General features: G+C 42.8%; 2 protein-coding genes and 1 long non-coding RNA gene across 3 annotated transcripts in view; all 3 read right to left on the bottom strand.

Annotated features, from left to right (window-relative positions):
* Positions 1-12,938: 12,938 nt before the first annotated feature.
* Positions 12,939-45,871, bottom strand: LOC115589993 (uncharacterized). Its single transcript, XM_030431220.1, has 6 exons — positions 45,523-45,871; positions 45,283-45,384; positions 44,762-45,094; positions 24,283-24,615; positions 14,232-14,564; positions 12,939-13,516 (listed from the first exon to the last, which is right to left on the bottom strand). Exons 1-6 carry the CDS (start codon positions 45,674-45,676, stop codon positions 13,446-13,448), a joined length of 1,326 nt encoding a protein of 441 aa, XP_030287080.1. The 5' UTR covers positions 45,677-45,871; the 3' UTR covers positions 12,939-13,445.
* Positions 45,872-66,142: 20,271 nt separating this feature from the next.
* On the bottom strand, positions 66,143-66,903 carry LOC115590132 (uncharacterized). Its single transcript, XR_003985696.1, has 2 exons — positions 66,849-66,903; positions 66,143-66,398 (listed from the first exon to the last, which is right to left on the bottom strand). It is a non-coding gene; the product is annotated as an uncharacterized LOC115590132 (long non-coding RNA).
* A 4,156-nt stretch (positions 66,904-71,059) lies between these two features.
* The window catches only part of LOC115590046 (uncharacterized), a 5,978-nt gene continuing 4,948 nt past the window's right edge, over positions 71,060-72,089 (bottom strand). Inside the window, exons 3-4 of the mRNA XM_030431301.1 lie at positions 71,875-72,089; positions 71,060-71,245 (exon numbers count right to left, since the gene is read on the bottom strand). The exon at positions 71,875-72,089 is cut by the window's right edge and continues 130 nt beyond it. Of these exons, the coding sequence (XP_030287161.1) occupies positions 71,154-71,245; positions 71,875-72,089 (307 nt within the window). The 3' untranslated portion in view covers positions 71,060-71,153. The remainder of the gene's footprint in view (positions 71,246-71,874) is intronic.

Raw genomic sequence — 72,089 nt, forward strand, 5'->3', positions numbered from 1 at the left:
CCACTAACAGTAGTTGAAACGAACACCACCTGTCATTGAGAATGTGACCTGAGAAACATGAACTAATGAAGTTTTATAACTATGTTCAGGAACAAAGACCACGCCTCAAACTCATCTCATTTCTGCACGAAATATATTTAAGCACGGCTCATCCGTTCACTCCCTCTTTGACTGATTCTCTACATCGTCAGAACCGAAAAAAAAACACACGAAAGAAAGCAGTACCTTAAACCATGGAGAATGAACTCTCACTCGAACCCGCCAGACAGCGAATTGTTTGACGACATCCCAGAGTCCTCTCCATCACGAGCATCCCTCCTCATCAGCCAGCCCGGACCCGCTCAACCATACGACACTGAAGTTAGCCTCCGATTTGCCAGCTTCCGATTCGGCACTTAAGGGGAAAGTTATGGGGAAATTAACGCAAGGTGCAGTGCGACTGTTTGTACACTCATTTTCTGTTTTTTGTGACACTTCTTGATGTAAAAACATTTTAGACATTTTAGGTAAGACATTAACTTTGCCTGACACCCGCTATTGTATTTGTGAAACATTTATCTTATTTGTGAAAATGCTAAAGGGGAGATTTCACCGTTTTTGTTTGATACCTACAGACCTCATTAGACCAGGTCCAGATCAAAAAACACTGTATCCAGACTTCTCAAATGTGGCCTAGATTATCCTACAGACGCTAAACATTCATTATAACACAGTTTCTGATCTGTGAAACCTTTATACTATTTGTGAAAATGCAATAAAAGCAGATTTCACCGTTTTCTCATCATATAGACCACATTACACCTGGTCCAGGTCAAAAACCACTGTACCTAGACTTTTCAAATGTGGCCTAGGTTATCCTACAGACGCTAAACATTCATTATAACACAGTTTCTGATCTACTGATGAGTTCAAACTGTAGTTAAGCAGTTATGTGAGGTTTCAGATTCAGAGTGAATCAGAACTATCAGAGCTTGATACTGGATCAGAGTTGATTGAATTAATGGGGTCTGTTGGGTCTTGGCGGAGGTGTTCTGTCCAGGATGATATATAAATAATTGGATGCACCTTAACTCTGATATACAGCGCTGATCTTCCTTTCCCTGTGGATCTGATGGACCGCTGGATCTCCTCTGGTGTCAGTGTCTGGTGTCTGGTAGTTTCAGAGGCATCAGTTTCCTTGGAGTCGACAGTGAAGACGTCAAACCCTCCGGTCAGCTGAGGGAAGGTGGACCTCAGCAGGTCCAGGAAGTCAGACTCCTGCAGGCGCCGAGAACACGTCAGGTCCTTCACCAGACACATGAGCGCTAACACACAAACACAAGTTCATCACAAAGCTGAAGGGAACACACATTCTAACCTCACTTCCAAATGATAAGGACATTGTTTGGTCTTTTTATTCTCCAACACGGGTCGATGCCGTGAGACTTTCCTCCAGACATCCTGATGGGTCGGTCCAGGGTTCTGTTGGACTCTTACAGCTTCTTTTTTGCACATTGGAGTGGGAGTCCTTCAGGAGACCGACTCGGAGGTTTAGTGGATGTCTCCTATTGCACTTCATCTTCACAGACCGACCTCTGCAAGAAAGAAATCCAACGAAGGAGGACCATCAGAGTCGTTCTGTGTGACCCAAACCTCTCTGAGTGGTGACATCACATCGTATCTGAACCTTGCTTTTGGTGTCTGATGATCCCGGTTCTTCGGGTTCTGATGGAGACTGGTGCTCTGTGCTGCTTCATCTCCACCCTCCTCTTCCTCAGCATAGCCTGAGAACTCCTCCACATCTGAGCGAAACAGAAACAAAAAGATTACATCTTGACTTTGCAACGAGAAATACTTCACTGCAAAAATCACCATCATCGTCAGAAGTTCTTGTACTGGACATACGTGTTGGTTGCTCTTCATCATCGGGGAGTTCCTGTCCTACAGCCTCCTCTTCCTCACACACAGGTTCCTCTGGATCAGAGATAAAGGTGTGAATCGTTCACAGTCAGCATTTTTTGTGTAATCGTGTTGTTATTGGAAGATGTTTGATTACATTTTAAAAACGTTTAAAGCATCATGAAGCAGAAAATGTAGAAGTGGATTTAAAGATGTACTGGGCTCAGATTTGTGCTCCTCAGTTCCTCCTCCAGCTGTCGGCTCACAGACAGGAATCTCCTCATCTGGATCAGAACCAAGAAACAGAAACAACACAGGAAGTCCAATTAGAACTAGATAATCACACCAGAATTCTGGTTAACTCAGTCAAAACTTTGCTGAAGCTGAAGATGTATCATAAAACTGATTACATGAATATTAATAATTTTTATGTTGATTTAATTTGTCCTTTTGGTCTGAAGGTCCAAAGTTACTCGTCAACAAAGCAACGCAATAAAAAGTACCACAGAACTCAGCAAAGTGCAGCCAGCTGGGTTACATGTTCATGATATTAAATCAGCAGATTTATGAATGGAGTTTGGTGCACAGTGACAGTTTCCCAATGACTACCAAAAAAGTTATTGGTATCAAATGTAATCTGGAATAAATCAGTCGTCATGATTTACTTCTTCATTATATGTTGTATAACAAGAAGCAGAAAATGTATAAATGGATTTAAAGACGTACTGGTTTCAGATTTGTGCTCCTCAGTTCTTCTTCCAGCTGTTGACTCACAGACAGGAAACTCCTCATCTGGATCAGAACCAGAAACAACCCAGTGGGTTCAATTAAAACTAGATAATCACACCTGCATTCTGTTGAAATGACTATGACCTTATGTGTTGATGATATTTTGTTCTATTAACATGACTGTGCCAAACAACTCTAGATAGATAGATAGATAGATAGATAGATAGATAGATAGATAGATAGATAGATAGATAGATAGATAGAGAGAATTACTTTAATGATCCCAGACTGGGAAATTATTTTGTTACAGCAGTAGTGGGTCCGCAAATAAAACACTTCGTACATAACATAAATAGAATTCAATATATACATAGTGTATATATACAGTGCACAGTGTGCTATAAACAATAAACAATAATAATATATACAACAAAACAGTAGAGATACCAGAGTTCTCTGTCAGGCAGAGGTGAGAGAGTTGTTGTATAAAGTGATGGCTTGTGGCAGGAAATATTTCCTGTATCTATTGCTACGACAGCGAAGCTGAAGCAGTCTTCCGGAGAAGGTGCTCTGCTGTCTGACCAGTGTGAGTTGGAGAGGGTGGTGAGGATTCCCATGATGGATAACAGTTTTTTCAGTGTCCTCCTCTCCACCACAGCCTCCAGAGTGTCCTGTTTGCAGCCAATCACAGAGCCAGCCTTCCTGATCAGTTTGTTGAGTCTGTTGGTGTCGCTGGCTCCGATGCTGCTTCCCCAACAAACCACAGCAAAGAAAAGTACACTGGCCACCACAGACTGATAAAAGATCTCCAACATCTTGCTGCACACGTTGAAGGATCTCAGCTTCCTCAGGAAGTAAAGTCTGCTCATCCCCTTCTTGTAAACAGCTTCAGTGTTAGATCTCCAGTCCAGTCTGTGGTTGATGGTAACACCCAGGCACTTGTAATCCTCGACCACCTCCACATCCTTTCCCAGAATGCACAGAGGTTGGAAAGCCGTCTTCCTTTTCTTCCTGAAATCTATCACCATCTCTCTGGTCTTGCTGATGTTCAGCCGCAGGTAATTCTGTCCAGTCCACTCCACAAAGTTGTCTACCAGTGCCCTGTATTCCTCCTCCTGTCCCTCACTTATACACCCAACAACAGCCGAGTCGTCAGAAAACTTTTGCAGGTGACACGACCCGGTGTTGTACTGAAAGTCAGTGGTGTATAAGGTGAACAGGAAAGGAGACAGTACAGTCCCCTGTGGAGCTCCTGTATCACTAACCACCGCATCAGACAGAACACTGCCAATACGGACAAACTGTGGCCTGCCTGTCAGGTAGTCAGTAATCCAGGAGATCATTGTGTCGTCTACACCCGTCACCCGCAGCTTCTCCCTCAGTAGCAGTGGCTGAATGGCGTTAAAAGCACTAGAGAAATCAAAGAATGTGATTCTCACAGTGCCTCCTCCACCATCCAGGTGCGAATGGGCTCGTTGCAGCAGTGTCAGCGTCATCAACTCCCAAGTGGGGCTGGTAATCAAATTGCAGAGGGTCTAGCAGGGCTCTCACCTGCGGCCTCAGGTTGGCCAAAACCAGTCTCTCCAGCACCTTCATGACGTAAGATGTGAGGGCCACTGGTCGATAGTCATTGAGGTCTGATGGTGTCGACTTCTTTGGAACAGGAACCAGGCAGGACGTCTTCCAAAGCACCGGTATTCTCTCCTGACCCAGGCTCAGGTTGTAGAGGTGTTGTAGGACAGGAGACAGCTGGCTGGCACATGTCTTCAGGATCCTGGGGCTGATACCGTCAGGGCCTGCAGCCTTCTGCTGGTGGAGTCTCTCCAGCTGTCTCCTAACCTGGCCTGCAGTCACAGTCATGCGGGGGAGGCTGCTGGTGTCTTCAGTGGAGGACGAGGAGGTGGAGGAGGAGGTGAAGGTGGAGGAGGAGGAGGTGGAGGAGGAGGAGGAGGAGAGGTGCTGCACAGGAGAGCTCACAGCAGGGGAGTGAGGGGGGAGGGGAGGAAGCATTTGGGGCAGTGAGGGTGTGTGGGGGTCTGGAGGTGTCAGGGAGACGACAGAATGCTGTGAGCTGAACCTATTGAAGAACCTGTTCAGCTCGTTTCCCCTCTCCAGGCTGCCCGATGACTGTCTGCCGCTCACCTTACACCCAGTGATCTGCTTCATACCAGTCCACACATCCCTCACATTGTTCTGCTGGAGTTTGGCCTCCAGCTTCCTCCTGTAGGCGTCTTTACAGGCCCTCAGCATATCCCTGAGTTCATGCTGCACTCTCCTCAGTTCTTCCCTGTCTCCAGACCTGAACGCCCTATTCTTCTTGTTAAGAAGGACTTTCAGGTCATTGGTGATCCACGGCTCATTATTATTAGGGAAGCAGCGTACAGTCCGGATTGGCATGGTGGTGTGTTCACAGAACCTGATGTATTCTGTGATGCATTCAGTCATGCTGTCGAGATCCTCTCCATGTGGCTCAACAAGTCTGTCGACTCAAAGCAGTCCTGTAGTGCGTCAGCAGCCTCCTGAGTCCACCTCCTCACGCTCCTAGTGTGGACAGGCTGCCGCTGAACAAGAGGCATATACTTAGGGGTCAGCAGAACCAGGTTGTGGTCAGATCTTCCAAGACGGGGGAGGGCTGTGGGATTGTATGCATCCTTAGCATTTGCATACAACAGATCTAGTGTGTTACAGTCTTTGGTGGGGCAGTCAACATACTGTTGAAATGTTGGAAGGGTTTTGTCCAGTGATGACAATAAATGCATTAGGATGCTGCGTCTGTATCTGGGCAACAGCGGAGTGGATGACGTCACAGGCCAGCGCTGCATCAGCTGAAGGAGGAACGTACACACCGATAATGACGGCGGACGTGAATTCCCGGGGCAAATAATAAGGCCTTATCGCCACAGTCAACAGTTCAATGTCCGGGGTACAGAGACGTTTCTTCACGTGAACATGTCGGGAATTACACCTCCTCTCACTCACATACAGTGCAATCCCTCCTCCTTTCTTCTTTCCGCTGCTTGTCACGTCCCTGTCCGCCCGAACAGTGCTGAAGCCGGGAATTGCCACGCTGTGGTCCGGGATGTTTGAGTGAAGCCATGTCTCTGTGAAACACAACACACTGCACTCACGATATTCACTCTGAGCCTTTATCAGCGCGGCGAGCTCGTCCGTCTTGTTCCCCAGAGACCTCACATTTCACATGACGATCGCCGGTACAGCCGGTCTGTGTCTCCTCCTCTTCACCCTCCGTTTGACTCCAGCTCTGCAGCCACGGCGTCTCCTCCGCAGCTCCTTCAGGACCTCAGGCCTGGTTCCGGGCAGCAGTGCAGGTTCACACAGCGCAATCAGCTGGTCGCGTGTGTAAACAATGCGCTCAGTGATGCGCTCCTGACCCTCCGTTGCTAGGGCTAGCAAAACCATCACAAAAAGTGCTGTAAAAGTTTAAAAAAGAAAAAAAGAAAGGTGTTCGTCTTCTCTCAGTCTCAGGAGAAGAGTTGCCAAAAGTTCAGTGAAAATCAGTACAGAAATACAACAAAAACTACGAAAAAACTTAAAAACCCACGGGAGCTGCTGTTACAGGCTGCCACCTAGTACGGCGCCATAGCAACCGACAATAAAAGTAAATATATATAAAAAAAATATATAGTAAATATTGGATTTTGGAATTTTCAAATGCCTTTTGGTAGCTCTCCATGCTGTCTGATTTCCATCTGTATGAATGTGTGGTGTTATACAGTTCATTGGGTTTAGAGGCCTCATAGTTACTGTGTTCCCTCTTCAGATAGACCGTGATCTTGCTGTGGTCCGAGAGGGGTGTGAGTGGGTTGACTGTGAAAGCTCTGAGAGACATTGGGTCCAGATCTGTTATTGCATAGTCTACCGTACTACTGCCAAGAGCTGAACCTAATGTGTAACGGCCCAGAGAATCTCCTCTTAACCTGCCATTGACTATATACAGACCCAGCGTGCGGCAGAGCTGTAAAAGCTGTAATTTTATCAAAATTGTGTCTTGGGGAGAGTTCGGGAAGAGGAAAACAGGTTTCTCCAGGTAGGCCTCATATAGTGATAGATAGTGCCGATCTCCCTGGATGTTTATAGTGTCAGCTTTCGCTCCAGTTCTAGCATTCAGGTCCCCACAGACTAGCACATTTCCTAAAGTTTTGAATTGGTTTATTTCCCCCTCTCGAGTGGAAAAAATATCTTCGTTGTAGTATGGAGATTCTGAGGGGGGTATGTAAATAGCACATAGGTAGACATGTTGGTCTGCACATATTATTTCTTTGTTAATTTTCAGCCAAATATAGGATTCTACTTTTATGATAATTTCAATTGAATGGGTTAGTTCTGATCTATACCAAATAATCATGCCTTCTGAGTCCCTGCCCTGGGTTACTGTTTGGAGTTTAATTGATGGAATAATAATCTCAACCAATCCGTAAGGACAACCAGTGGAACTGTCTCCTCTTTACCATGTCTCTTGTAAGACGGTGACGTCTTTTACTTCTCTAAAAAAAATCTGGATTTTGGCTTTTTAAACCAAAAGCAGATGAGCTAAGGCCTTGAATGTTCCAACATGTTATTTGAAAGGATTTTATCTTTGAATGTGTTCTGTTCTAAGAATAAGATAAACACTAAAACAAGTAATAAATTACCAAAAACAAGAAATAAACAATTAAATTCGATTAAATAAGAGATGTTGGGGGATAATTTAGAATGTGTGATGTATGTATTTATGTATGTATGTATGTATGTATGTATATGAGTTTATCTCAAACATTTTACGATTCTGTCTCTGCTCTTCTATTACTTAGCTATAAGGTTAGAGCACAGCAGGTGTAGCATGTACTGTATCTCCCTGAGGTCACCAGTGGGGGATGGGGGTTCCGTTCCTCTCACAACCTCAGCATAGTTCCGTCCAGTAGGCTGGGGTACCTGTAGAGCTGGCTGTACTGCTGGAAGTAGGCGAGGGGGAGGGGGTCTAGGTTGTGGGGGCCTGTGTTGACTTGGTTGCGGGGTGTGTTGGTGATGCTGGTGATCTTGCGGGGGCTGGGGTGTTCTGGGTATCCTTGCTGCTGGTCTGGGCTGGTGGTGTCTAGGAGCTATGGGAGGTCTTGGAGGTCTAGAAGGTCTGGGTGGGGTCTGTGCTGGCCGATTGCTGCTCTGAGTGGTGGTGAGGTTCCTGCTGAAGGCGATGTCCTTCAGGGTCTTGGCCAGGATGGGGACTGCTTCTCTGTATAGGTGTACGTGGTCTCTCTCTCTCTCAGTCTTCAAAATAAGAGCTTTACATTGCACCCCACTGGAGTTTAGAACTGGGTTCTTAGCGGGAGGCTTTTAATTTCAAAGTAGGAGAGAGAGAGCGAGAGAGAGGAGCCGCAGCGGACAGAGAAGCGGCTTCAGGCTCAACACACTCACAGCACCATATTACTACGAAATTCGTACGGTAGATAACGGTAGCGTTGTTATACCGCCTTTTTTTGACATCCCTATGCAAGGGCGTAGAAATGGGTAGGGGCCCTAGGGACACGTCCCTACCAATATTCAGCCGCTACTGTGTAGTCACTATCAATACAACCGCTGTCCTAGTGTTTAGTCAATGATTATGGCACACAAAGGGTTAAATGTCGGTCTCTTCTAGAAGTCCCGCCTCTAACCTAAATATCGCTCCCTGATCGGCTGCCGGTTTCACGCTAACTTACATGTGATTGGCTGTCCCCGCTGTCAATCCTTCTGCTTGTAAAAGCTACATGCAACCTGCTAGTTGGACCGGATGAGAGGCAGTGCATGTTATCTGCAACTGCAGTGTAAGTTGTCAACATGTTCGGTGTTTGTTCTTCCTGGGTCACGTCAGCTAGACGGATTTTAATATCAGTGGTGTCATTTACATTTGTGTTTGTGTCTGTTTGCGTGCGTGTATGTGTGTGTGTACGTGTGTGCTGTATAGGATTTGAAGGATGTCAAAGAAAAGAAAACTGGATATAAGAGACGACTTTAGGAGTCAAAGTGTAAGTTACTTCAAGGGTGTATAGGTAGAGGCTCAACAATACAGATATTGAATAAAAGAGAATATTTAATGCCAAAGTGATACACTTTTTTAAAGTTATTTTTAATTCTTATTTTCATGTATTTGTGTAGATGTAGGGCTGGGCGATATGGCCTAAAAATTGAATCTCTGATTTCTTCACACCAAACTCGATTTATGATTTTAATCGATTTTGTTTTCTTCTCAAGAACAAACTTCAAATTACAAAGAAATTATTATCTTAATGCTATGATTTACAAAAAATTTGCCCTGCCACTGTAAACGGTGCAGCTTCAAACCCAGTTGAAAAAATATATAAAAGTGCATCCTTTTGAAAAGACTGTGTCCCTTTTTTATAAAAGAAAAACAGATCAGTTTCCATATTGGTATTGATAAAGTGTGAACATAACTTTCATTAAATCCTTTATTTTGCAAAAGGTGCCTTTGTTTACAAAAACTTATTTTGTATCCCTGATGATATGTAAACTAAATTAAACATCTGCATGCATTGCAAATAAACATGACATGTTGGTAGTGTTACGGCCCAATGAAACAGGGAACCCAGATGCGGACACAGGCAGGAGGCAAGGTGGTGAGTTCAAACCAGAAAGTTTATTAGAGCACGGTGGAAATAGGAGATAGGGCGGGGGGAGCAGTCCAGGAGGCTTGGTCCACGGCGGGGCTCACGGAGCAGGCGGGGGGAGCGGGTCCAGAGGGTCAGAAGAAGGGCCGGAGAGCAGAGCAGGGACAAAAATCTAAAACAGAGAACAGGGTTACTGACGGTACAGAGTTACGAACAAGGTACTTGGCTGAAGCGCAGTTTACTGACTTAACAGTGGCTACGATCTGGCAGCGTGGAGGTGGCCGGGCTGAGCAGAAGGGTGGCTGATTGCAGGATGGGATGCAGCTGTTGGTCACCTCTCTGCTCTGTCCTCGATGCACCTGACACACACACACACACACACACACATACACACAGGGAGAGAGACTGGGGAGGGGGTAATTAAACCCTCGAAGCAGAGGGACTAGCTGAGGGGAATGTAACAGGTAGATGTACAGGACATGAGGTGTGTGCTTGCTGTCTGTTTTACACATTTTTGGCCAGGAAGACGAGCCTGTCTGCTTCCTCTGGCTTGAGACATCATGCCCCGTTGTGGCTTTGTAACACAAGCCTGGGGTTGAACATTTTCAGCGTGTGGATGAACCTCCAGCTTTTCCACTGTATATACGAGCAGCATGTCTTTAGCGCTATGCAACATGACTGCATCTATAAGAGCTGTCCACGGGACCCTTTCTTCTGATACGGGACACAATGATTAAATGATTCCGCTAATGTTGGCTGCTTTTTAGCGGGTATCTGTGGGCTGCCGCGGCCTGTACATCTCGTAGTGAACAACAAGTGTCCCACTGTGATCCAGGCATCTGTTTGAGATGCTGAAATAAATGGGTCAGTCCGCTGTCTTTAGTTGCAACAGCCTTTGAACAAACTTTGCAGCGGACGGTGGTTTGTTCGAGGTCCGACGCCACAAAACCAAGCTACTGATGCGACAGTGCCTTTTTATGAACAAACTCTTTGCTCGCTGCATGTTGTGTTTGTTTTTTCTGTGGAAAGTCAATGCGGGGAGGAGGGCGGAGCCCACAATGAACTACGGGAGCCCACGAGTAGCAGCGGTGGAGCAAATTAAATAAAAAAATCAATTTTCATTTTTAAAAATCGTCCTAAACCAAAAACTCGAATTAATCGATTTTGCCGATTCATCGCCCAGCCTTATGTAGAAGTGAGCCACGGTTTAAAAACACAAATGAAGAAACTTTGTGGTGGAAATACAATAAAACCTCACATTCTAGATGATCATGTGATTTTATAATTATAAAATATAATTAATTAATATTAAGTAATGTACAGTAATAAATAGTAAAAGCCTTTTTGCTCAGGCAATAACTGTACCATGAAGCTCTATGATCATTGTATCCCTTATGTATCTGTTCATATGTCATGCATCAACATATTTTTGTAAGCTGACAGACAGCAGAGAGGCTGGAGGAGATGGAGGAAGAGAGGCCAGAGAAGGTAGAGGAAGAGAGGCAGGAGGAGGTAGAGAAGGAGAGGCTGGAGCAGATGAAGGAAGAGAGGCTGGAGGAGATGGAGGAAGAGAGGCAGGAGGAGGTAGAGAAGGAGAGGCTGGAGCAGATGAAGGAAGAGAAGCTTCCTACAGTCTGCACTAAAGAATGGAGATGAGAACTCTTCAAAGTTGCCTCCTTGTCTTTCATTAGTTGCTTTAACCTATAACATCTGCATGATGTGAAGTTATGATTGTTAATGTAAAGAAACGTCAACTTTCAGGAGTGCTGCCTTGGAGCACTTTTGTGTCCCCACCAATCTCAAAATCAAACCTACTCCCTTGGAGTTCAGACTTGTTATTGATTGATTTACTAAGACAGGTGTGTCACCTTTAACACCTGAGACACATGTTTATATATCTGTAACAGATGTGTTTCATCAGGAGGTTTAAAGATGTTATTATTATAAAATATAATCTATCATAAAGAGGAACATGTGATCAGCTGTTTAACATCATCACATCGATCCAGATGTGACTGTTTAATCAGAAATGTCTTTTATTTTCTTTCTTTTTAATGGTTTATTATCTTTATTAATAAAGTGCTGCAGCCTGCTGGGCGGACATTTTGTGTATTATTCTCTATAATATGGTGTTAAAATGTCACCCAGACGGACAGAATCTTATCTCAGCTAAATATACTAAAGTACATTCAGCACTTTCAGATTATTTGTATGAATATAAGAGTTTCTTTTAATGTGATTGTTGAAGTGCTGTAAAGTAACTAAAACAGTGTTTTCAACAAATGTAGTGGAGTAAAAAGTACATATTTGCAGAAATCCTCCAGTAAAGTACAAATAGCTCAGAAGTGTTCTGAGGTCCAGCATTGGAAACGTTGTCAGAGGTAATAATCCTGCTGTGCTCATGTCGCTCTCTGGTGGTTGTTTACCAGAACATCAGTGATGAACTCTGATTGTCTGACAGGAATCTTCATCTTATATCTTATATAATATACACTACTCACAATAAGTCAGGGACATTGTGAGAGACTCAGTGGATTTCATACATACGGTGTTTGTTTCAGTTCAGAAAGTTTTGGGATAGGGAGGCAATCGTATTGGGGTGATAGACACACCTCATTCTGTGTTTTCCACGTAATGGTCTCACTGTGTACAGCGGGCCTTACATATTGGGGCCAATACCAAAAAACTAAAAGACAACCCCTTTCAATGTGGCATCAATTTCAACATTCTGTGGGTATAAAAAGCTGGTATTGTCAGTAAGTCATTCCAAGTTTATCATTCAAACAGCCATGAACACATGACGTCACTTAACGGACGAGCAGCGCCACTTGGCCATAGTGCGCCTTCGGGTCGGTGGCAGGCAGTCAGATGTTGCTCTTGAACTTGGTGTGTCTCAAAGTGTCATCAGCAGACTTGCATCAGACACAGAACTACTGGCAGAGTTCGTGACAGACTCAGGAGTGGAGCCCCACGAGTGACAGACCCCAGCGATGACCAGTACCTAAGGACCTATGCACTCAGACATCGTTATGCAACTGCCACACAGCTGCAGGCCCAGTTACGAGATGTGAGGGGTACTAGGGTTTCCAGACAAACCATTCGAAACCGACTCCACCGCTTTGGCTTGAATGCCAGACGACCATTGCAGGTGACTCCACTGACACCAAGACACCGCCGTGAAAGTTTGCAGTGGGCACAAGACCATGTGACCTGGACAACTTTCTGTTCATGGATGATAATGCTCCACCACATTGTGCCAGAACTGTCACAGCTCGACTTCAGGAAGCACTTGTGGATGAGTGGAACGCATTGCCTCAGAACAACATCATGAGGCTAGTGAGAAGCATGAGACGCCGCTGTCAAGCTGTCATTGCGGCAAATGGTGGAAACACCCACTACTGACATTGTCAATTTTTGTTATTTGGGGCTATCCTTGTTATTGTCTAAATTTTCGGGGTAATAAATATTAAACTGATGAAAATGGTGTTTCTTCTCATTCATTATTAGTAATATCAAAGGGAACTTTTACTTATTTCATTAAAATTCAGACCAAATAGGAAAAGCACTCATGTAAATAACAATATCCCTAACTTATTGTGAGTAGTGTATAATCAGTTCTTCATGTGTTTCTGTGAAGAAAACATGTTCCTGAAGCTGAAACACACTGATGAAGTGAAGATGACACAGATCCACATTAAACACTTTGGACTCTAAAAAACACTTAAAATATGAAAGAATGTCCATTTATTCATTGATTAAATCATCTTTTACAGCAATAAATAGTATATGCAATATGTGTATATATTTCACTTTTGGTGTGTATTTCCATCAATGGTTTGGTCTTAAATCCCATATAAAGTGGCATTAAAAGGTATTAAAAGTGTTAAATGTGAGTGTTTCTATCTGTAGACACTCTGTAAAGGTAATGATACATGTTGTTACTGCAGAGACCTACTGTCTCTACATCTGAGGTTGTATTTACACTTTACTGTCAAAGGATCTAAACCATGTTTCAGTCCAAACCATCATGTGACATCACTCTGACATCACTCTGACATCACTGATCAATAGTCATCAATAGTGAGTGTGTAGACTGTGTGTGAGAGTCAGAGTGAAGAAGAAGCTGATGAAGCGTCCTCCTGTCTTCATCCGTCCTCCATCAGCTACTTCACCTCCATTTAGTCTCTGATCCAAAGTCACATCAGATCAATAATCAAAGATTGACCAACAGACCGATCAAACAGATTGATCAGCCATCAGGAGCCGGCTCAGTGTCGGATCAGTTTGATCTTTGATCTGAATTCTCCCTGCAGAGGAGACAGAGGACAGTTAGACGGAGACAAGCAGCCAACCAGAGACAAGCAACCAACTAGAGACAAGCAGCCAACCAGAGACAAGCTGCCAACCAGAGACAAGCAACCAACTAGAGACAAGCAGCCAACCAGTGACAAGCAGCCAACCAGAGACAAGCAGCCAACCAGAGACAAACAACCAACTAGAGACAAGCAGCCAACCAGAGACAAACAACCAACTAGAGACAATCAGCCAACCAGAGACAAGCAGCCAACTAGAGACAAGTAGCCAACCAGAGACAAGCAACCAACTAGAGACAAGCAGCCAACCAGACGCAAACAACCAGAGACAAGCAACCAACTAGAGACAAGCTGCCAACCAGAGACAAGCAGCCAACCAGAGACAAACAACCAACTAGAAACAATCAGCCAACCAGAGACAAGCAGCCAACCAGAGACAAGCAGCCAACCAGAGACAAGCAGCCAACCAGAGACAAACAACCAACCAGAGACAAGCAGCCACCCAGAGACAATCATCCAACTAGAGACAATCATCCAAACAGAGAAAAGCAGCCAACCAGAGACAAGCAGCCAACCAGAGACAAACAACCAACCAGAGACAAGCAGCCAACCAGAGACAAGCAGCCAACTAGAATCAATCAGCCAATCAGAGACAAGCAGCCAATCACAGACAGACACACAGACCTCTGTTCTGTATCTTTATACTGACCTTTGACTTTGAGCTTCACTGTTTTCACTCTCAGGATGTCTCCGTCCTTGTTGTAGACTCTAGACCAGTATTTTCCTGTGTCTGTCTCTTTGGGGTATTTCAGGGTCAGACTGAGGTCTCCAGTCTTCAGCAGGTATTTCTTCATCTCTGTTCGGTCTTTGTAATCCTGGTCCTGTTTCTCAGGCTGGTCAGATCTGTTCTCATACAGGTGGACTCTCCTGTATGATAATTTATAGCGGTACCACTCCACTTTAGCGTCCTCAGGCAGGTCAGGTGTAGTTCTGAAGGGCAGCTGGACAGACTCCTCCCCCTCCTCCACCTCCACCTGACAGTCTGAGAGGACAACAAAGCACAAAATCAGCTGTACAGACAGCAGCAGCAGTTTTCAATAACTTTATTGACTGATTACAAAGCGGTAGAGAAAGCTGAAGGACAGAACCAGATGAGAGCAGCAGGTAACTGGGGACAGAAACACAGGAAGTAAAACCAGGTTTTCAAGGTGTTGGGCATGATCACAGTCCTGATGGTGTTGTGATGTTTTGTCCCTGTGGTCTTCACAGTAATGTCTCATCTCAGTGTTTAACTGCTGTTTGTTGCTTCTCTTTGTCACATTCACATTTCTGGACGTCACATTCAACATTTTCTTTGATCAACTTCTTCAACAGGAAGTGAAGATTAGTTAAAAAAAAGTCTAAAGGAATAGATAGATAGATTAGCCGAGGGGAAGGGCCAAAGTAGGCTCATCCGATATGCTCATCAACTATGTGCTGCAAATGTATTTTTTTTGCGAGGTATGGGTCCCATTTTGTAAGGACCCTAGCATCCGTGTGATTTGGTACACATGGAAAACACAAAGCTACCAATGGGAAGTGGTAGCATCAGTGGAGATCAAATTTATTTTGTCTTTACAATTATTTTCATTTTTCTATTTGCTTTTGTTTGTTCGGGTGGTTCATACAAGAGGAAATGATGGGATTTGGCTCAATCAGATGAACAGTAGGAAAGGAAACCTAAGGCAATTGGCTTTTTTAAGTTGTTTGGTTTTGAAGGTAAGGGTGGGGACCTTGTATAAAGGGAAGAAACTAAATGATAAAAAAGGTATGCCCCTTTAATGATGACAGACATTAAAGTAATCTCACTTAATGTGAATGGATTAAACAACCCTATTAAGAGGGAAAAAAATTCTGTTAAAATTAAAAAGGGAAGGGGGGATATAATATTCCTTCAAGAAACCCATTTATCAAAAGGGGAACATCAAAAATTAGAACGAATTGCTGATGCTGTAGTCTTTTCCTAGTTCTGCAAGACGAGGAGTTGCAATACTAGTTCGAAATAATATACCATTCCTGGTTGGAAAGTTTCTTGCAGATAAAGATGGGAGATATATATCAGTTGAAGGTAAAATAGAAGAGACAGAAATAACACTGTTAAACATATATAATCCACCAGAGCAGGGACTGGAGCTAATGGCCAAAATGATAGCATTAAAGGGATAGTTGGTGTTTTTTGAAGTGGGGTCATATAAAGTACATATCTATAGTCGATCTGTTTCCTACCGTAATCACCGATCAGCGCAGCCTCAGTTTGGAGAAGTAGAGAGCCACTCCAGCCCAGACGCTCAGCTTTGTACTGCAGTGAACGGGTCCAGCAAAAAAGCAAAATTAACCACCTAAAACAAGACTCACCTAAAAAAATCTATATCAGGTTAAGTGTACTCAACGGCAGAACCCATGTATCCCTACGCATGAATGCGTAGGGATGCGAAGGTTCTGTGGTTGAGAAAATGTAGTGCCAAAAGAAAGCGCAGTCTTACAGTGATGTAAATTGGTGTGAATTTTACCTATACAACGTACACTTGAACTGATGTAAAAAAAATTACATGAGCCTTGTTTTTAGGTGGTTAATTTAGCTTTTTTGCTGAACCCCGTTCACTGGAGTACAAAGCTGAGCGTCTGGGCTGGAGTGGCTCTCTACTTCTCCAAACTGAGTCTGCGCTGATCGGTGATTACGGTAGGAAAGAGATTGACTATAGATATGTACTTTATATGACCCCACTTCAAAAAACCCGAACTATCCCTTCAATTACTTCAGAGGCAAAAGGGACAACGATAATGGGTGGTAAAGCAGAGAAAACTGTTAGCACTGTTAAAGAGGGCAGAAGCAGAAATTAAGGAGGTAGAATCATGTCATTAATCAAGAGCATAGATTTTCAGTTTGAGAGCATGATTTCATTCCTTTTCAGTGACACAGCTTCGCGTACTCAGATTTTTTCTCCTCATGCTCACATTTTGTGCTTGCATTTAAATTTCTTCTGCTTTCTTTCAAAATGTCTGCTCGAAGTAAAAAATCACATGCCTGTGCTCACATTTCTCCTTCTTGCATACAAAAATGTCGCTCGCATTCAAATGTGCCCTCTGCGTGCTCAGATCTAAATACACGCGCTCAGAACACACACCTGTTCACAGGTCAAGTTCTGCTCTCGGATCTTTCCTCTGCTCACGGATTTTTCTTGTGTATATCAGCACTGTCTACTGCATAACATATATCCCGCTGCCTGGGTAGCTGGCTATTGGCTAATATGGTGAAAGTAGAGCCGCTATTGTTCTACTTTATGTTGATGTAGCTATTGTAATGAAAAGCACGGGCGCTCGTGTATTGATTAACTGATATTTTATTCCAAAAGTCGTCATAAAATAAAGGGAACCACCACATTTAACAGCCTGGAGGATGAAGTAGATAAACCCGGTAGAAAGAGTGCCCGCCCTTATGCGACGCTCCTTGAAGTACAGCGAACACAGCCGCAAAGAAGCGGCTATAATCTGATTGGTCAACAGTAGCAGGCCTTCTATTGGTTGACAGTGCTGATACACAAGAAAAATCTGTGAGCAGAGGAAAGATCCGAGAGCAGAACTTGATCTGTGAGCAGGTGTGTGTTCTGAGCACGTGCATTTAGATCTGAGCACGCAGACAATTAGACCTGAGCGCGCAGAGGGCACATTTGAATGCGAGCAACATTTTTGTGTGCAAGGAGAAATGTGAGCACAGGCATGTGATTTTTTACTTCAATCTGACATTTTGAAAGAAAGCAGAAGAAATTTAAATGCAAGCACAAAATGTGAGCATGAGGAGAAAAAATCTGAGCACGCGAAGGAGCTGTGTCACTGAAAAGGAATGAAATCATGCTCTCAAACTGAAAATCTATGCTCTTGATTAATGACATGATTCTACTTCCACAGAAATTGGTGTCATAGATGTTTGGAGGAAAATACACCCTAATGAAAGAGATTATACTTGTTACTCAAAAGCCCATAATAAATATTCAAGACTAGATTACTTCTTCATGTTTAAATCAGATTTAGAAAAAGGAAAACAAAGCTCTATTGGCAAAATAGATATATCAGATCATACCATAATATCTATGGAGCTAACATTGGCAATAGAAAAAGGTGTATCAACTTGGACACTAAACAACTCTCTTCTAAATGATATCGAATTCAAAAACAGAATGGCAACAACAATAAAACAATATATCGAGATTAATGATAATGGGGAAGTCTCCCCCCTCATGGTTTGGGAGGGAGCTAAAGCAGTCATTAGAGGGGAGATAACAGCTTTCTCTTCACTTAAGAGAAAGCAAAGAGAAAAGGAAAGAAATAACTTGGTAAATAAACTGACAATACTTCAAGAAGAACATAAGAAGAGAACATCCAAACAAATACTGGATGAAATAGATGAAATAAAAAAAAGAATAGATTATCTAGATATGGGGAAAATAGAAAGGGAATTAACCTTTGCCAAGCAGAAATATTATGACAGTGGACCTAGGGCCCAGAAACTTTCAGCATAGAGGCTACTAAGACAGAATAATAAAGGTAGTGTGTCAAAAATTAAAGATAGAACTGGTAATATGTTAATAAAAAGATCAGAAATAGCAAAAGAATTTGTTAAATATTACCAAAAATTGTATGCCCTGGAAAAACAGGAAAATCGGATGGAAAAAATTAAAAAGTATTTGGAATATATCACTCTGCCAGAAGTAACAGAAGATCAAAACAATCATCTAACTAAGCCAATAACAGAGACGGAATTGTATGATACTATAAAAAAGACAAAAAATTAGAAATGTCCAGGAAGTGATGGATTCACAACTGAGTTTTATAAAGAATTTCAAACTTTATTAGTACCTTTGCTATGTAAAACCTTTAACTGGGCCCTGCAGAACAGACAATACGCAGATACTTGGAATTCAGCTGTTATCACATTAATTAATAAAGAAGGTAAAGAAATAACAGATTGTGCCTCAAATCGCCCAATATCTCTATTAAATGTAGATCATAAATTACTCACTTCAACTCTTGCAAATAGACTTAAAACTATTATTCCTAATATTATAAATCTTGATCAATCAGGTTTTGTTTCAAATAGAACTCTGGGAGATAACGTTAGAAGAACCTTAAATATGACAGAAAACTCTTTAAAGACAAAACAACAAATGCTCCTCTTAATATTAGACGCAGAAAAAGCATTTGACAGGGTCTCTTGGTCTTTTATATTTGAGGTGTGTCAAAAATTTAAATGTAATAATATATTTATTAGTTGGTTAAAAATGATATATAATACACCTAAGGCAAGAATATGAGTAAACGTTATAATATCAGACTCTTTCAATCTTTTCTGGGGAACAAGGCAGGGAGACCCTCTCTCACCCCTAATCTTTATTTTGGCCATGGAACCTTTTGCAGAGAGAATAAGACAAAACTGTAAAATACAAGGACTATTGGTGGGACAAGAAGACACATGGGCAAATACTGGAATACATATGTATCTGCAAAAATAACTATCAATAACATCCGAAAAATTGAGAACACATGTATAAGAAATACAATTGGTAGGTATTAGCTCAGCCCCCTTGGCTCTGTGCTAAAGTCAAAGTCTTCATGATCGTCGGTGTCGTAGACAGACATGTTTTTAACTTTCTGAGCAGTAAACACAACAAAACAGACTGGCAGCAGCGTGCAGTGATACGAATCGAGAGAAAATACCGGCAAGCGATTATGAGGTCTGACTTTTTCATGGACAACGGTTTTGTGATACAAATGTATCACTCTTTTGAACACATTTTGTTTTGAGAAGAAAAAGGCTTTATTTTCATGACCCCAGACAACTTGCCGGACTACTTTCGTCAACACCAAAACCGGGCAAGAACTCGGCGCACAGGACACTGTCGGGGGTAAGTCAGTGTTGATGCATGACACTGCTGACAGGGATGCCATACAGATTCATATAAAAAAAAAAAACAACTATCCCTTTAAATGATATGCAAACCACGCTCTACTTGCCCCTCCCCTCAGACCCCTCACTCTCGATGCCAAAACAGTGACAGAAAGTTGAAACTGAAAATCAGTGACACTGAAAAAAAAACTGACATTGTAAAAAAAATCTGTCACTGAAAAAAGAGTGACATGAAGAAAAAATCTGAAGATTGTCATTGAAAAATACAAAAAAATCCCAATAAAATGAAATGATAAGATTTTGGATTTGAATTATTTGAATTACTTTCTTTTTTCAGTGCTAATACTTGTTTCAATGCCAATACAACTGTTTTCAATACAATTGTTTCAATGACAATGTTTCTTTTTTCAGTATTGGTTTTGTTTTCAATGCCAATTTTTTTTTTGGAGCCAAATTTTAAAGTCACCGTTCTGGCTCCATACTACCTGGCGAAAGAAATAGGAACACTTAAAACAGTGAAGGACATACAACCTTTAGTAATTTGTGTATTAAACATATTTAACAAAGCTCATACAAAGAATATATTAGGTCAGATCTATCGGATTGTGGAAGGAAAACTTCGAAGTCAGGAAACCACAGTAATTACTAGCTGGGAGAGGGAATTGAATTTAACTATATCACCAGAAATATGGAAGGAGATAAGTAATAATACATGGAAAACCACAAGCTCAACCATTTGGAGAAAGTATGCCTGGAAAATTCAACTACGCTTTTTTATAACACGTGTCATTCAAGCAAAGTACTCTAAAAAGGTAACACCAAGCTGTTGGCGAAAATGTGGTGAGACAGACGCTAACTTCACTCATATATTCTTCTCCTGCCCAGCTCTGCAGCGATAGTGGAGTGAGGTATGTGAAGCTATGGATTCCATATTTCAATGCCCACTTTTTTGGGGGCCTGAGCAAATACTACTTGGTAGAACACCACTGCCTCTCTCCCTGCAGACTGATAAGTATCTTTTTAGAATATTACGAGTAACTGCACTTAAGCAGATAACAAAAAACTGTCTGAAACCAGTAGCACCCCAACAAAGCAAATGGAAGGACTTGATTAATGAAGTATATAAAATGGAATAAATAATAAATCACAGGATTAGGAATTTATCTAAATTGTTTGAGGTGAGATGGAAGAGGATACAGATATTCCTTGAGCCTGGAGATATTCCCCAAACCAAATAAAGGCCTACAAAATGTGAACACACACTTATATGTATATATCTGTGTGTGTACATACATCTGCAAGCCTGTGTAACTTTAATTTTGTATGTGTGCGTGTTTTTTTAATTTATTTATTTGTTTATTTTATTTATTCATTAATTATTTCATTTTATTTATTTTCTTCTTCTTTTTGATTGTGGAATGTTAGGAATATGGGATGGGTTAGGGGATATGTACAGTAGTCACCTTAAAATTGGGTGTCAAGTAACTATTGTAAGGGATTAATTTAAAACAAATAAATAAAGAGTATAAAAAAAGAATGCAACAGTAATAGTAACACACTGAAAACAACAAGGTAACTTGATATCTTTATATTAAGTTGTCTTGTTTGAATAGGTCAGAAATTAAACTGCAGCAAAAGGGTAGGTCTATTTTCTGACATAATTTAATATGTTTAATTTAATTAAAGGTCCCATATCATAAAAAACAGGTTTTCTCTGCTTTGTACATATATAAGCTGGTCCTCCCTGAGCCTGCCAAATCCCCGAAAGATGAAAACAAGTGATACCTGCATGGTCTCTGCAGCCCACTTACTGCTAACACGGTGCTCCTACAGGCTGTTCAGATTCTGCTCCTTTCGTTACATAACAAAAGGAGTCATTATCATAGGCCGACCTCCACTGCGCAGTGATAGGAGATCTCAGAGAGGGGGGCATTCATCCCCGAGGTGAAGTTCGGTGTGTCCAGCGTTGAGACAGCAGTGTTTCACGATGTCGTCACTCAGAGTTAGACACGCAATTGCTCTGTTGTTGGTGTATAAATCAACATAAGTGCCTATATTCTGTTCCAGCTGCAGAACAACAGAAGACACAGTGGTTGTGTTTCATTTTTAACGACAACGTGCCGGCTGCGGTTTGTATTAGCTTGTATGTGTGTGCTAACCACATCACATTGGACTGCTTCAGTAACAAGGGTCAGTGCAAAGCTGGCTTTGCCTCGACACTGACCCTCGTTAAAGGATCAGTCTCAACCATACTGGACCCAGCAACTGCACCTAAGCCACCAATAAATGTCGCCACGGTTTGATAGTATTTACAGGACGAGTATGGTGAAGTCAGCTGGAAACTGGCTAACTAGTTAGCTCCACTTCGGTCCGCTATGCAATGGCGTTTGAAGTGAGTTTGATGTTAATAATGTTACGATGAAGCTTGGTTGTCACAGTAGAAAGTCTGGAAACATGTGGAGACTGGAGACAGAGATGATGTGAACAGTGTATAATAGTTTGGAGACTGTGTTGGAGACAAACACAGCTTTCGCTAGCTGGTAGCCATTAGCTACACGGTAGTAACTGCCGTACAACATACAACAGATACAAACAAACTAACATTATTAAGACACACTAACCATTCTGAAACGTCTTGCTGCAGCTGCGCAAAGTCTGCACTTCTTCCGGAGCCTCTCCTCCTGGGTCAAACTGGTACAGTTGAACGAAAAAATCTCTGTGAGCCATAGTGTTACATCCACCGTAAACTCTCCCTGAGAGTGACGTAGCAGGCAAGGTTCCCCAAGTAGGCGTGACAGACGGAGCTCATTAGCATTTAAAGGTGCAGGCACAGAAACAGACTGCTGTATAAAGAGCTCAGCAGAGCGACTTTTAGACAGCTGGAGCTCAGGACCACGGATGTGTTTGGGGCATTACATATCAAATACAGAGTTGTTGGACCTCTGACAGCTGTGTGAAATTGATGAAAAACTGTATAATATGGGACCTTTAAACTCTGCCTCATTGATCACCAGGATCTTAAAAGTTGGATTTATTCTCCACCTCAGTTCTAGGCTTTCTTTAACCCTCTGAAAATGATGGTGGATCATCTGGCATTAACAGTAACGGTGTTTAGCAATTTTGGGTGCAAATTCAGGAGGCCCATTGGAAAATCTCAAAAGATGATTAGATGGATTACATGCATGGCAGCAGGCGGTAAGGAACATTTTCAGCATCTTTCAACATGCTCACCAGTTATTATATTAAAGATATCCATATCTAACCATTGTGCTGCTCCAACAAGGGCTCCAGTACGATCGATCTGGGAGATAGTGTCAGTAGATTAGAGTTAAAACACAGACTTCGCTTAACCTGTGTAAATGCGCCGCACGAAACACAAACGTGGTGGGGTAATTTCTAAATCACTTGAAATCCCCAGGTAATACTAGTCCCATGTGAATAGGGCTTTAGAAATAAAATATAAAGTAAAAAACAACATTTTTATTTCAGGCCTTTCGCAGACCCCCTCCCACATTGGGGCCTGGTAATCAGTCCCAGTTCGACCCCTCAGCTGGTTCTCAGAGTTCCTCCTTCAGACTCCAGAGCTTTTACTGAACTTATCAGGTCTTTGTGACATTCTGAGTGTTCTGCTGACAGAGTTGCCTGATTTGGACTATTCCAAAACCCCACCACTGTTGTAAAGACACAAACTCCGATTTCATACTTTGGTGTTTCTTTGCAGTTTTTCTCTTCCAGTCAGGCCGTGTTAAAATGCCAACAGACACTGTTGGTTTTACATGCTATAAAAATAGAAGCTGTCACAAGTGAGTGATCAGAGAAGCCAACAGGGCTGATAACACAACTTTTAAACACATTAAAATGATGTTTAAAACAATAAAGCGATCCAGCCTGGCCACAGACAGTGAGTTATGTTCAGGTGTGTCCAGGTGTTTTGTCTCTCCACACATCACACAACTCCTGAGCCTACATGAGGTGAAGCAGACGAGTGTGAGAGGCAGCGTGAGGCTCTGCATGGTTCCTGTCTGACCTGCTGTCCTCAGTACTGTTACAACCTCCACCCATAAATACATATTCCTCATTATTACATTTATCAATCACTTCATTTAAAACATGTAGAAACACCACTCTCTCCACTCCCACAGCCGGAGCATCAATATTAATAAACACTATCTTTACGTCTTCACACACTGCTCTCACTTTTAACAGACGGCCTTTAATAACTTCTTCACTTTCTACAGACTGAGGAAGAAAGTTTGTGGGAACAGCAAGTCCAACCCCACAACTGTTACTGGTTTGTGACTGAAGAAGGTTTCAGCAGTCCACTCTGTCCTCCAGTCAGTCTGGTTATCAGCAGTACTGTGTGTCTCTGTACCAAAATAACATCCAGCTTGTTGAGAGAAGACAGCTTGAAGAGAGACGCCCTTTTCCCATCATCCCTTGCTCCATTTATATTCAAGCTGCCTATTCTTATGTCTCCCATAGCAGAGAAAAAAGGTGTCAAATAGAAAAGAGTGAACAAAGCAGAAAAAAGAAGGAATAACTGATACAAACTATTAAAGCTGCATTTCTTTGTTCTAAGTGATGAAAATATTTGTTGTTTCTTTCAGCTCGTTCCTTCAACTTTCTTCTGGATCAAATAAAAACATCACATTCAGATCAATACTGTCAACTCTGATTGGAAATCAATCAGCTGACTGATTTCAGTCTTATCTCTGACCTGTATCTACAGTACTGATCCATATCTACAGTACTGACCTGTATCTACAATACTGACCTGTATCTACAGTACTGACCTCTGACCTGGATCTACAGTACTGACCTTTGACATTCAGCACCACCTGTTTCTTCCTCAGAATGTGTTTCTCCCTGTTGTAGACGGTGCAGGTGTAGGTACCTCTGTCCCAGTCTGTGAGGTATTTCAGGGTCAGACTGAGGTCTCCAGGTTCCAGCTGGTTTCTCTTCATCTCTGTTCGACCTCTGTAATATATGTGCTGTTGTTTAGGCTGGTCAGAACCATTCTGATACACATGGACCTTCCTGTTGAATATGGAGCTGTCCCTCCACTCCACTTTAGTGTCTTCAGGCAGGTGAACTGTGGTTTTGCAGGGCAGCTGGACAGACTTCACCTCTGAATCCACCTCCACCTGGTAGACTGAGAGGACAACAAACCACAACATCAGCTGAACAGACTGCAGCAGGAACTGTGATGGTAACATGACCTCACTGTCTCATCCTTCTCTTATAATCCCAGACCTCATTGTCTCATCCTTTTCTTATAATCCCAGGATTCACATCCTCAGACAGCCTCCACTATTTATTTATATAGAGTAAAGTCTCTCATCTGATGTATTTTGCCAATTTTACACAAATTACTTAAGCCCTCTTCACATGGGACTAGTATAACCTGGGGACCTCCAGTAATCTGTAATAATTGTGGAGGTCGTCTGTGACCTTAATCCTGTGCGAATCTGCCACGTCCATAATTTGTAAAGTAAAAATTCCACCACAAATGACCTGCCATATTTCACCACCCACAGAGGTCATGTGATAATATAAGTCCCGTGCAAATCAGCATCTCTGTGATTTGGGGTCGTTTTTTGTTTTTCTTCAGGTTTTTTGTGTTTTCCACACCTTTTTTCTGCCTTTTTCCTGGTCGAGAATTATGGACGCTGTGTTGGCATTTATAAATGAAAGTTTTGACAGCATTTTCAGTGCCAATTCAGGAGGCTCATTGAAAAATCTCGAAAGAGATTAGATGGATTACATGCATGGCAGCATGCGGTAAGGAACATTTTCAACATCTTTCAACAGGCTCACCACTTACTATATTAAAAATATTCATATCTAACCGTTGTGCTGCTCCAACAAGGCCTCCGGTACGATCGATCCGGGAGATAATGTCAGTAAATTTGAGTTAAAACACAGACTTCACTTATCCTGTGTGAATGCGCTGCACGAAACACAGATGTGGTGGGGTAATTTCTAAATCACTTGAAGTCCCCAGGTAATACTAGTCCCATGTGAATAGGGCTTTAGAAATAAAAAATAAAGTAAAAACAACATTTTTATTTCAGGCCTTTCGCAGACCCCCTCCCACACTGGGGCCTGGTAATCAGTCCCAGTTCGACGCCCCTCAGTTGGTTCTCAGAGTTCCTCCACTTCAGACTCAATACAGGGTTCATACACATTTTTAGAGGTCAAATTCAAGCACTTTTCAAGCACTTTTAAGGGTCACATTCAAAATTTTCCAGCACCTTATCACTGGGGTAAATACATATCTACAGGAATATATACACTTATGTTTCTTTTTTTTCATTCTTTATCACAATTATGTACATTGCGTACATCTAAAATTATGTTTCATAACTGCAAAAAGTTTAGAAATTAAAGGAATACACAAAGTTTTATTTAAAAGACTCGCACCAAGACAAAGAGAGACCTGAGAGCACCCTGTACTTTACTTTTTTTGACATAAATATTAATGTTTCAAAATGCAGTGTTGGGAGTAACGCATTACAAAAGTAATGCAATTACTGAAATGCATTACTTTTTGCTAACGCGCATTACAATGCATTTTAAATCTGAAATTAAGTGGTGTGTTGTTTTTATACAAATTCGCCAACAACTTCCTGTTAGTGCTAGAGAACTATTGATTGAGGAGAAGATGACTGCAGCAGCAGACAAGTTGGACACTGCATTCGCAAGATGGACATGTGCTCATTATTTTAAGTTCGTCAGGGACAAGGATGTGAAGAATATTATAGTTAAGTGCACTTTGTGTGCGAAACCAAAAGATCTCTCTACCTGGCGAAATAGCACAAGTAATTTAACAAAACATCTAGAAAAAACTAAACAGCAAAACCTAACTTTCTCACGTTCTGCGATACTTGAACCTCGAGAAGTGAGGAGACTGGTGGCAGAGTATGTTGTTGAAGATATGCTGCCACTTTCAACAGTGGATTCTCCATCTTTTAGAAAACTTGTGAGCAAGATCCCCGTCCAGGCTAGCAATGACAAGGTAAGCTATCATTGCCTCAACAGGTTAGTGCTGCTGGGCTACTGACTATAATATAAAGCCACATAAATGTGGATTGCTGGCTGTGAAAACTTTGAATAATGTCCACAATATCTGAAAACTGTGAAATAATGTAAAATTTGTTAAAAAACTAAAGCCAAACTGAATTGGTAGCTTTAATTCATCTGAATTCTCTTCTGAAAAGAATGAACTTTGTAATAGTTGGGTGAGAATGAAGTATTAAAATGTATAGAGTTTGAAGAGATGTTACAGTGAGAATGAGTCAAAGACTCTGAATGAGACTGAGAAATTCAATAAATCTTGATGTGTCAATGATTGGGAATATTTAAATGAATTTAAACACAGTTCCTGGGTTGAAAATAATGTAGAATTGGTTGAAAAACTAAGGCCAAACTGAATTGGTTGCTTTAATTCATTTGAAGTCCTATCTGAAGAGAATGAAGCTTCCTAATAGTTTGGTGAGAATGAAGCAATAAAAATAGAAAATAAGGTTTGAGGCAAACTGCAATGCTAGCTTAAATTAGCTTAAAAAAAAGCAGCCGATGGAGTATGAAAAGATGTTACAGCGAGAATGAATCAAATACTGACTGAGAAATTCAATAAATCTCAACATATCGATGATTAAAACATTTAATTATTGAATGGAGTTCCTGGCTTGAATGAAAGAAAAAAGATAATCATTAAAAATAGTTTAAATGTTGGGAAATATACTGTGTGTGTGCATGTTTGTTTGTGTGCATGTGAGTGTGTGTTTAAGCATGGCTTTATGTGTGTGTGTGTGTGTGTGTGTGTGTGTGCATGCGTTTGTGTGCATGTGAGTGTGTGCTTGAGCATGGTTTTATGTGTGTGTGTGAGTGAGTGTGCGTGCATTTGTGTGCATGTGAGTGTGTGCTTAAGCATGGTTTTATATGTGTGTGTGTGAGTGTGTGTGCGTGTGTGTGTGTGTGTGCATTTGTGTGCATGTGAGTGTGTGCTTAAGCATGGCTTTATATGTGTGTGTGTGTGTGTGTGTTTGTGTGTGTGTGTGTGTCTGTACATGTGTGGTCATGTATGCATGCTTAACCCTTGAGGCACCTTTAAAATGAACGTACAAGTTTTAACCTTGAGACCTAAAATGGTCCCTCATAAAAGTGTGATAAAAATTTCATATATAAAAAAGATTTTTTCACTTTCACCACATCAAATCTTTTCAACAACTTCGGATCTAACCATACATATAATTTTTTTATGATTTAAAAAAAAAAATGTTTTTATGCCCTTTTTATCATAGAAACACCAGTCTTTTCTCAATGAGAAAAACAGAAAATTTGAATATTTCCAAAAATAAGGTTCAAAGTGGAATATTTAGGATGAGGCTATTAGCGCCTTGACTAGGTCAATAATTGATAACAACATTGATTTTGAGGCATTATTATTTTTGGAGCAATGACAGTTTATTCAACAAACTTACAAGTTTTAACCTTGGGACCCAAAATGGTCCCTCATTAAATTGTAATAAAAATGTCATATATACATTTTTTTTTTCACTTTCACCGCATCAGATCTTTTCAACAACTTAAGACCTAACCATAGATATAACGTTTTTTATATTTCTTTCATGTTTTTTTTTTTATGTTTTTATGCCGTTTTTGTCATAAAACACCAGATTTATCGATGAGAAAAGCACAAAATATTAATATTGTCCAAAAATAACGTGCAAAGTGGAATATTTAGGATAAGGTTATTAGAGCTTTGACTAGGTCAATAATTGATAATAAAATTGATTTTGATACATTATTATTTTTGGTCTAGGTGGTCCACAGCCCCTTTGCATCTGTTGTAATCCAGGATGATCTGAGGTTTTTGTTTTCCAGATTCCTGGAAATCCTCTGGCTCCTGATGTCTTGAGCTCAAGACAAGAACATTCTTGCCTTACTTCAGAACATAAGAAACAGCAGTCCTGTTGCAGGTGATTGCAAACACAGAGTAAAAAACCTCTCTGTGTCTGATGTAAAGCAGCTGCAGGGGGAGCTCAGGTTTATTGGACCTAAGTGTCCCCACCAGGGCCATCCTCCTCTTCTGTAACTCATTAGTGAGAGGAAAAGATGTAAAAAAAATGTCGGTGGTGACTGTGTGGCCCTCAAGCTCATCAGTGAGTTGAACTACCACGCGCATCCCTTGGTTGTGCTCTCTAGGTGTTGAGGCAAGCTTCCCTGTATACACTTGGAGCCTCCAAGCATACGTGGTCTGCACGTCACAGAAAGCCCATATCTTCAACCCATACTTTGCAGGTTTGGAGGGCATATACTGTCTGAATGAACAGCGGCCTCTAAAAGGGACCAGCTGTTCATCAGTGCATATGTCCCTCCCTGGGTTAAACAGCTCAGGGAGGCGGGTGCTCCATATCTGCTCCACAGGTCCTCGATCAGGGCCAGCTTGTCTCTTGTGCAGCGGTCTGGCCGGGACAGTCTGTCATCGAACCACACGGCTGATCTGCAAAAATCTCTTCTGGGACATTGTTGCAACAAAAATTGCACGTCCCGTCTCATTGTCCCATTGTCTCATTGGTTGACTCATGCTGTGACCTGAACATGCCTGCCAATATCAGCAGCCCCTGGGTGATGCCGAGGAAACTCATTTCGGCCGCTTGAATCCGGGATCTTATTCTTTCGGTCATGACCCAAAGTTCATGGCCATAGGTGAGGGTAGGAACATAGATTGACTGGTAAATCGAGAGCTTCGCCTTTCGGCTCAGCTCTCTCTTCACCACGACAGACCGATACAACGACTGCATTACTGCGGCCGCTGCACCGATCCACCTGTCAATCTCACGCTCCTTCCTTCCCTCACTCGTGAACAAGACCCCTAGATACTTAAATTCCTCCATTTGAGGCAGGAACTCTCCCCCAACCCGGACTGAGCAAGCCACCTTTTTCCGGTCGAGAACCATGGCCTCGGATTTGGAGGTGCTGATTCTCATCCCAGCCGCTTCACACTCAGAGATGAGCAGAGATGAAATCCCGTGGCTTCCGAACCAGATCTCCTCCGGCCCGTGGCTGCGCTTAGAAATTCTGTCCATAAAAATGATGAACAGAACCGGTAACAAAGGGCAGCCCTGCCGGAGTCCAACATGCACCAGGAACAGGTCTAATATAGGTCTAACGTCTAATATTTCTGAAATTATGAATGATATCAATTAGAAAAATAGATGCGGGTGATTCCCAATTGAGATGAATATTCTGTGTTTGAATGGACTGAAAAATGTGGAAGGAGTTAAGGTCTGAAATTTCTGACCCGGAAGATATAATAATAATAATAAATATAAAGAATTCCGTGAAAACAAAGAACATATGTTGTGAATGCCTCCTGCATAATCGCATCTAGAGGACATAAGCTTTTACAAAATGTGTGGTGCAATCAGCTTTCCCTTATATTAATAGAGACCAAGATGTTGACATACAAAAAGTTTTGACACATATTGATTTTTCAGTGTAAATCTTCTCATGGAACTGAAACAGGTAGTGCACCCCAAATGTTTCAATTTTAACATTGCAATTCAACTTCAGCCCTTTCAAAAACTGTTTTCAGTGTTGGTGGTTGTGAATTTTGGTGAAAGTAGGTTAAAAGTAATGCAATAGTAGTGTAATGCCTTACAATTCAAATACAGTAATATTATAATGTAATAAAGTTACTGAAATTACAGTAATAAATAATGCATTACGTGTTTAGAGTAACTTGCCCAACACTGTCAAAATGTGTCACCTATCTGTAAGAAGTTTCGGCTTCCATCTAATTTACTTTATTAGAAGTAAGTAATGAAAAGTGGAGAAAAGTGAACATTTCCTTTTCACACTTAAAGCTCTTACAGACGTCAGTGCCTGGTGTGACGTTACAGAGACAAACTGAACAGTCAGTTTCTGACTCACCAGTGTGAGTGACTCGTCTGCTGACTGGCTGTGAGCAGAGGAGAGATGCTCTGTGCTGCACAGAGCGCTGGTCGCTTATTCATAAAAGTTTATTAATATTGAACGTGTCATCAGTCCAAACTGCATCAAATTCGACCTTCTCCTCAGCCATCCTTCTATTGCTACCAGGCTGCATGTGTGACGACACACAGACAGTCAGGCACTTACTTAATGAGGTCACGTAATGTGATTAATGGTGCATTAATTATTCTTTAGTGTGTTATGGTTTCTCTAACGTTAGCGGTTAGCATAAACAAAGTGTTAACGTGCAGCGTTAGCACAAGTTACTCAAAAAGTCATCACTTACATTTCATGTGACGCAGACCTGCAAATCTTTTTTGCAGACCTTGCATGACGCCACTCTTTGATTCGGTCTTTATCTTAACCATAGTTTGTAATTGTCATATACGGCAGTATAATTGAGTAAAATGTGTTTGCGCATGTACTAGGTGTTATACAGTAATGTGAGCAGAGCCGGGGGTGTGCCCGCCAGGAGGGCAGTTGAGTTGTATGTCAGTGTGATGACCGGTGATTTCAATAAAGCTCTAGCTAAGCTAGAGAAGCCTCCTTCACAGTTATTTACAGTAATTATCATTTTTAAGACAATGCTCGTTAAAACAGCAGCCTCCCGACATTTTGTCATCTCCTGCTGTCTCTCTTCGAAGGGGGCGGGGCTACACACAAACCGGCAGGTCAGAGAGAGGAGCAGAGAGGAGCAGAGAGGCTCAGAGAGGAGCAGAGAGAGGCAGAGAGGAGCAGAGAGGCTCAGAGAGGAGCAGAGAGAGGCAGAGAGGAGCAGAGAGGAGCAGAGAGGCTCAGAGAGGAGCAGAGAGGCAGAGAGGAGTAGAGAGGCTCAGAGAGGCTCAGAGAGAGGAGCAGAGAGGAGCAGAGAGGAGCAGAGAGAGGAGCAGAGAGGAGCAGAGAGAGGCTCAGAGAGGAGCAGAGAGGAGCAGAGAGAGGAGCAGAGAGGAGCAGAGAGAGGCTCAGAGAGGAGCAGAGAGGAGCAGAGAGGAGCAGAGAGAGGAGCAGAGAGAGGAGCAGAGAGAGGCAGAGAGAGGCAGAGAGAGGCTCAGAGAGGCTCAGAGAGGTTTTTGGTTTTAAAAGTCCCTTTATTGAGCCTTTTCAAGAAGCAAACAACATTACTCGTTCGTTTACTTCAGGATACCAACAACAACCAAAACAGCACCAACAAAACAAACCACGTTTCAGATATGTATATCCAAACCCCCGTCCTCCGCCACAGAGCACAAAACCTCCCCAACAGCCCATATATGTTTAAAAACCTGCAAAGTGTCCATCATTTTGTAGTAGGCATATTCCACCCGCAGTCGGGCCTTCAGCAGTCCTCTCAGAACTGACACCGGCTCTACACTGCCCGCACTTTGCACTTGGTTTCTGCGGGTCAGCCAGATGGCCAAACTTTGCAGAGCCAGAAATAAAGTTCAACAGCGTGTGGACAGACTTCTTCTTGACACAATATTTTGGGCCAAAAATAAACAAATCAAAAGAAAAAAGCTCCCCAAGACCGCAAAACCAGGTTTTTAACAGTTCAAACAAAATGTCCAGACGAGGACACTGAACAAACAAATGTTCCAAAGTCTCAACCTGTAAACAAAAAATGCATCCCTCCCCGAGCTCAGGATCAAGGTGCACTCTGTATCTGTTTGTAGCTATTGCCCCGTGCACAATCCTCCACTGGAGGTCTGCTGTCCATTTTTCAACGGGCAGCTTGTACAGGGACCGCCAGCTGCCTTTCGGGGAAATGTCTGGGCCAAAGAACTCAGTCCACCTCGACTCCTCCATCCCTGCCAGAGACTGCACATTCAGGGTTTTTATGCTGATGTGATATAGTGCTTTCTTTTTTACAGCCTGAAACTTGTCCAGGTGAGGAGTTGCGAATGACAGCAACTGACCATCTCCCTCCTGCCACTCCCCCACCGCTGGGGTGATGAACAGAGAGGGGAAGCTGTTTTCACAGTCCTCACTCCACTGATCACACAGCATGCGATCTTTCGCAGTCTCTCGAAGGTGTTGAGGCAGGGCAGTACAGACTTCCTCCACCACTTTATGGATCAGCCTGATAGAGGTGATGTTGCTCTTCTTTCTCAAATTGTCCAGAGATGTCGCCGTCATCTTCATTAGATGGCCGAGTTTGGTGCAGCCAGCTCCTCTAAGATTAGCCCGCAGGCTGGCAGACTGCAGCGTTTGAGTGCTGATGAAGCTGCTGAAGAACAGGGGTTCCTCAAACAGCCACATCCCCGGAGTCTCTGCAGTGTCGCGCTTGATCTTGAACATCTGCCAAGCCTGCAGGACCGAGGTGTAGAATGGTGTCAATCCACTTATGTCCATGTTTTCAGATTGTAGGAGGAACAGGTGTTTGTCATAGTTCAGCCGTCCGGCTTTTCTCAACAGCCAACGAGCTGTGTCGCACCAGCTTGGGACACAGTCATAAAGAAGTTTTTGTGCTGTTCTGAGTCTAAAGGAGGCGATTTTAGATTGGATGCTGATCAGTCCCTGTCCCCCTTCAGCTACAGGTAGATAGAGGGCAGCTGCACGGATCCAGTGTTTCCCAGACCAGAAAAAGTCCAAGATGGCTCGCTGAATGTCCTCTATCAGGCCTCTCGGTGGTGTCAGTGCTGTTAGTTTGTGCCAGAGGGTCGAGGCAACCAAATTATTGGCAACCAGAACTCTTCCCCTATATGACAACTGGGGTAGCAACCATTTCCATTTAGACAACCGAGCACACACTTTCTCCTTCACTCCCTCCCAATTCTTCTTCTGGTAGCCCTCTGTGCCCAGAAATACTCCCAACACTTTCAATCCCTCTTTCCCCCATTCAAGTCCTCCAGGCAGACCTGGCATCACCTGACGATAACTGTATCCAACCCACAAAGCTTCGCTTTTTGCCCAGTTCACCCGTGCCGAAGATGCCTTTTCATATAGGGACAGGGTGTCCTTCAATCCCTGTACATCCCCCTGATTGGAGAGAAAAATATACACATCATCTGCATAGGCAGACAGGGTAGGGAAACCACGTTCAGGTTTAAAAGAACCAGTCAGTGAGAGACCACCGAGGCGATCTCTCAGCCTGCACAGCAAGGGTTCAATGGCCAAGCTGTACAGCTGGCCCGAGATCGGACACCCCTGTCTGATCCCGCGCTTTACAGGGATTGGCCGACTCAACCCTGCCCCCACCTTCACCATACACTGTGCATCCCTGTACAACAAACTCACCCAAGACAAAAAACCATCACCAATACCAAACGCCTTGAGTGCAGAAAACAAATAAGCGTGATCCACCCTGTCGAACGCTTTTTCTTGGTCCAAGGAGACAATGCCAAGGCTGACATTATCGCTTTTACACACATCAATCACATCACGAATGAGGAAAATGTTGTCCATGATTGTCCTGTCAGGTATACAGTAGGTTTGGTCGGGGTGTACAATTATTTCCAAGATGTCCTTTAGTCTGTTTGATAAAGCTCTGGAAAGCACCTTATAATCTGTACAAAGGAGAGCCACAGGCCTCCAGTTTTTCAGCAATGCCAGGTCTCCTTTTTTTGGCAGCAGGGAAAGCACTGCGCGCTGACAGGAAACCGGAAGCGATCCTGTTCTAAAACACTCCACTAGAACACTGTGCAGGTCAGGTCCGAGCGTATTCCAAAAATGTTTAAAAAAGTCAGTGGAAAGACCATCAATCCCCGGTGCCCGTCCCGATGCCATCTGGTTGACAGCAACCGTTAGTTCCTCCAGGGTCAGCTCGAAGTCCAGAGCAGCTTTCTCCCCCTCGCTGAGCTGTGGAAGCCCCTTCAGGAGCTCCTCACGGCCTTCGATGCTGCATGATTCTTCTGCAAAGAGATTTGTATAGAAGTCCATTGAATGGCTTCTCATTTCCTTTGGACAGGTGGTCACTCTACCTCCTGGCAGCTCAAGGCAGGTCATCTGTTTCCTTTGAGCCACCGACCTCTCCAGGTTGAAGAAGAAAGAGGTTGGGGCATCCATGTCCTTCAGCTGAAGGAAACGAGACCTTACCAAAGCTCCCTTCACCCTCTCCTGCAGAAAGGAGCTCAAAGCCAACCTCTTCTCTTGTAGCAGCTCGCCTTTGGTTGGATCCGAGTCTCCCTGTAATTCCACTTCCATGCTCTTTATGCTTTCTTCAAGTTCCTGAACTGTTGATTTTATTTTGGCAGTTGAATGGGAGGTGTACTGCTGGCAAAAAACACGAATCTGTGCCTTGCCCACCTCCCACCACAGCTTCAGAGAACTGAAGTTAGCTTTTTGAAGCTGCCACTTTTGCCACAGAGTTTTAAAGTGCTGGCAAAAAACTGTGTCCTGCAGGAGTTTGTTATTAAAGAGCCAGTGGGACTTGACCCTTTCACCTGGCAAGATGTTCAAACTTAAATTCACAAAATGGTGGTCAGTGAAACCAACTGGATTTATATGGCAGTGAATCAGTCTGGAGCTTAGGTTTGGGGAAATGTAGATCCTGTCCAGTCGTGCAGCACTGACCCTGTTGTTACTGACCCTCACCCATGTGTACTGTCTGGACTGTGAATGTTTTACCCTCCATGTGTCTAACAGATCCAGATGTGTGATGATGTTATTGAGGCTTTGAGCTGACTGAGGATGAGGTTCCTCACTTGTCCTGTCTAAAGTGAAATCTAATGTGCAGTTAAAATCTCCACCGATGATGAGCTGGTCCTGATGGTAGTTTCTCAGCTCATTTTTCATCCGGTTGAAGAAACTTACCCTTTCTGCTCCGTGATTTGGGGCATAGACATTGACGAAGCAGAAAACACTGTTGTGTATTTCTGCCTGTACAATAAGCAGACGGCCCTTGACCACTTCAGTGCAGGATAAAACTGTTGCATTAGCTGTTGTCTTAAACAAAACAGCTACTCCTGCACTGAAGCTAGTGCCATGACTGAGGACACATGGACCCTGCCACCATAATCTCCAGTCTGTTTCATCTGCCGTATTAGAATGTGTCTCCTGCAGGAACAGCACATCTGTATTTTTTAAAGTGGAAGCCTCAGAAATCAGAGCTCTTTTGTGTCTGTCTCTCCCTCCATTAATGTTCAGAGACCCTATTTTTAGACTCCTCATGAAGAAGTTTGAAAGAGGGAAAAGACAGGAAGAAGCTATCAGAAAACAGTAAATTGAGAAACCCAGCATGTTATTCATGATCGCGTTTTACTTTCTGGTCCTTCTTCTGAGAGTTTTGCCTTTTGTTGCTTTCCTCAATGTTGTTAAATGTTTTTTGAGGCGAAAGCGCTTCTTCTTGTCCAAAAGGTCAAAACCAACCAATCTTTTTAAGATATCAACCGATCTAATGAATTTGTCAGTGTCATTGAAATAATCACTGACTTTAACAGATTTTTTGTAGGTTTCATCCAGAAACTGATTGATGTCTTCCAGCGAGTAAAGATCTGTGGCCCTGGTGGTTGTTTCGCCTACAGAGGTGGCATCTGACTCAGAGTCATACTCCATCTCATCTGCTTCCCCTGACACCTGGCTGCTGAACACGACCAGTCCTTCTCCAGTGATCTCACTGTTTTGTGTGTCAGCAACACTTGTAGATGCTGCCTCAGTCTGTCCTCCCTGAGCTTCAGCAGCTGCACACTGAGAGCTGCTCAGGTTTTCTGCAGCTGCATCAGCGTGCTGCCTCTCCGGCTGACTGTCTTCCTCCCTATTTATATTATTTTGAAACAGTGCACCAGTAGCGCCGGCCGCGTCCACAACACCATCATCGGCACCGGCTTCGGGTCCGCTTGGTCGGACCACGGCACCTCGTCCGCAACATCGAGTGCAGCACCGCCACCGGCCGCGGGCCCGGCGCCACCACCGCCGTCGTCAGCGGCAGCGGGCCCGGCACCGCCGCCGGCAGCGGAGCCTGCACGGGTCGCGGCGCCCGACCAGGGCCCCCCGCAGCATCACTGCCGTGAGCTGCCGCCTGCTGTCTGTGCGGACAAGTGTAGCGCTTGTGACCCACATCTCCACATTCAAAACACTTGAGTTGTCCTGAGCTAGCGTACACCATGTAAGAGCCGTCTCCGTGTTTGACTCTGAATGACACCTCCAGTGTTTGTGAGGGCGAGTCCAAAAACATAAACACCTGTCGCCTTAGAGACTGGACGTGTTTCAGTTTCGGGTCCTTACAGCCCAAACTCACAGTTTTAAAGCTGCTGGCAAACTTCCCAAACCTCCGCAGTTCATTCTCCAACAGCTCGTTGGGAATAAACGGCGGGACACCGGATACGGTGATCCGCGATGAGGGAGCGGACAGCGGGGACACCTGTACAAACAAATCTCTGACGAACACTCCACTTTGCACCAGCTGATGAACAAGTGGCTCGTCTTTAACAAACACAACCACTGCCTTGTTCATCCGCGATGCAAAGCAGAGGCTGTCGTGTCCCACCTGCTCACCTGCAGCCAGCAGAACCTCCTCCACACTTACGCTACTATCCGGCGGGACTATCCGCACTCCCTGCCGGATAGACGGAGGTGGCGTCTCGGCGGACGCCATTCCTCCCAACAACCACCAACAAAACCACTGATTAGTCGGTCACTCAGTAGAAAGTCAAAAAGCTTACCTGATCATGCACATACAGGTGAAAATCTGATAAACAGGGACAGCAAACAATTCAAAACTCCGCGCCACTCGCACATCCACCACCACCAACCACTCACGCTCACTCACGCTCACCGGAAACGGAAACGAGGAGAGGAGAGGAGAGGAGAGGAGAGAGGCAGAGAGAGGCTCAGAGAGGAGCAGAGAGGAGCAGAGAGAGGAGCAGAGAGGAGCAGAGAGAGGCTCAGATAGGAGCAGAGAGGAGCAGAGAGGAGCAGAGAGAGGAGCAGAGAGGAGCAGAGAGGAGCAGAGAGAGGAGCAGAGAGGAGCAGAGAGGAGCAGAGAGAGGAGCAGAGAGGAGCAGAGAGAGGAGCAGAGAGGAGCAGAGAGGAGCAGAGAGGAGCAGAGAGGAGCAGAGAGAGGAGCAGAGAGAGGAGCAGAGAGGAGCAGAGAGAGGCAGAGAGGAGCAGAGAGGAGCAGAGAGGCTCAGAGAGAGGCAGAGAGAGGCTCAGAGAGGAGCAGAGAGAGGAGCAGAGAGGAGCAGAGAGAGGAGCAGAGAGGAGCAGAGAGAGGCTCAGAGAGGAGCAGAGAGGAGCAGAGAGGAGCAGAGAGAGGAGCAGAGAGGAGCAGAGAGAGGCTCAGAGAGGAGCAGAGAGGAGCAGAGAGAGGAGCAGAGAGAGGCAGAGAGAGGCTCAGAGAGGCTCAGAGAGGCTCAGAGAGGAGCAGAGAGAGGCAGAGAGAGGAGCAGAGAGAGGCAGAGAGAGGAGCAGAGAGGCTCAGAGAGGAGCAGAGAGGAGCAGAGAGAGGCAGAGAGAGGAGCAGAGAGGAGCAGAGAGAGGCAGAGAGAGGCTCAGAGAGGTTTTGGTTTTAAAAGTCCCTTTATTGAGCCTTTTCAAGAAACAAACAACATTACTTGTTGTTTGTTTCTTGATATCATTACTTTCAGATATGTATATCCAAACCCCCGTCCTCCGCCACAGAGCACAAAACCTCCCCAACAGCCCATATATGTTTAAAAACCTGCAAAGTGTCCATCATTTTGTAGTAGGCATATTCCACCCGCAGTCGGGCCTTCAGCAGTCCTCTCAGAACTGACACCGGCTCCACACTGCCCACACTTTGCACTTGGTTTCTGCGGGTCAGCCAGATGGCCAACTTTGCAGAACCAGAAATAAAGTTCAACAGTGTGTGGACAGACTTCTTCTTGACACAATATTTTGGGCCAAAAATAAACAAATCAAAAGAAAAAAGCTCCCCAAGACCGCGAAACCAGGTTTTTAACAGTTCAAACAAAATGTCCAGACGAGGACACTGAACAAACAAATGTTCCAAAGTCTCAGCCTGTGAACAAAAAATACATCCCTCCCCGAGCTCAGGATCAAGGTGCACTCTGTATCTGTTTGTAGCTATTGCCCCATGCACAATCCTCCACTGGAGGTCTGCTGTCCGTTTTTCAACAGGCAGCTTGTACAGGTACCGCCAGCTGCCTTTCGGGGAAATGCCTGGGCCAAAGAACTCAGTCCACCTCGACTCCTCCATCCCTCCCAGAGACTGCACATTTAGGGTCTTGACGTTTATATCATAGAGCGCTTTTTTCCAGACAGCCTGAAACTTGTCCAGGTGAGGGGTTTCAAATGTCAGCAGCTGACCCTCTCCCTCCTGCCACTTCCCCACCGCTGGGCTGATGAACAGAGAAGGGAAGCTGTACGCTTTATGGATCAGCCTGATAGAGGTGATGTTGCTCTTGTTCCTCAGGTTGTCCAGAGATGTCACTGTCATCCTCATTAATTGGCCGAGTTTGGTGTAGCCAGCTCCTCTCAGACTGGCTCAAAGGCTGGCAGACTGCAGAGTTCGGGTGTTGATTAAACTGTTGAAGAACAGAGGCTCCTCAAACAGCCACATCCCCAGAGTCTCTGCAGTGTCGCGCTTGATCCTTAATATCCGCCAAGCCTGCAGAACCGAGGTGTAGAAAGGTGTTAATCCATTTAGGTCCATGTTCTCAGGTTGTAGGAGGAACAGGTGTTTATCGTATTCCAGCCGTCCGGCTCTTCTTAGCAGCCAGTGAGCTGTGCTGCACCAGCTTGGGACACAGTCATAGAGAAGTTTTTGAGTTGTTCTCAGTCTGAAAGCGGCAATCTTGGATTGGATGCTGATCAGTCCCTGTCCCCCTTCAGCCACAGGTAGATAAAGGCCAGCTGCACGGATCCAGTGTTTCCCAGACCAAAAAAAGTCCAGAATGGCTCTTTGAATGTCCTCTATCAGGCCTCTCGGTGGTGTCAGTGCTGTTAGTTTGTGCCAGAGGGTCAAGGCAACCAAATTATTGGCAACCAGAACTCTTCCCCTATATGACAACTGGGGTAGCAACCACTTCCATTTAGACAGCCGAGCACACACTTTCTCCTTCACTCCCTCCCAATTCTTTTTCTGGAAGCCTTCTGTGCCCAAAAAGACTCCCAATACCTTCAATCCCTCCTTCCCCCATTTAAGTCCTCCAGGCAGACCTGGCATTACCTGGTTATTACAGTGTCCAATCCACAAAGCTTCGCTTTTTGCCCAGTTCACCCGTGCAGAAGATGCCTTTTTGTAGAGGGACAGGGTGTCCTTCAAACCTTGAACATCCCCCTGGTTGGAGATAAGAATATTTACATCATCTGCATAGGCAGAAAGGGTTGGAAAACCTTGATTAGGCTTGAAGGAACCGGTCAATGAGAGACCACCAAGGCGATATCTCAGCCTGCACAGCAAGGTTTCAATGGCCAAGCTGTACAGCTGACCCGAGATTGGACAACCCTGTCTGATTCCACGCCCTACAGGGATTGGCCGACTCAACCCTGCCCCCACCTTCACCATACACTGTGCATCCCTGTACAACAAACTCACCCAAGACAAAAAACCATCACCGATACCAAACGCCTTAAGTGCAGAAAATAAATAAGAGTGATCCACCCTATCAAACGCCTTTTCCTGGTCTAAAGAGACAATGCCAACGCTGACATTGTCACATTTACACACATCAATAATATCACAGATAAGGAAAATGAAGTCCATGATGGTCCTATCAGGAATGCAGTATGTCTGATCAGGATGTACAATTATTTCCAGTACATCCTTAAGTCTGTTTGATAAGGCTCTGGAAAGCACCTTATAATCTGTACAAAGGAGAGCCACAGGCCTCCAGTTTTTCAGTAATGCCAGGTCTCCTTTTTTTGGCAGCAAGGAAAGCACTGCGCGCTGACAGGAAACAGGAAGAGATCCTGTTCTAAAACTCTCCAGCAGAACACAGCGCAGGTCAGGTCCCAGTAATTTCCAAAAGTGTTTAAAAAAGTCAGTGGAAAGACCATCAATCCCCGGTGCCCGTCCTGAGGCCAACTGATTGACAGCAATCGTCAGTTCCTGTAAAGTCAGCTCGAAGTCCAGAGCAGCTTTCTCCCCCTCGCTGAGCTGTGGAAGCCCCTCCAGGAGCTCCTCACGGCCTTCCATGCTGCATTGCTCTTCTGCAAAGAGTGTAGTGTAAAAGACCATTGCATGGCTCCTCATTTCCTTTGGACAGGTGGTCACTACTTCCTGGCAGCTCAAGGCAGGTCATGTGTTTCCTCTGTGCCACCGTCCTCTCCAGGTTGAGGAAGAAAGAGGTTGGGGCATCCATGTCTTTCAGCTGAAGGAAACGAGACCTTACCAGAGCCCCCTTCACCCTCTCCTGCAGAAAGGAGCTCAAAGCCAACCTCTTCTCCTTCAGCAGTTGGCCCTTAGTCGGATCTGAGTCTCCATGTAATTCCTCTTCCATGCTCTTTATGCTCGCTTCGAGTTCCTGAACTGTTGATTTTATCTTAGCAGTTGAATGGGAGGTGTACTGCTGGCAAAAAACACAAATCTGTGCCTTGCCCACCTCCCACCACAGCTTCAGAGAACTGAAGTTAGCTTTTTGAAGCTTCCACTTTCGCCACAGAGTTTAAAGTGCTGGCAAAAAACAGTGTCCTGCAGGAGCTTGTTATTAAAGAGCCAGTAGGACTTGACCCTTTCACCTGGTGAGATGTTCAAAATTAAATTCACAAAATGGTGGTCAGTGAAACCAACTGGATTGATATGGCAGTGAATCAGTCTGGAGCTTAGGTTTGGGGAAATGTAGATCCTGTCCAGTCGTGCAGCACAGACCCTGTTGTTACTGACCCTCACCCATGTGTACTGTCTGGACTGTGAATGTTTTACCCTCCATGTGTCTAACAGATCCAGATGTGTGATGATGTTATTGAGGCTTTGAGCTGACTGAGGATGAGGTTCCTCACTTGTCCTGTCTAAAGTGAAATCTGATGTGCAGTTAAAATCTCCACCGATGATGAGCTGGTCCTGATGGTATTTTCTCAGCTCATTTTCCATCCGGTTGAAGAAACTTACCCTTTCTGCTCCGTGATTTGGAGCATAGACATTGACGAAGCAGAACACATTGGTATGTATTTCTGCCTGTACAATGAGTAGACGGCCCGTCACCACTTCAGTGCAGGACAAAACTGTTGCATTAGCTGTTGTCTTAAACAAAACAGCTACTCCTGCACTGAAGTTAGTACCATGACTGAGGACACATGGACCCTGCCACCGTAATCTCCAGTCTGTTTCATCTGCACGATTTGAATGCGTCTCCTGCAGGAACAGCACATCTGTATTTTTCAAAGTGGAAACTATCAGAAGCTATCAGAGCCCTCTTTTGTCTGTCTCTCCCCCCATTGATGTTCAGAGACCCTTTTTTAAGACTCTCCATGAAAAAGTTTGAAAAAAGAAACAGACAGGAAGAAACTATCAGAGTACAGTGAGTGGAGAAACCTAGCATCTGGTGCATGATCGCGTTTTACTTTCTGGTCCTTCTTCTGACAATTTTACCTTTTGTTGCTTTCCTCAACGTTGTAAGATGTTTTTTGAGGCGAAAGCGCTTCTTCTCATCCAAAAGGTCAAAACTGACTAATCTTTTTAGGACATCAACAGATCTTATGAATTTGTTAGTGTCACTGAAGTAGTCACTGACTTTTACAGATTTTTTGTAGGTCTCATCCAAAAACTGATTGATGTCTGCCAGCGAGTAAAGATCTGTGGCCCTGGTGGTTGTTTCGCCTACCGAGGTGGAATCTGACTCAGAGTCATACTCCATCTCATCTGCTTCCCCTGACACCTGGCTGCTGAACTCAACCAGTCCTTCTCCAGTGATCTCACTGTTTTGTGTGTCAGCAACACTTGTGGATGCTGTCTCAGTCTGTCCTCCCTGAGCTTCAGCAGCTGCACACTGAGAGCTGCTCAGGTTTTCTGCAGCCGCCTCAGCCTGCTGCCTCCCAGGCTGCCTCTCTTCCTCCCTATCTATATTATTTTGAAACAGTGCACCAGTAGCGCCGGCCGCGTCCACAACACCATCATCGGCACTGGCTTCGGGTCTGCTGGGTCGGACCGCGGTGCCCCCGCCCGCAACACTGAGCGCAGCATCGCCACTGGCCACGGGCCCGGCGCCACCACCGCCGTCGGCAGCGGAGCCCGCACGGGTCGCGGTGGCGGTCGCCACCCGATCCAAGCCCCCCGCCGCATCACTGCTGTGAGCTGCCGCCTGCTGTTTGTGCGGACAGGTGTAGCGCTTGTGATCCACAGCTCCACAATCAAAACATTTGAGTTGTCCCGAGCTAGCTTACATCATGTAAGAGCCGTCTCCCTGTTTCACTCTGAATGACACCTCCCCCTCCAAATGACAGTCCAAAAACATAAACACCTGTCGCCTTAGAGACTGGACGTGTTTCAGTTTGGGGTCCTTACACCCCAAACTCACTGTTTTAAAGCCACTGGAAAACTTCCCAAATCTTCGCAGCTCATTCTCCAACAGCTCGTTGGGAATGAACGGCGGGACACCGGATACGGTGATCCGCAATGAGGGAGCGGACAGCGGGGACACCTGCACAAAGAGGAGCAGAGAGAAGCAGAGAGAGGAGCAGAGAGAGGAGCAAAGAGAGGCAGAGAGGAGCAGAGAGGAACAGAGAGAGGAGCAAAGAGAGGCAGAGAGGAGCAGAGAGGAGCAGAGAGAGGAGCAGAGAGGAAGAGAGAGGAGCAGAGAGGAGCAGAGGAGTCCAGAGGAAACATCTCCACATATAATACGGTTCTCTTACTGATTTTATTTCTCCTTGTTATAAGCAAACTATCCAATCTGATCCCAATTTTGTGAAAGAAACAGTTATAATGTCAAGCACTTTCAAGGACTTAAACTCAAATCCAAGCACTTTTCAGACCTTGAAAACATTGAAATTCAAGCACTTTAACGGATGTTAAGCACCCGTATGAACCCTAAAAAACAGAAGCTGTGACAAGTGAGTGATCAGAGAAGCCAACAGGGCTGATAACACAACTTTTAAACACATTAAAATGATGTTTAAAACAATAAAGCGATCCAGCCTGGCCACAGACAGTGAGTTATGTTCAGGTGTGTCCAGGTGTTTTGTCTCTCCACACATCACACAACTCCTGAGCCTCCATGAGGTGAAGCAGACGAGTGTGAGAGGCAGCGTGAGGCTCTGCATGGTTCCTGTCTGACCTGCTTTCCTCAGTACTGTTACAACCTCCACCCATAAATACATATTCCTCATTATTACATTCCTCAATCACTTCATTTAAAACATGTAGAAACACCACTCTCTCCACTCCCACAGCCGGAGCATCAATATTAATAAATACCATCTTTACGTCTTCACACACTGCTCTCACTTTGAACAGACGGCCTTTAATAACTTCTTCACTTTCTACAGACTGAGGAAGAAAGTTTGTGGAAACAACAAGTCCAGCCCCACAACTGTTACTGGTTTGTGACTGAAGAAGGTTTCAGCAGTCCACTCTGTCCTCCAGTCAGTCTGGTTATCAGCAGTACTGTGTGTCTCTGTACCAAAATAACATCCAGCTTGTTGAGAGAACACAGCTTGAAAAGAGACGCCCTTTTCCCATCAGCCCTTGCTCCATTTATATTCAAGCTGTCTATTCTTATGTCTCCCATAGCATAGAAACAAGTTGTAAAACAAAAAAGAGTGAACAAAGCAGGCAAAAGAAGAAGTAACTATTTGACTCATTCATCCAAAACATTTCATCCTCTCAGAAGACACATAAACAGTATAATCAAAATCCTCCTCTGTGAACTTCAACATCCAGTTGATCTCCTCAGTGTTGTTCAGAACCATGAAGACCTGCCTTCTGAAGGAGACAACATGTCTCAGGTGTGGAGGTTTACAGCCCAGAGGAATCAGTTTGACTGGAGACATTAACTGTCCGTGTCTCTCCAGTTCTCTCTGCAACATTTCATTACTAATGAACGGAGGAACTCTGGACAGAATGATGTTTCTGGCTGGATGAACCAGCGGTACCACCTGAACAAAGGTGTCCTGGATCACTACACCTCGTTCAACAACCATGCTCACTTTATCAATACTGTCCAGAAAAATAACAACTCCATCGTTCATCCTAGATTTGGACTTTATACCGTCATAACCAACTATTTCTCTGATTGCTCAACTGCAATCCTCCACAGAGCAATTAACAGTCGGACAGAGTTTGACTCTGTGTCTGTGTGTGAGCGTCTCCAGCTGAGGACGATTGATACTGATCCACTAAAACTACAGCACAGAATACTACTGCAGTAATAAATCTAACAGACACACAAAAGATAGAAACACACTTGCTCGCTGAAATGCACACCCACACTCACTAAGAGAGAAACAGAGAGAGAGAGAGAACTGACCTTTGACTTTCAGCACCACTGGTTTCATCATCAGGATGTGTCCCTCACTGTTGTAGATGGTGCAGGTGTAGGTCTTACTGTCTCTGTCTGTGGGGTATTTCAGGGTCAGACTGAGGTCTCCAGGTTCCAGCAGTTTTCTCTTCATCTCTGTTCGACCTCTGTAACATCTGTCCTGTTCTTCAGGCTGGTCAGAACCGTTCTGATACACATGGACCTTCCTGTTGAATATGGAGCTGTCCTCCCACACCACTTTAGCAGCTTCAGGCAGGTGAACTGTGGTTTTGCAGGGCAGCTGGACAGACTCCGCCCTTGAATCCACCTCCACCTGGTAGACTGAGAGGACAACAAACCACAACATCAGCTGTACAGACAGCAGCAGGAACTGTGATGGTAACATGACCTCACTGTCCCATCCTTCTTTTATAGTCCCAGACCTCACTGTCTGTCTCAACAGTCAGGGAGCTACCAGAGTAAAGATGCTGCCCAGGTGCATGATGGGTAGTATAGTAGTAGTGACATACCTGACATGAAATACTGCCTAAAATGTAGATAAAGAGCTCCAGAAACAAGAAGTCCAAGAACCAGGAGAACCAGGAAAGCTTTGGCCCAGGATGGGAATGGTGCTGTAGGAACCAGAAACATAAAGAACATGACCTCTGACCTCTGACCTCTGATCTGTATCTACAGGAGGTTTTAGGGTTAGTTGCTGACCTCTGACCTCTGATCTGTATCTACAGGAGGTTTTAGGGTTAGTTGCTGACCTTTGACCTGCAGCTGTACGTCCGTCACTCTCAGTTCTCTCTTTAACCCCCTACTGAGCCATCTGACGGTGCAGGTGTAGGAGCCGCTGTCAGAGAGGTGGAGTTTTGTCAGATTGAGGCTGAGGTCTCCAGTTTCCAGAGCGTCAGTCTTCATGGATGTTCGGCCGCTGTAAAGCTGGTTTTGGTCTTTAAGTTCGTCACCTTCCTGCTGACGCTGGTGGACAGTTGAAGGATTGAGATCGTAGCGGCTCCACACCACTGAGGGCTCGTCCAGTTCATCAGTGGGAAAGTCACAGGGCAGCTGGACAAACGGGTCCCCCTCATACAGCTCCACAGCTGAGGCATGCTGGAAAACTGTGAGGTCACACAGACAGAGAGGGTCAATGACAGCAGTCTTATTTCATGTCATGAGTGAATGTGGTCCTCTGCAGTGTGTGCAGCCTGTACACTGTGCTGCTAAAGCTCAACTCAGACTCTGTGTGAATGAAGGCCAACATTTACATCCACATGTGATGCTGCTGTCAGCAAAGCATCATGATTATGTTTGTGAACAGAAGCCATCAGAATGTGAGCGAGCTGCAGGGATCTAATCCTGAAGAACAGAAGTGGGGACAGTCAGACTGTACAGTCATAGGCGGAAATCCTGGGGGGGACTGGGGGGACATGTCCCCCCCTCCAGTAAAGCTGTCCCCCCCTTGAATAATTTGAGACACAATTGATAATCTTTTAACAATCCAGTAGCATTTATTGAAAGCACACTGTAAGTGGTGCTCATTATAATCGCGCAACAATGTGCTATTTACAGCTGTAAAGATTTAGTCCACCCCCATTCCCAAATGGTTGAGGCCACCCCACACTCTTCCCAACGGGCAGAGCTAGAAGCTGCAGCAGCGCGTGGACCGAGCCTGCTACTCACACTGTGCTTCACGGGGTAAGAGGTCTATATCACACAGACATAGCTACATAAGTTACAACAACACACATCCCATTAACAAAAAGCACCAGGTCCAGGCTGTCTGCTACATTTATCCTGCATTGTTCAAAAGCCTACACAATTACGAGTGCTGTTAAGCCAAGTTAAAAGCTACAGATAGTGACAGTCACAGACAGAGAGGAGAGGGAGAGAACAGGACAAGAGCACTAACTCTCTAACTGTAAAACAGAATACATACAGTTTTGTGGCATAGTTGTCAGATGTTTGTTGACAACACAATGAATATATATTTTTGATAAATTGTTTTATGTTGGATTATTATTTAAGGTATTTCCTTTAGTTTTGGGATTGTTTGGAGCTTGTACCTCTTTTAAAGATATTTAATGGACTGTGGTGTGGTGGAAGTTAGAACAGTGAACAAAGGTATTATGTCAGATGTGTTCACATAAAGTGTATTATTGCCACCTTCCACCTAATACCATTGTTTTGTATCTCAAGAACTTGTATACAGGTAGGGTAAGGACTAATACAGTATAATGCAATTATTGTAATTATCATTACTTTTGATAGCATTTTTTAAAACACTTGATTTGAACATGCTGACAGTGCAAGAGTGCAACACTGCGAGAGAGAGAGAGAGAGAGAGAGAGAGAGAGAGAGAGAGAGAGAGAGAGAAAATAGCATAATCTGATATCTTTCATCTGGAAAAAGGCAGTTATCTGAGAAATCTGATAAACAAACTTAGATGTTTGCCTGCTAATTAGTTTATTCATTGCATGTGTACATGTTAATTTGATTTCAATCATTTTGTTTTAAATCTAGACATGTGCAGGTGGACTCAGCCAGTGCTAAGAAAGGTCTTCTGCCTGCCTGTTGGAGAGACTAAAGCCTCAAATTGTGGTAAAAGATGCTGAATAAAAGACAGGCTACAACTCTTATTACTTGTCCCCCCTGGAATTATTCTCTAAAATGTTACTGTTTATTGTCCCCCCCAACTATGAAATGGGATTTTTGCCACTGTGAACAGTCTTCCACATTCATCAGGGTTTAAAGACACAGTGAACATCTGCTGCCTTTAATCTGTTCTTCATGTGTTTCTGTGAAGAAAACATGGTCCTGCAGCTGAAACACACTGATGAAGTGAAGATGACACAGATCCACATTAAAGACATGACGTTGGACCGAGGTGACGATCAGATCAGAGGGAGGAAGGTTATCTTACCGTGCACGAGGATCACAAACACCACAAACATCTTCATCTTCCTGTCACAACTACAACACGCACAAAGTCCTCTTTACTGAGCTTCACTTCAGAAACACATGGAGGACATCAGTTCACAGCCAGTCGTCACTTTGCTGCTGCTGACCGTCCACTGACACCAGGACTGAACTCAACTTTCACTTTGAGCTGTTTCCAGTAAATCACATGTTAGACGCTGCTTCCTGTGACGCCCACAGCTGTGGTTCACTGTGTTTCTGTCCTCATCACTTGTCTTAGTTCTTTATTTTTGCCTTTCACCGCAGTAACACAGCCTCGATAAACAAGTGTCATGATGGCTGTGCTGACTGTTCTGCAACTGTCTCAGGTGTCTCTATCAGAGAGACGTGTCTGTGAGCTACAGCAACATAGACAGGTGTTTGAGAAGGTTTGACACGAGGGATGTGATGGAAAAATATTAGTTAAAGTCTTGTGTGACATTTTTATAACCCCGTGTGTTTGTATGGGAAAGGAGAAGTGGTTAAACGAATACCACATCCTGTCTCAGGAGTTGTTGCAGTCTGTTTCCTGTATGATGCATATATTGTTTAACCTGCATGTAACCACTAACAGTTGAAACGAACACCACCTGTCATTGAGAATGTGACATGAGAAACATGAACTAAGAATGTTTGTTCCTCAACAGTGACTGTTACGTGAGCACTGGGTGTGACCTGTGAAGATGATGCTATAAATGTTGCTGTTTAATATGATTCTGTGGAGATCTGCAGAGACAGCCTTACAACCTGTTACTTTGTATGATTGCTCCCCTTGCTGCAAGTAAAAGATTATTGATCAAAGGAACTCTTTGGTGATCGTTTCTCTTTGAAGGTTAAGAAAAACGGTGTTACTAGAGCGCACATTATGTAGCACTCTGCAGGTTGCAGGTGACTAGAGAGTCTGCTAGTGATACAGTCAGTGCTGGTATGGACTCTACCAGCCTATTTAATGTGGTCAGTCAGGGACGTAGTGCAGGAAACCAGACTGATAGCTGAGTTTATACAGTGCGGGATGAGATTAAATAGATCCTGGAACTTTGCCTGGTCTGGAGCAGGCTAGCTCCACAGAATAAATCTCCATTGTAACTTATACCATAACATATCCTACTGCCCATATCCCGCTTTTGTGCAACCCGATCACGGATAAATTGAGCCAGGATAACCAAGATATCCCGGCTTAATCCCTTATCCTAGTTTTGTGCAACGGGCCCCAGGCCTGAACTCAACTTTCACTTTGAGCTGTTTCCAGTGAAGCAGCTGCTGGAAAGTGAACAAACAGGTCCAACACGTCTGTGATCAAGACCTCTGTGTGTGTGTGTGTGTGTGTGTGTGTGTGTGTGTGTGTGTGTGTGGGTGTGTGTGTGTGTGTTTGTGTGTGTGGGTCACTCAGTGTTGGGTGTAACGCGTTACAAAGTAATGTGTTACTGTAATCACGTTCAGTAACGAGTAATGTAAGGCATTACTGTTCTGAATGTAGTAATCACATTACAGTTCGCCAAGCTCATTGCTTACGTTACATTGCTAGGTTAATCAATTTTAAAGTCTGTGTAAGCAAAATCAGCCATTTTCTTCTAAACACATTAGACAGGTCATAAATGTGTTTCCTTAAAACATGTTAAAGCCATTCGACCATTTAGAATTTAATTTTGAAGCTAGGCTCACAAACTGTTTTTCAACATTTCTGTGTTCAGGATTTAATGGGCGGGTCAGAAATCATGCAAATCATGGCCGCGTTATGTAACGCGCATCACACACAACGGGTTGTGGGGCCGGGGGCCGTCAATAATGGAACAGTGATTGGTTGGGGTTTGGCACGAGGCATCTTTCACCATCACTGATTGGTTAGTCGCCACCCACAAGGGGAGATGGGATAACAATGGCAGCGTCACGAGCAGAACATGCTGCTACATGCGACCTGCCTGAAGTCCCCCCACTGCGTAAAGCCACTTTTGACGGCTGGAGATACAAACATTACTTTGAATTTGTTGAACGTAAGGAAAGTAACTTAATCCGTGTATCATATGTCATTCGTTTTTCAGAATAAAACCAATAATAAGAAAACGAAAAAACAACTCTTTTCTCAGTATTCGTTTCCAAAACTAAAATGAAAAAACGGATAACAACTAGTTTTTTTAGTTTTCGATTTTATGCTCAAATGAATAATGGAAAAAACGGATAATGAGCGTTTCCCGTTTCATGTATTATCCAATTTTGATCTGAAGCAAGTTCAGTGAGCTGGAAATGACCATCTCTGCCGTTACTGCGAGGACCCGCTAAATAAAGATAATGGCCAGACTTGAGGATCATTTAGATATGACTGGTCAGCTTTTTGAGGATGGTAAAACGCATGCCGAGATTTCTACCACGCTGCAGCAGTTCGGTGTTCAGAGGTGCTCGGAAATGTCGGTGAGAAGATTCTGTGCTCAACACCAACTCAGGCGTAAAAGACATGTGTCAGACGCTGAACTGGAAACTGCTGTCCTGTCATCAATAGACAAGGTAAGTGCTCGCATTTTAACATGTAGCCTACAAACTAAAACTAGGCTATAGAAGACCGCCACCGGCCACCTTTCCGTCGTTGACGCCCTCGTCATCTGGTCCGGGACGTCCTCGCTGTACTTGGTGTTGTAACAGTAGGCCTACATCACAGAGTCTGGCTTTGCCTTCACCCCACTGAAGGTGCCCACAGCTGTGTGCACGGTGCTCAGGATGCAGACATTCTTCCTCGGCTTTCCCTGGTACATACTCAGAGTCGCATCACTTCACGGGAACTCCCGTTTTTGTTGGTGCCAACCAGGCTATATAATGCAACTATATAATAATTAACTCACAAGGAAATTCTCAAAGAAGCACAGCTGGAGACCGCTAACAAAGTTAGAGACAAGAGAGACGATGAAAACAGCAAACCGCGCGAAATGACGGTCAATATGACCGCTTATGGCCGAAATAGGTCAAACTTATATTTTCTTTTTCTTTTGTGTAATTTATGTGAAAACTTTTAGAATTAATAAACCTTTAGATATTTGGCTATAGACTGATAAGTGTTGTGTTTACAAATGAGCAATAAATCCAGATATTTATTATCAATGGGAATTTAGATCTAAATGTCAGATGATATTTTCCTCACAGAAAAGATTTTTCGTGGGGGGGGGGGGGGGGGGGGGGGATCCATTGAGTGATGGCGGAGCGGAGAGTCAGCAGCTGGATTTTGTACCCATGGTCAGTAGGCTAGTATTAGTAGGTGTATCGGCAAACAAACAAACAACAACCACAACGACCATTATTAATTGTATTATTACATTTGTGGGTTCATTACATTAAATGCTGCAGATTTTTATTACGTTTGTGGTTTTATACATTTGCTAACATTATTACATTGGCGGGCGTTACAGCGCCTTGTTTGCGTGTGTAGGCAGGGCTTTATCATGACCAGGCTTGGTCATGATAATCCGTCTATGCTCTGAGGCACGCGCAAGCGTGGGGATGAGTGCCCTCTTTTTGAAATAAAAACATGGTCACCCTATTGAATACACTGTGCCTAATTCCTGTGGATATATTTGAGCTTGTCAGGTGTGTAATTTGTATAAGGTAGTTATATGTCTAGTTTCAGAAACGTGACATGACAGTTTTTGTTATTGACATTTAATATAAATCTTAAATTAGTATTAAGTCTTAGTTACATGGCTAGGCAAATTATTTAACGCTTTTTTTTTTGTCTTGACAGACAGGTCCAACTTATGGACGGAAATTCATGACAGGATACCTGTCATCGGTGGGAGTTAAAGCAGGTGAAGCACGAGTGGGAAGGATTCTTAGAGAGGTTCACCAGCCATATAATGAGCTGCGCCGCCAGGTAAGTCACCTACATTAATTGTATTTGTGAGCAAATAGATGATTTTTGAAATTAGTGACCTCATGAAAAGTTTAATTTAGAGTTATATTATCAGTACATGCATGTATTATGTTTGTGAATAATTAGAATATTTTAGCTGATTTAATGTTCATGTTCATGGATTGCATTGTAATTGTTTTAGGGAGCACGTAATCTAAATCCAGTTCCTTACCATGCGGAATACATGGGCCACAAACTCCACCTAGATCAAAATGAGAAGCTGGGAATGTTTGGAGTGACACATGTCTTGGCTATTGATGGTTTCAGCAGCAACATTTTTGCTGAATCCACAATACCAGTGAAGAACAACCTTATTATTCATGAGGAAGTTTACAGGCAAGTAGTCAAGGTTAAAAAATAAAGTAAATAATAAGCTCTACATTGAATTATTGCACTGTGTGTACTATGTGCATTTGAATGTGAAATAAATCAAAATTTATCATATCCACATACATGTATCCATATAATTTGCCCAATTCTCTATTACAGGAAAGTAGTTGCCAACAACGGAATGTGGGACCAAATCAGAGTCGATCATGGCAGGGAGTTTTATTTGACCCTGTACATGCAAGAAAAGCTGTCTCAACACAGACATAACATCAATCGGCTTCCTTACATGCAGACAACTTCTTCAAGGGTGAATTTTGTCCTACTGATTAGATATACATTTATTTATTTATTTATTTAAGAAAAATGGACCATGCATGAATACATAAATCTCAAATGAGAGAAGATGATTCATGCCAGATTTAGCTATGATTTAGCTATTTAGCTCCTATACATCTGCAGTCCCTGGGCAGGTACGGTACAGATTTAAAAGCAATGGAGCGCCGGTGGATCTGTGGAAACAGTGTGTTTACATGACACTCAAGAAAACCAAATTACTGCGTTAGTCTGACTATGATCGGATTTCTAAGATGCATGTATACACCTTTGTCTGACTAAAATCGGACCGGATCGGATTTCTCATTGTCGAATTACACCACGTAGATTATTCGATTGATAGTCGCATTACTCCAGAGACGTTCTATTATTGTAGAGACAGATCACTCTGATCATTTTGAATGGGGAAATCTGCGACGCCAAAGATGGCGCATATCCCGCCCCTTTCACCAACAGCCAATCACCTGCGTTGTCACAGCCGAACCGGGAAAATTATAGCCAATCATGTTGTTTCACCAGCGCATGCGCACAAGTAGTTTTTACGACAGCGAGAACGTCTCTGGTAGAGTCATTAACGGCACCGGAGTATTGTCCGAAAGTCCGTTTTTCTTTCTGCCGTTGAGCTCACTATATAGTGCACTATGTTGGACTCACTATGTAGTGACTACGGAGTAGGGAATGAGTGGGTGATTTCAGACACAGCCCCAGAGCACAGCAGCCGGCACAGATTCAGCCGTACGATGGACGTCGGTGTCGTAAATCCGCGCGCATGCGCAGTGGAGTTCTCCCTGTAGGAAAAGAGCGTTTTAAACATCATTTCTACGGTAAAGTCGATGTTTTTTGGTTTTTATGTGTATCTTATTTCACTGGCAAGCATGTCTGTATGTTTTTTCCGTCCTGCTATCACGTTAAAGGGTGGATTTGACCATGCCTCCATTCATTTAGATAGGGGTCTGGTCTCTTTGGGCTTTTCGAGGCGTCGCCAAGATGGCCGCCGAGTGGCATGACTTGCCTAGAAGGACTTTGATTACTCCTGCATGTATACATTTCCAGCGGATCGGATTTTGCGTTCTGCGCAGGCGCGAGATTTTTCCCCGGGGCCGTGAGCCGGAAGTAGACGGGCGGCGGCGGCGTCTTTCCTCCGAAATCACTGCAAGAAAGAGCGCCAGAGTGCATCTAGTTTGTGTAATTATCATGTACATCATATACGAAATGTACAAAGATGTAGCTTGGTCTCGCTCTTCGTACGCCATCTTTCTTGAATGCCGAGGCAGCTGGTGACGTAAAGAGGTCAGCCAGAGGTGCGCCGTTAACACTAGTTGAAATGGGTACAGCACCTCCTAGCGTACCGGGGTATGACATGCTTTCGGTATACTCGGATAATTGCAGTTGTCCGACTGGGCAGCATAGTCGAACTATGGCTGTAATCTGACTAAGCTGTGCATGTAAACGCACTGACAGAGAGTGCAAGACACTAAGGCCAAGGTACAACAGACAATGATAATGACAGTTCAAAATGTACTGAGAGGAGAGGGCTCCATGTAACCAGATGTGTCCCCCAGCAGTCTAAGTCTATAGCAGCATAGCTATGAAATGGTTCAGAGCTACCTGAACCAGCCCTAACTAAAAGCTCTGTCATAGAGGAAGGTCTTAAGCCTGGACTTAAATGTAGTTAGACTGTCTGCCTCTCTGATCCATGGAGAGAGCTGGTTCCACAGTAAAGGAGCCTGGTAACTGAAAGTACTGTAGTTAGTTGATATGTTTAGAGTTGACATGATTAATGTTGACCTTTCAAAATTAAGCAAAATATATTTTCATTGAAAATGATTTACAAACCCAAATCAGAAAGAAAAAGTTGGCCCAGTGTGTAATATGCAGATAAAACCTGACAGCAGTGATAGTTAAAATCAATGCCGTCTGCTACCTTTTATGATGTTTGGATTGTTAAAGAAAGTTTTTTGATCTCAAGTGTTTTCAAACAATATGTTTTTCTTGTGTTTAAACAGAACCTTCGAGTGGAGAGAATTTGGCCAGAGGTCAACAATCGGGTAAACTATCCCCTAAAACAGGCCATGGTCCACCTGCTGGATCAGGAGTTACTCGATATGCAGGAAAATACAACAAAATTTAGTGTCTCTAATCTGGCATGTCAAGTGAGTCAGATAGGACTTGGCAGAGTTGTGCAGTCTTGGAATGCCCATAGGATACCAGGTAAGGTGTGATAATATTTATATGAATGTAGTTTTAAAACTGACAACATTTTAAAAACTAATCTTTACCAATTTTAGGCAGAGGGATACCAAACCAACTTGCAGCTGCTAGTTGTCCAGCAAGAATGCCCACAGAGCTGCTGCCCAATGCTGCTGAGGCAGCACACATGTACGAGGAGGAGTTGGGGTCCTCCCTGACCTGGGTATCTGCCTTTGGCTCTGACCCATTTTCATCAGAGCAAGAACGATGTCATTCTGAGCAGCTGTTTGGAGAGAGGTTTCCAGACATGCCTCTTCTTTTTGAAACAGTGGTTAACAATGACTATAGCATGTTTCAGGAGGCATTGTTGTACCTGATAAGTATTACTGAAAGACATGCAAGATAAATATACTGTAGGTGGAGCTATGCCCTTCAAAAGGACTTTCAGATGCACTCCGGTGTGCTGCAGTCATTCACGGTCACTGTGATAGAATGTTATTGGTGAGAATATACTGTGTCCAATATGTTCTTCATCTAGGCATATGCATACTGTATATTTACAGTATTTTTTGTAAGAAATTGTTTTACTAAGATCAGTTGTAGATAGAATGTGAATTTTGTTCAGAACACTGCATATGTTTTATTGTCCATAATACAAGCAGAAAGAGTATAAAATCTCAAAACCTGTACTGACTGCCACAACACATTTTAACAAGTGATAGTACTGAAGTGCTTTATAAGCTTTAACATTAGACACTGTTACGTAATAAAACACAATTCCTTGAAGAACTGGTAAAGGTATGACGGTATCCGATCATATACAAAAACACAAGTAGAAAAAGTGCCATAATAACTTATAACATTTAAGCTCTAACATTGTACATTAGACATTGTAACATTACAAAACTCAGTAATCTGAAGAACTGTACAAACAAACATTTTTTGCCACTATAGCACACAGGAATTAGGTCAGGAATAACTTCTCCAGTGCTGCCAGTGCCTCAGAGAGGCCAGCCACTTCGTGGATGCTGCTCTCCAAATCCACAGCACGACATTTTGGGCAGTAACTGTGGCTGTTTTTCCATGCCACAATACATGCCTTACACCCAATAAGGCTTCTGCAGCAGGTTGAGAACATTTGCTTATCTACAGGACCTGTAGATTTAAAAAAAAAAAAATTACTTTATCATTTATTTTCATTGTGTTAGAATCTAGCAGTATGTAGGCCAAAATCTGTATTAAGATGACCGGAGATTAATTCAATCCACACTGCATTTGAGATCTATTAGAATGCTAACATTAGAGGAATAAATCAAGCCACTTATTTAAATGTAAACTCACTATTTAAACATTGTCTCAATGCACTTTACAAATTCAGGAGTCAAAAAAACATTGGTAAAATGAGCAATAGTACAAATTGATATTAAATTGTATGTATTGAAACAAAACCATAGAGAGGAATAAATAAACAGATAACATTTTGAGAAGTGTAGTATGAAGTGCCTCTGATATCTCATTCCATCTTTCTATTGATCCATAATAAAACAGTGCCAACCTTTGCAGACAAGACAGGCGAAGACCATTCTTAAAGAAGCTACTTCAGCTTCTGAAAGACACAGGGTTGTTGTCATTGTGGACTGTGCAAATCCACTCAAATCCTTGATCATCTTGGACACTTCTCTTAGTCCCTAGGCTGCTTCGACAACCTCCTCAATGTCGGCTATAACCTCTTGAAGGCCAGTATCTTCCTTTCGACTGAAAAACATTTTACATTTACAATGTAATATCTAATTAGACTTTAATAATTAGTTCAAACACTACACATACAGTAGTAAGAACCATCATAGCTTTGCTAATGGTTTGCTGCAAAAAAGGATTGATAAGCGGTATAGAAAATGAATGAAAAATTAAGAAAGTGATAAAATAATATTTAGTTCAGTTACCTCAGCCCCTTTCTTTTGTTGACTTGTAGCAGGTCCATCTGTTGTTCAGGTACTGCAAATACCTTTCTGGAGTTTTGTTTCCGGTATGCTGACCCTGCCATTTGAAAATTTGACCTGATTTTGTTATCTTTCAACTAAATATTTGCTGTATTGGTGAAAATGTATAGGTAGGTTAAAATTTAAAAACAGGACACTAAAACAGATTTGAAGCACTTAAGATAGCTATGAATGCAAAATGTTTTTATTGTGAGAATTATACTTAGGTGTATGCATTTAGCTGTTCAAGTGTGTGACCTTAAGTAAAGCTCCTAAAGTGATTGCAGAAAATGGTATTTTCACAGCAATCATTTTAAACATTCCCCTAGTTCCTTCCGAATCAACAATTTCGTTGCCCTGATTATCCGTTAAAATAAATGTCTCCTGCTGTCCAAGGGCTTCTGCTTCTTTGATGTTGATTGTTTGCACACAAGCCTCAAACTCAGAGAAGCGGACTGTCACCATCTTCCTGGTCTCCAGCTTTCCATTCACAACTTCGGCACTGAAGACATTCCTGAATATTGATGAGAACATAGGTTTTTTTTATACACACACACAACCAAGTATATTACAAATAAATAATATGAAACAATATGTCATCTGATGCAAAGTACAATGTCACATTCTGTTTTCATACTAGGAAAGACTGCATTACAAGTAATTGATCTGTATAATGAAACATGTTAATAAGGCTTTTATTTATTTACTGATGTTATTTCTAATATTACTTTGGCAGAGGGTGCGCAATCCTGCTCACTGACATCACCCTACTGAAATGAGCCATGACTTTAAGAATATTAATTAAATGATGGTAATTCAAATGAAAGGTCATTTTTGCATTTGGTTTTCAATTAATGAAATATAAAACTAATGATTATGATGTTGTTGGCTTCATGTGCCTTCTTAAGGATGGGATGTCTCCTAAGCCCTGAAATGCTTCACTTAGAATGTGATGCTGTGACACATTTTACCTTTATCCAAAAACTGCAGTTCCTGTGATTTGTACATCGCACTTGGCCATATTAAAATTAGGACTTTAGGATGAACTGTTGAGCCATAATATGCAGGGTTTACCGGCAAACAGAATTGGACCCACCTATGCAAATAATGTAGCCCACAAATAAGTAGTAACAGAGGTGACAAAGGATACTTTAGCAAGGAGTAAAAGTTTCCTCATCTAACAAAGCTTTTAGTGGTGCTCCTTGGAGTTGGACAGAAGGAGCTTGTGGCTGTGCTGGTTGGGCGGTGAAAAGAAAAGCGGACAGGCTGAGCAGTGGGAAGTACCGCTTCTGATCTCTCAACAGTGGTGCTGTCAACATGCACTTCATAGTGACTTTTGGTGACAAGGTCCAAGGAGCTGAAGTCACCATCCGATTGGGGAAATATGGCCACGTTGTTATCGTCTGTCAAATAGACAGTTTCTTTTTGGACCTATGGTAGAAACATAGATTAGAAGAGAGGCCCTGAGCACTGTTCTTATTAATATGATTAAATGTGTACACACACACAACTTTATAGCCAGTTAATAAGTCATATAAGGTCATAATGTCCCTTTTTTAAATTACATCATCAAAATCATTAATTTCTTTTGATTACTTTACATTTTAACCGTTCAATAAAGCTGAGAAATCCTAAAAAGATAAATGAAAACCAGCATTGTAAAGTCAAGTTAGAGCACTTTTTAGCACTGAGAGTGGTTCTTGTCCTTGTCTGATGAAATGTCCCTACGACTTGGTTTAGTTGGCTAATCTTCTACATATAAGCTTATACTGTGCAAGAATAATCACTTAGGAGTCACTGAAATTTTTGAACTAATTACATTACACTATTTTCTCTGTGTCTCTGTTAAAAGTATTCCTCTTCTGTATGGATTATAGAAAATTTAGTTATACAACAAAATTTCTCTCAAAGACAAAAAATTCTCTGCAAAATAAAATAAAAATAAAAATCTTTTGAATGAAATAATGATTGGAAAATCAACATATAACAAACTCGTCCCAATCAGAACAGTAAAGTGGGGGATTTTTTTTTTCTGTTATTAATTTATAAAACTTTTTACCGAGATGGATTATATATACTATAACCATCGCATAATTAACGTTATAACTACTATTTTTGAAGTCTATGCTACTGGATCTCAAGCAGTGAGCAGTAACTTTATTAAGCAATGTGAAAGAACGCGACTTTACTCGTTGTGTTATGAATGACTGTGACTTTTATTTTGAAGGGTGTTTGTTGTACACTCCCAGATAAGACGTATGCATGGATGTAGTATGAAGTTTGCCCCGGTAAACTTGTTGGAGCTGTCAGTATGGAAAATAAAGTAATGGTGGAACTTGAACCAACGTGCAGTTTGAATGAAAATCCTTATTTTGCTTTAGAAATAATAATAATGTTAGCAATCGTTGCTGTTTTGGCTAGGTGCGCTAACGTTACCACCACGAGTATTGTTTTAAACATAACGTTAAACAAAAGAAATTTAAAAAAGACATACCTGGAAAATGACACTTATTTTCTCCGTGGTCCTGTCGTCTGGCCTCAGAGTGACCCTCTTGTCGGCGCGGAAGAGGACATAAATATCCATTTTCTACGCTTTGCTAAATCTTCTGCGGGCTGAAATCACTCACTCCTAAAGTAAGCTTTGGCACCAGGCCACGTCCGGGTCATGGTAATTTCCGGTGTAGGTACCAAATCTGTCCGCCTCATATAAAATAGGTCCACCCGGACACATTTGGTACCCACACCGGGTCACTGAACTTACAACATGAAACGGGAAACGCTCGTTATCCGTTTTTTCCATTGTTCATTTGAGCATAAAATCGAAAACTGAAAAAACGAGTCGTTATCCGTTTTTTCATTTTAGTTTTGGAAACGAATACTGAGAAATAGAGTTGTTTTTTCTTTTTCTTAATTTTGGTTTTATTCTGAAAAACGAATGAAGGAATGATACACGGATTTAACTTGACTGTAAGGTGCACACTTTGCCCGTGTTGGAAACTTCTCTCCACCGCTGCTAACACTAAGGCTTAACGAAGCACCTACAGAGACAGCACACATGCAAAGCTTGTTGCTAAGGAACCGTGGAGCAACATGAATGTAACGAGTAATGTAACTAATTACTTTCTTCAGGGAGTAGTCATGTATTGTAAGGCATGACTATTTTTGAGAGTAATGTGTAATGTGTAATATATTATATTATATTATATTATAATATACTTTTTTGAGTAACGAGCCCCAACACTGCTCACTGTCCCTCAGGTTGTGGCATGTTGATATATGTTGGGCAGCAGATTTGCCCTGTCTCCTTCTCCCAGGAGTATTTTTAGTTTTGATTGCTCATTCAGCTCTTTGAAATCTGAAAATCTGAAAATTATAGAGCTAGATTTGTCAAGATAAATGTTTCTTGTTTTGTTGAATGTTTCACATTGTAGGAGAAAGTGCATCTCTGTCTCGACATCACCTGTCCAACAGTGACCACATGTTCTGTTTTCTTTTGGTTGCCATGATTTTGTGTCTTCCTGTTTGGATTGTCAGTTTGTGGTGACTGAGCCTGAACCGGGTCAGGATCTGTCTCTGCTTTCTATCTCTGACAGTAGAGAGATATTCTGCTAGTTCATAATGACTGTCTAGGGACAGATAACAACAAGTTGAGCATTCTCTTGTGATTGTAGATTATCAGTGGGTATATGTCTAATTCTGCTACGTGCATTTGTTGGTGTGTTTCTGTGCACTGATGTACTGATACGGACGTATCTGCAGAATTCTGCATGTAAGGATTCTGTTGGATGTTTGTCCCAGCAGCTCTGATGACTGAGTGGACCCCAGACTTCACTACCGTACAGCGCAATGGGCTGGATGTTTTTACACTGCAGTTGTTTTTTCCTACATCCGTATGCATAACAGGAATTTATTTAATCGTTTGAAAAACACACAAAAAAAGGGGCAGGGACTCAAGCACCCCTTTGGCCTGATGTGTGCACTTGCTTGCTGCTGTGTGATAAAACATGACACACCTTCAGTACCAAACTAATCAATGAGTTTCAATGGATCATTTGTGTGGACTTTGTCCCATACAGCTGCTGCAACAAGCCATAAAACTGAGGACAGTGTGACTGTACAGTCTTCTACACTCAACACAAATATCAACACAACATTAAACACATTTTTCTCGAGTTAAACTCAAAGATTTAAGACTTTTTTATGCACACAAGAATGATTTCTCTCAGCAGAAGTTTGTTAAAATGTGTGTTAGTGAGCTTGTCTTCTCTGCCAAGATAATCCACCCGCCTGACAGGTGTGGCATTAAACAGCAGGGTTATTACACAGGTGCTCTTTGGACTGGTCACAATAAAAGATCACTCTGAAATGTGCAGTCTGATTCCCTTCAGTTGACGGGAACAGCTCTGCTGGACATTCCTGCAGCCAACATGTCTCTTTCATTGTGTTGAGAGATGAAACATCTTAGAGTGACCTTTGATTGTGAGCAGTCCAAACAACACCTGTGCAATAAATCCTGCATTTATATTTGTACTGAGTGTTCATTCATCAGGGTTTAAAGACACAGTGAACATCTGCTGCCTTTAATCTGTTCTTCATGTGTTTCTGTGAAGAAAACATGGTCCTGCAGCTGAAACACACTGATGAAGTGAAGATGACACAGATCCACATTAAAGACATGACGTTGGACCGAGGTGACGATCAGATCAGAGGGAGGAAGGTTATCTTACCGTGCACGAGGATCACAAACACCACAAACATCTTCATCTTCCTGTCACAACTACAACAAGCACAAAGTCCTCTTTACTGAGCTTCACTTCAGAAACACATGGAGGACATCAGTTCACAGCCAGTCGTCACTTTGCTGCTGCTGACCGTCCACTGACACCAGGACTGAACTCAACTTTCACTTTGAGCTGTTTCCAGTAAATCACCTGTTAGACGCTGCTTCCTGTGACACTTCCTGTGACGCCCACCTGTTGTATCCAGCAACATAGACAGGTGTGTGTGAAGGTTTAACACGAGGGATGTAGCACTCTGCAGGTTGCAGGTGACTAGAGAGTCTGCTAGTGATACAGTCAGTGCTGTATGGACTCTACCAGCCTAGTTAATGTGGTCAGTCAAGGACGTAGTGCAGAAAACCAGACTGATAGCTGAGTTTATAACACTGAGACTGTCACCTTCCTCGTCACTCTCTCACTGAATCATCCTCTAAATGTGTAAATCACATAATCTAATGTTGATCTCCTCTGTCAGTGAGGAAATGTCTCAGCAAGCAGCGTCTTTGAAATTACTTCCAATTTACCAAAATAACAAGCTCAAGATGTCTAAAAGAAATCACCTCAACATGATGTAGTCATGATATTCTGCTAATGAGACAACAAGACAATATATTTAACTTCAGTGAACATCAGAAGTTCATCAGGATCAGGTTGAAGTTCATCATGAGAATATCTTTAATAACACATGTTTAAATACATTTTGTGGTAAAACTGAAATGACAAAACATTGCTTTGTCACTAACACCTCCTACATTTACAGACCTGAAGTGAAGCGTGACCCTCAAATCTCAAGTAGATATACTAAAGTATATTCAGCACTTCAGATTCTTTGTATGAATATGTTGTTTTTAACCTGACTGTTCATCAAATAAATGAATTTGAAAAAGTTCTGATTCAGCTCTATAATCTGTAAAGTAACTAAAACAGTGTTTTCAATAAATGTAGTGGAGTAAAAAGTACATATTTGCAGAAATTGAAATACTGAAGTAAAGTACAAATACCTCAGAAGTGTATTTAGTGCTGTTCTGAAAGCTAAACCTTAAACCTTAGCAGAGCTCATGTCGCCCTCTGGTGGTTGTTTACGAGAACATCACTGATACTCACTGAACTCTGATTGTCTGACAGGAATCTTTTACAGTTTTTATTGATTGCTTTGAAGCAGCAGGTCAACTCAAACTCCACATTTTCAAAACAGTTAACACACAGGCTGAAACAGTGGCACTCATGGTCAAAATGACTCATTTTGTTTGCAAAAGGCTCTAACTGTGCCAAAACATTTAAAATATGCAACAAAAGCTAATTTTGCCTTCAAACAACACAACTTGCAAACAAGTGTATGAGCTCTTCCAATCAACCATTACACAGTGGACAACAAAATACAAAATACAGCACTCAGTGCGAATCGGTGCACCATTGCTTGTCATTGTGTCCTATCACTCTACGTAGCTTTCATGCCATTTGTTGTCAAATTTGCCTTCTTGCAAAGAATTGAATCCAGAATCAGAAATTTGATGCATTTTTTGATTCCATTGATTCTTTTTTTCTAACTGTGGCTGAAAACTGAAATACTGTAAATATTACACAAAATTATACTCTATTGGAGTATAAGAAAGCTGGTAGTCTCATAGTTCACAGAACATTTCTGCAGCTTCACAGCAAGCATTTTCCTGAACAACTGACCTGTTTTAAAACATAGAAGAGAAGTTAAAGATATAAAATATTACAGTAAAGTATAACAATCTATTACTGTAGAGCAGGGGTCCCCAGACTTTTTTTGGTGGGGGCCATATCAACTTTCCTTTCTGTGGTGGGGGGCCGGGGTCAGTCTATAACAGGAAATGAAATGGGCCAAAGTGACAACCAGTATTATTGGGGAGATTATAATGATACATTTTTTGTAGCTGCCCTTTGCTTGGCCTTGGCACCACCTGTTGGTTTGCAAAAAAAGTAATAGAAAGTCTTCACATGTTTATTTGAAGTACCACAGATACTCCTTTCATTTTATAGGAAATAAAAATACAAGCTGATCCAGGTAACAATGAGGTGATGTGATTTTGTAACAGGTACAGGTGAGTTAGCAATTGATAGGTATTTTGTCTTTACTTGTAGTGGAGTAATATTAAAACAGAATAATGATAAGAATCAGGAGGACGTATCTTGTTGAGCTGATTTTGTATTTACAGATAAAGGTTAACAATTAACAATTAGTTAACAATAGTCAAGTATTTTGTCTAACAGGTATGTTTACTAAAGCTACAGTGAAATAACATTAATACAGAATAATTGTAATAAACAGGTATATAATGTGATCTGTTTTGTATATACATGACTCTTGAATGAGGTTTTTGTGCTGTGATGATGAGAATCCTGGCTCCAGGGTGGGAGAGGTCAACCACAGTCTCTCCTCCTGACTTCAGGCTGGTCCTGGAAGCATGCAGCCCTTCAGGAATGGCAGATAAAAAACATAAGCAGCCCATCAGCAGATGACATGATGCAGTCTCCTTTTGGCTGTGACATCACTGTTCAAGAAACATGTTGCCTATAAAAAGAGCATTACTATACTGACATTTTTCATATTCATAGTTATTGCAATCAGCAGGCTCACCATATCAGTGTGAGCTGTTGCTTCTGGCTGCTGAGGAGATTGATGTCAGGTTCCATTCCTGTTACAGCCAGTCTCAGAGACTGATGCAGGTGTTGGTCTGAGAGTCTTGATCTCATCGGATTTTTGATCAGCTTCATGCGTGAAAAAGTTTGCTCACAGATATATGTGCTCCCAAAAACTGTGGACATCTTCATTGCATGCTTTTTTATGCTGGGGTAGGTCTCATTTGGGAGGGAAGCATAGAACTCTATGAGACAGTTGGGGTTGAATGCGTCTTTCAGCACATCGCAGGTCTGCAACTCAGCCAGTTGATTTGACGTGGGAATACATGTCACAGATTAATTTTCCCTTGCCTTGGAGCTGTACATTGAGGCTGTTTAAAATTTCTGTCACATCTGTCAGAAAGGCGAGGTCCCATTTCCATTCGGTGTCGATCAGCTCTGGGACAGTTTTTCCCTTTGTCAGGAGAAAGGCGTTGATTTCGGGGAGCAGCTCGTAAAAGCGCTTCAAAACTCTGCCCCGGCTTAACCATCTGACTTCAGTGTGGTAAAGCAAGTCTCCATGTGCAGACTCCAGCTCCGTTAGAAAAGCTTGGAACTGCCTTTGTTTTAGTCCGTTTGCTCTGATGAAGTTTATGCAAGACACAACCACCTTCATGACAGATTCCCACTTGATAACTTTGCAGCACAGTGCTTGCTGGTGAATCAGTCAGTGGACTTGTAGTGGGGGATGAGACCTCTTTCCTCCATTTCTCTTTTTATGCGCCCCACTAGCCCCCGCGACGCACCAATCATACTCGGAGCACCGTCCGTTGTGATGCTAGCCAGCTTAGACCAGTCTAAATCCAACTCTTCCATCATCTGGCGTACTTTACAAAAAATATCCTCTCCTGTCGTAGTATCTGAGAGACTTTGTAGAGCTGCCAGCTCCTCGGACACTTCAAAATCTGAATTAACTCCCTGAATAAAAATCAGCAGTTGTGCTGTGTTCTGCACGCAGGGGCGGATCTAGAAACATATTTATGGGGTGGCGAGAGGGGGGCAGGAATTTTTGAGGGGTGGCAACATATGGTTGACGTATATATACTGAATTTAATCACAGTACACAAGGACACGGGCTGCCATTTACAAACTCATACAGACAACTTTATCTCATGCAATCAATGTCTTGTATTTGAGGTTTCATGTGAAACAGTACATATTAGGAATAAGTGACCATACAATGTGATCTCAATTAATAGGAGATGGAAGTATGGTAACACTACTGTAGATGGGCCATTATCACAGGAAAGGCATTAAGGTAAGACACAGGTGATAAGTGGCAGATGTGTGAGAGGGGAAGCAAACAGATTTGACTGTGTCAGAGTGCCAGTGTTGCAGACAGCATTTGTACAAGAAGAAACAATCCAAATAAAAACTTACCCATGAAGATCTATGGACTGAGCTGTACTAAGGTGAGCGTAAATACACTGTAGTAATAAATGGGCACGGCACTCAAACAAGGTGCTGGACATCGCTTTTATTGTTTACTCAGAACACACATTCTCCCTATTTGTCCCTCAGTAGCTTGAACACTGTTTGACAGGTCAGGTCTTTACTGATAAAGTCATGAGAAATACAGTACAATATATACAGTATTCACAGCAGTTAAGGAGACATGAAAGGGACATTTCATGCATGTAAATCTGAGCTGCTGTATCAACAAATTACACAAAAAGGCTCACAGAGTTACAAAAGGGTATGTTACATAAGAACATCTCCATCAACCTGAAAAGAAGTCATATAAAAGTCCATTTATCCCCCAGTCTGAAAAAGTACAAAAACATAGTGTGAGTAGGTTCATACAGGCTGTATACTGTACATGTAAAAGAAGAGACATTAACAAACAATAACACAGTTTTTCCCCATAAATATTTGTAGCAGCGGTGCTCTGAGTCATTAACTTACAAAATCTAGGGGGGTCCGGAAGAACATTTTGAAATATAACCCTTTAAATAAAGACTACTGGTGAGATTTGTGGAAAAAAAATTGACAGACCGAGACTTACAAAAAATGGCACAATGCAGAAACGTATTTGTTGAATCTAATTTATTTTTAAATACCGCTGCTTATATACTGCTGGTTTGGAGTCAGTGGGCCACATGACATGGAAGATATCGAAAAAACTGCAATTATTTAGTATGAATATATTTGTGCTCAGTAATTTAATGAGGGTCCCTAAATCAGTGTCCAGTGATTCAGCTGGAGGCTCTGGGAGGTGAGCTGACCGTCCTCCTGCTGCTAACACTGGGTGAACCTCAGTAAAGTCACAGCTGGGACCACAAACAGAAACCACTGTCTTTCATTTCAGCTTTTTTCCAGTTACGATAACCCTTGAATGAGATGAAAACAGTCCTTGGAGCATCGGGAGGGAAAAATGCCTACAAGCAAAACAGTGCGCTGCATGTTTGGACTGCGAGTCTTCTAACCAGGTGAGATTTGTACCAGTGGCTGCAGAAGATTCTCCTGCTCCTGGAGGGACTCAGGGAAACTCTCTTGCTTTGGCTGCACTGGCACCTCACACCTGGACATGGATACGTCTAGAAGATGGAGGGGAGGAAACATTAAAACTGCATTACATCTCAACTCATTATAGAATATAACTAGTAAAAACACAATCAATGTAGAACCATCATTGATTAGTTATAACCATCAGACTGTGTTAACACACACTAACATTTTAGCCTGGGAGAGTATTTTTAGGTTCATTTATTTAATTTGGGAATTTAAGCTGAGCAATAGAACTAAAATACATTGTACACAGAATATTAAAACTCTGTCCCCATCTCATCACACTTTCACTTACAAGTTTCCACAATTATTCATATTCAAGCAAACATGAATATGTATATTTATTTGAAGAAGTCCCTTTTGCATTAAGCACTTTTTCCTAAATGCACCTTAATGTTCTGATCAAAATGTCCGTTTTTGTCACGTGTTGTTCTTATTGATATGTAAGTTAGTTTACTACACAGCAACAATGTCCACACCATGTGGAGCAGCTGGACTAGAGATGGTTGGTGATGCTCAGCACTCTGCTTTCCCTTTCAGTGTCTGAGCCCTGCACGTTATCTTGTCTCTCTCTTTCTCCTCCTCATCTCGGTGTTGCTCTCCCTCCTCGTATCTTCATCGCTGTGGTGTTCTCCCTCCTCCTCCTCCTCTCCCTGGTCGCCTTTCTCTCTCTCCTTCCACCTCATCTCCTCCTTCTACCTTGCTCACTTCATATGCTACCTTTCCTCTTCATTTCTGGAAGATTCAAAGTAACTTTACCGTGTTTTCCTTGACAGACGTTGAATCAATATTAGCTTTTGTAGCCGAACGTTAACTTACTTTACACAGAAGTGACGTCAGACCTAGCTAACATTACATGTACAGTTAGCGAAATAACGTTCTTCAACCTGATTTATATCATCTTAAATCAGCATCGCAGCTATACTAGCACTGTGCTTTGATATTATTTCATTTCTTGATAGATAGTTCATCAGTTTTTAACTCTTTCCTCCCGTGTCTCCTTTCCTCGCGACTCCTGCTCTTCGCTTCGCGCCACTCAGTTTTCCAAACGAAGCAAGTACTAACGGCTGCGGCTGGAGGCGGGGCTGGACCGGCTGGACGGTCCAGCCCCGCCCATGACACGCACGTCACACGATCGGCTGGATGGTCAAGCCCCGCCCATGACACGCACGTCACACGCCCAAGCTCTGCCTAGAGTGCACTACGTCATCGTGGTTAGTTCAGGGACAGTCGGGATTTCGGAAACTCGGTAGAAACAGCGCCTGGATGGAGGATTTTTCCCTACTGCTGTACATTTACCAAACGACTATTTGACTGAAGATTGATCTAAAATCTTAATAAAACTTTAGTGAAACAAAAACTGTCTTTGCAATGTCTTTTGCAGCGACATATTGTGTTTTTGCTATTAATAAATAGGTTTGTCATTGTTTATGTCATTGACGGAAACCCGAGAACAGCAAAATGCAGAGAAGTAAGTGATTATTTTATAGGCTACATAAATTATCATGTAGGCATCATCAATCAGCAGACTGTACAGCAATCAAAGAAAGCATTATGTAATTTTCCTATCTTCCAATGATGTAGGTCTGCATCAGTCTAAAAAACATACCTTGGAAAACTGTTTTTAACCACTTCTCACCTATACAGTTTCATGTCCAGTATTGATGTGTCATAGCCTTTGTTACTGTATGTTCCCGTTTGTGTGGAATGTATTTTGGGACTTGTTCAGCTAATCAAGGGCAGTGGTTCTCAGCTGACTGTATAAGTAAATAAAAAAGTGCTACCCTTTTCATGGAATATCATGATGATAGATGATTGAAAAAACGCCAGTGATAGAAAATAATGCAAATCATTACCAAAGGAATGTTTCTATTATTTCGCAACAATGAACAGACACTTCAGATCAAACTATGAAATCTGTTAGCAGTAGGTCAGGCAAAAAAAAAAAAATTATATATATATCTATATATATATATATATATATATATATATATATATATATATATACATATATATATATATATATATATATATATATATATATATATTCACACACTTGCATGCTTGTGTCTGATGCCACCTCGCCAGCAGAATGGAAAAAAAACGACAATCTTGCCACCACAGACTGATAAATCATCTGCAGCATATACTACAGATAAATTGAATCAAGGACTCAAGAAAATTGTTTTCATTTATTAACCTTTCTCTTGTGTTCCACATATAGCGTCTTTTGCACACATGCCCATAACTTTCACACATCCCCCAGCATTACATATGGATAGATTTTTACAGGTTTTTAATAAATTAGCATCTGCAATGACTATTGAAAAACATATAGCCTCTACCTGTTTAAAACATCACGTTTCATGCCGAGAAATCAGCAGTTTTTTCGTAAAGCAGCAACGGAAGAATGTATTTTGTGTGAAGACCGCTCTACGGACTACAAATCGGGTGTCCCACAAAAAATACGTCACCAACTGACATGGGAAAGGGCGGCATTTGGTGTGTGACGTCACCTACGCGACTTGTAGTCTTTCTGGTTACGGATTCTTCTAAATTTTATTTTACAATAGTTTTACAACAAACTGCTGATTTCTCGGCGTGAAACATGATGTTTTAAACAGGTAGAGGTCATATTTTTTTCTCATGGCACAATTCAATCGGATCATGAAATAAAACTTTGACTCCCGTTCACTTACATGCAGCCTTTTCCGAGTTAAGGTCCCATAGTTACCGTTACTTCCTGCCCCCGCTTAGGCTAAAATGCTAACGCTACTGTCGCGTAGGATATCTCTCTCTCTTCACTCACAGACATCACTTTCCAACAGAATTTGTCCTTTCTCCAGTTTCGCCGGGGTGGACTAACTTTGGGGGTGATTCCGTGAGGGCAGGGCTTGACCGTCCAGCCGGCGGCGGGAGGCGGGGCTGGACCGTCCAGCCGGCGGCGGGAGGCGGGGCTGGACCGGCTGGACGGTCCAGCCCCGCCTCCCGCCGCAGACGTTGGTATTGCCATAGACATATAAATGTCTTTATGTCTTTATGTCTATGGGTATTGCAGCCGGCCGCAGCCGTTACCCACTCCAATGAAGCGTCTCTTGCTCTGACGTCATCTCGTGCTGCATTCACAGCAGTCGGACATTGGAGATTCGCGCTCGTAGATGTCAAATTGGCCATAACTTTTCTTTGGATTCGTTGCTGCCAACTGGGGAGGCAAGGCTTTCTTTTAGCCACCCCGGTAGATGTGAGCCCGCGCGGTGATCTGATCAGCCTGATGATGAATCGTAGTATTGATAAATTGACGAAAGAAACAAAAAGAACATCATGGATTCTCATGGCGGACGCACTGACGTCTGATTGGCCCGAGGTGACGGACTGCGGGCCAATCAGAGAGCGCGCTGCGTGAGGCTGCCGCTCCTAGCAACAACAGAGTTCAGACTTGTTATTGATTGATTTACTAAGACAGGTGTGTCACCTTTAACACCTGAGACACATGTTTATATATCTGTAACAGATGTGTTTCATCAGGAGGTTTAAAGATGTTATTATTATAAAATATAATCTATCATAAAGAGGAACATGTGATCAGCTGTTTAACATCATCACATCGATCCGGATGTGACTGTTTAATCAGAAATGTCTTTTATTTTCTTTCTTTTTATGGTTTATTATCTTTATTAATAAAGTGCTGCAGCCTGCTGGGCGACATTTTGTGTGTTATTCTCTATAACATGGTGTTAAAATGTCACCCAGACAGACAGAATATAATCTCAGCAAAATATACTAAAGTATATTCAGTACTTTCAGATTATTTGTATGAATATAAGAGTTGTTCTTAATCTGATTTTTCATCAAATAAATGAATTTAAAAAGTGCTGATTCAGCTCTGAGGCAGCATGTAATCTGTAAAGTAACTAAAACAGTTTTTTCAATAAATGTAGTGGAGTAAAAAGTACATATTTGCAGAAATACTGTAGTAAAGTACAAATAGCTCAGAAGTGTTCTGAGGTCCAGCAGTGGAAACGTTGTCAGAGGTAATAATCCTGCTGTGCTCATGTCGCCCTCTGGTGGTTGTTTACCAGAACATCAGTGATGAACTCTGATTGTCTGACAGGAATCTTCATCTGATATCTTAGAATCTGTTCTTCATGTGTTTCTGTGAAGAAAACATGGTCCTGCAGCTGAAACACACTGATGAAGTGAAGATGACACAGATCCACATTAAAGACATTGGACTCTAAATAACTTAAAATATGAAAGAATGTCCATTTATTCATTGATTAAATCATCTTTTTATTTTAAAAACTTACAGCAATAATTAGTTTATGCAATATGTTTATATATATTTCACTTTTGGTGTGTATTTCCATCGAAGGTTTGGTCTTAAATTTCATACAAAGTGGAATTTAAAGATATTAAATGTGTTAAATGTGACGTGTTTCTATGTGTAGACACTCTGTAAAGGTAATGATACATGTTGTTACTGCAGAGACCTGCTGTCTCTACATCTGAGGTTGTATTTACACTTTACTGTCAGAGTTCAAAGGATCTAAAGCACATGTTTCAGTCCAAACCACCATGTGACATCACTCTGACATCACTCTGACATCACTGATCAATAGTCATCAATAGTGAGTGTGTAGACTTTGTGTGAGAGTCAGAGTGAAGAAGAAGCTGACGAAGTGTCCTCCTGTCTTCATCCGTCCTCCATCAGCTCCTTCACCTCCATTTACTCTCTCATCCAAAGTCACATCAGATCAATAATCAAAGATTGACCAACAGACCGATCAAAAAAATTGATCAGCCACCAGAGGAGTCGGATCATTGGAGCTGCTTCTGTTCCTGATGTTCTCTGTTTCATCTTTGATCTGAGTTCTCCCTGCAGAGGAGACAGAGGACAGTTAGACAGAGACAAGCAGCCAATCAGAGACAAGCAACCAACCAGAGACAAGCAGCCAACCAGAGACAAGCAGCCAACCACAGACAAGCAACCAACCAGAGACAAGCAGCCAACCAGAGACAAGCAACCAGCCAGAGACAAGCAGCCAACCAGAGACAAACAGCCAACCAGAGACAAGCAACCAACCAGAGACAAGCAGCCAACCAGAGACAATCAGCCAACCAGAGACAAGCAGCCATCCAGAGACAAGCAGCCAACCAGAGACAAGCAGCCAACCAGAGACAAGCAGCCAATCAGAGACAAGCAGCCAACCAGAGACAAGCAGCCAATCAGAGACAAGCAGCCATCCAGAGACAAGCAGCCAACCAGAGACAAGCAGCCAACCAGAGACAAGCAGCCATCCAGAGACAAGCAGCCAACCAGAGACAAGCAACCAACCAGAGACAAGCAGCCAACCAGAGACAAGCAGCCAACCAGAGACAAGCAGCCATCCAGAGACAAGCAGCCAACCAGAGACAAGCAACCAACCAGAGACAAGCAACCAACCAGAGATGAGCAGCCAATCACAGACAGACTCACAGACCTCTGTTCTGTATCTTCATACTGACCTTTGACTTTGAGCTTCACTGTTTTCACTCTCAGGACTCTCAGTCTGTCTCCGTCCTCGTTGAAGACTCCACACCAGTATTCTCCTGTATCTGTCTCTTTGGGGTATTTCAGGGTCAGACTGAGGTCTCCAGTCTTCAGCAGGTCTTTCTTCATCTCTGTTCGGTCTTTGTAAACCTGGTCCTGTTCTTCAGGCTGGTCAGATCTGTTCTCATAC

The sequence above is a fragment of the Sparus aurata genome, chromosome 10, assembly GCF_900880675.1.
Source record: "Sparus aurata chromosome 10, fSpaAur1.1, whole genome shotgun sequence".
In the NCBI taxonomy this organism is placed as follows: Eukaryota; Metazoa; Chordata; class Actinopteri; order Spariformes; family Sparidae; genus Sparus; species Sparus aurata.

Bases quoted from the DNA above. Each gene is read 5' to 3' on its own strand.
- LOC115589993 (XM_030431220.1), bottom strand. From the start codon at position 45,676: ATGAAGACTGACGCTCTGGAAACTGGAGACCTCAGCCTCAATCTGACA. The intron at 24,616-44,761 runs GTCAGTTCTCTC...TTGTCCTCTCAG, and splicing joins AGTGGTGCTGAAAGTCAAAG to TCTACCAGGTGGAGGTGGAT. The intron at 14,565-24,282 runs GTCAGTACTGTA...TTGTCCTCTCAG, and splicing joins GGTGGTGCTGAATGTCAAAG to ACTGTCAGGTGGAGGTGGAG.